Raw genomic sequence first — 72,089 nt, 5'->3', positions numbered from 1 at the left:
AATCTCAAAGATTAAGACAACAAAAGGAGAAGTGACACAATCTTCCTCTTAAAATGTTCCAGTAATCACTAATGAAACACTCTTACTCACTTCAATGAGCTCTAAAACCAAAGAGGGTTTGCCACCACAACCTGAACTCACCTGCTTTGACCAGGTGTTAAAGTTACTGAGTCAGTTTGCAGACTTTTGACAGTTCTCTACTGTTGAGTGTCACAGATAAATATCACATCATCACAAACAAGAAGTAAACACGTCTTACCTCAGCAGTGATGTTTGTTGGTTCTTGCATGTGCAGCCTTTAAACTCCTTCACAGTCAGGTCACTTAATGATGATGCGTGACTCTTCTTCTTCTTTGGCATGACTGTTGGCATCCAAAAAGTTTAATTACCGCCATCTACTGGATTTATCTTATGGTCTCCACTTACTATTCAAAATAAAGATAATATTGGGGATGCACCATATTGGATTTTTTGCTGATATCAAATATGCCGATATGCAGCAACTCATTTGATCGATAAATCCACTTTTCCCCTCTAATTTAAGTGATCATCAAGTCTCTTTTTAAGATTTTTTTTTCAGCTTTCACCTTTGTTTGACAGGACAGTATGTGAGAGATAGAGGGGATGACACGCAGCAAGGGGATGCAGGCTGGAATCAAACTTGCACCTGCTGCCCTAGTATGGTAAATGGTCTGCACTTGTATAGCACCTTTCTAGTCGAAGTCCGGCAGCCGCTGGCTGCGAGCAGAGCTAGCTGCTAACAGCCACCGCTGCAACTAACAAACTCCACAAATCCATTCAGCAGCTCCACCATCTACAGTCAGACACACACTGCTCACTAGTTGCTGCTGAATTACAGCTCACAACTCGCACCAACCCAAACATCCTGGTGCAGACTATTTACTGTAGTTTACCAGCCTGTTGCTCTTCAGGCATCTGAAAAATAATTACAAGCTTTCAGTGTCTGACAGCCCACCACGAACATTTTCGTCACGTCATGTCTCTTCAACGAAAATGAAACATAGATTTTGTCTTCGTTTTTTTTTATTAAGTTCTTTTCTTAGCTCGTCATCGTCTTGTTTTCGTCATGGAAATAAGGGTGTTGACAAAAAATTTCGTCATAATTTTTGTCAGTGAAATTAACACTGGTTCCACAACAGTCCTATTTTATAGATTTGCACATTCTCAGTTCTTCAAATAGACTGGTTCCTAAAAAAGACAAATACAAGGCTTTAATTTGAAGGAGTACATTAAACATTTACTGGGAACAAGCCTCTTCAAGTTCAGGGGAAACCTGTTGGTACCCATAGAACCCATTTTCATCCAGATACCTTGAGGTGAGAGTTCAGGGGCTGCCTTTGAAAAAGGCAACACCATTTCAAGGGGCAGTGATCCTCTGCCAAAATTCAGTCTAAATTTGGAGTTTTCCCATCAGACTATGTGGACACTCGTTGCACTGTTTCATTTTTTACTGCTTGTAAATACCTACAGCATGCATGTCTAATGTGATCAGGAAACATCGTGCTGTCTGGTTTATTTGTGGCAGCAGTGAGATTTAATCTGAGGAAACTAAATGTCAGTGAGAGCAGTCTAAAAGCTGGAAGCGAAATGTGAAGGAAGAATCAAAGTGAGTAAGTCAGACCACATCAATGGTAATTAACAGCCTCCATCAGCACAAAAAACGAACAGTTGTAGTGCACTCTCACACTCTCCCAACAACTTTCACTATGTTTTATTCCTACATGGTGATAACTACTGAGGACTGGACGATTCGCCAACTCTGGCACTTTATTGTCTCTGGCACTTTTATAGCTAACTCTTTTATATTATGTGCAATGGGTTTTTTACAGTGTGTTGAATGTTTCTGGATGCAATGTGTCTTTTGTCTTTTTTCTTTTGGCACTCCAGATTCCGTTGTGTCCTGCACAGAACAATGACAATAAAGGCTTTCTGACTCTAATGTTGTTAGATGTTGTAATTAATAGCCTGAACACAAGACATAAAACTAACTGCACTTTCCTCAGTCTGCAGCCTCTGTGTAGTCTGTTAGCTGAAAATAGTCTGTGGTGACCGGGTTACACAAGTGCTTTATTTACAGAATAAAACCTTAACCCCGCGTGGCCAGCAGACGGGCGTGCACGTAGCTCTTCTCTGTCTCTTCACTGTCTGTCCCTCTTACTATCCCCACACCCCCCCTTTCTCTCCCTTCATAAACCTCTATCTATCTCTACGTGTCTCCTTCTCCTCCTCCCCGGCTACAGCGCTTCTGAGGGGGCCTTCTCCATTTCCCTCCTGCCCAGAAAAATCAATATTGGGAGGCGGCCTGAAAGACCTTTCACAGGAGTATTACAGCACAGCCCTGCGCTCCGATAAGCCTCCTGTTACGTCCTCTCGGGACGGGGCTGGCCAGGTCCGCGCTCCCCACCTGGGGGGGAAGGCATTCTCCTCTGGCCGCAGGGAAGAACGCCATAAAGGGCAAGACGTGGATCACAAGTCTATTGGTGTGTGCTATTAGTAACCTTAGAGCCCCTGACCTGTGACTCGGGTCCTGTGCTGATTCCCACACACACACTCACAGACACAGTGGGAGGGGACACACACAAAAAAGACAGTTCATGACGACAGAGAGCTTTGTCGTGCACTCAGGAGAGGGCATAATACGTTGGTTTTTTTGGTGTGTGTGTGTGTGTTGTTGTTGATGTATGTGCCAACACAGTGGAGCAGGGAGCGCTCACAACTCCATGACGCCCTTTTACTGACTTGGCCTGCAATGACTGTTGTTGCCTGCCCTCCCACCCACACACACTGCGCACACACACTGGCTCGCAAACACCTGGACACACCCCAAAAACCTCACACCCATAACTTTTACGTACATGATTCACGAGTACACAAATGTGAGAAATTGTGCACAAACAGAGCGGCCCAATATTCAAATGATGACACATGCCGACACATGCTGTGGCTCAGATTTACAAAGTGTTAGACTGACATGCAGACAGCAGCTACGCGAGTCCAACCAATAGGTCACTCACATTCTCCTCTGGCATTAGACAAGCATGCACACTGAAGTGTTTGCTTTTTAAATTTAAAGTATCTTAAGTGCAATTTTTGCTGAATAACCCAGTTTTGACTGTAAGATCCTGTAAGATCCGGTCAGAGGAGCCGGAGACAGACTGTCAGCAGCAGGCGATCTACATGTCAGACACGGTGCCCAAAGTTTACCCACTTGAACGCTCGTCAATGCACCGACTCAGGAAGAGGATTAATATGTCTTTAGTGGATAACTTGATGCAGTTCCAATTCTTTTGTAATTACGGCTCACAATATCATTAAGGAACCAATCTGTTCCGGAGACTAAACGTAAAAGCTTCAGACCTGAACAGTAGGTTCATTTTGGTGGCGTGCCTGAGCCTGCCAGGCTTTGTGTAAGTGTTTGGTGAAACTGACGTTGGCACCGTTGGCACAAAGGAATGAACCTTAAGTGGCAGATGTCTCTTTAACCTGAGAGACTTGGAGCTCCTTGTTTAGTTTGAGTGGCTGAATGACTGTTGAGTGGATTTTGTGATTAGATCTCTAAAGAATTCATGACTAAATAAGCAACATTCAAAGTTATAAAAACATCTTTAGTAATTATTTATGTAACACTCAAATCCTGGGCTCATGTGCTTCACCAGGACAGTGTAGGTGTGGTTTGAACAGATCTGACTGACACTAACCAAACAACCCACCAACTGTCATCGCATGTTGATTCAGATGTTGCTAAATCCCGATTTCAGACCCTTTGAAAGCCGACATCATCAAAAATATGGGCGGGCATGTTGGTGACAGAAATGGTGTTTTGCCTGAGCCATTAAGACAACTTATCAAGCTTTAAACAATAAGACTGTTAACAGGTGTGAATGTGAGTGTGAATGGTTGTCTGTCTCTATGTGTCAGCCCTGTGATAGTCTGGTGACCTGTCCAAGGTGTACCCTGCCTCTCGCCCAGTGGATAGGCTCCACCCCCCCACGACCCCTAACAGGATAAGCGGTTACAGATAATGAATGAATGAATGAGCTGTTAACAGCATCAAAATGTCTGTTTGTTGCGTGTTCGGTTCACAGAATCGAATTTTCCATCAGCAGAGTTGCGTGGAGTTCCAACAGTATCATGACTGTTTCAGAGCAACAGGTGTTTCTTTTTAACGTGTGAGCATCTGAATAATCCTAAATTATCTCAGCGGAGTAGTTTATTATCTACGCCAGTGTATGAATGTGTGTGTGAATGGGTGAGTGTGACTCGTAGTGTAAAAAGTGCTTTAAGTGGTTGGGTGACTAGAAAGGCGTTATACAAATGCAGGTCCATTTACCATTTACACAGAACAGAAGCAGAATTTAGGGACTGCCCATTGTTCTGACGGCCCAAAGTTTTAAACCCTTGCTAAAATGTCCCATTGGACTAAAATCCCATTTCTCTGCCACCTGTAATCCCAAACACAAACACCAAAGTCCTGTTTGTCGGAGAGTACACACTAACTGCGGTTAAGACAACCCAATCATCATAAAAATTATTTGCATTAACTCTGTGTAAAGCCTGGATATGTTACATGTGTCAGCAGTGTTGTGGTGAATGTGCGGTTAGGTTTAAAAAAAACACTTTTTTTCCCCATTTTTTGGAAAGATCATGTTTTGAATCAAGAGCATAAAAGTTGGTGGAAAAGCACAGACAGGCCGGTGAAAATGTCCTGGGATCAATGGCTCAAACGCCTCTGGGAAACTGGAACTACAGGGACTGTGTATTTTTCAAAGAAATGGCACCTGACAGCAACGGCTGTTGTCTTTGGGATGATGGGCTGTTGGGGAAATGGGCTTTCGGTCCAATGGGACATTTTTCGGACTAATGACGCTTTGGAAATCAGAACAAAGGCACGGCAGAATTCATGTTTGCATGCACAGTATATCAGTGAGCACTAAAATATGATAGCTAGCAGGTTCACTTCCTAGTTAGATGTAATTTTCTGGTTTGTTAATTATAATCTATGTCTCATACATAATGGACCTGTTTCATTGTCTTTTGCTAAAGTGAATTTCTGATTTCAGGACACAAAACTCTGAGTCTGTATGTCATGGTATTTGACGTTTTGTACCGACATAGTTGCAAGCATCTGTATGTTCATAATTTCTCGCTGGTGTACATCCAGCGTATAATGCCCGACGAGGTGACGTGAATCGTCCGATGCGCAGATGAAGCCATTAAAAAGTGATAATGGACAGTTCGAGTCATTTACCAAAGAAATAAAAAGTTAGAATATTGATTCAGATTTTTTTGCTTTTGACATCAAAATCTGAAGTTTTCACAAGCCATAACTTGGTGTCCTTGGTAACAGCTGAGGGTTTACCTAAATTTGTCAGAGATGTGCATGGTCATGTAGGATCCCATTTGTCACAATAAGAGGCTGATACAGAAATATGTTTCTTTTTAAGTGTGTAGGATTGAGGCGCATCTATTAGCAGAAATGATATACAAAATGTATATGTTCTCATTGTGTATAATCACCTGTAAATCAGAATTTTTGAGTTTTCGTTAGCTTGAAATGATTCGTTCATGACTACGTACAAAGCAGGTCCTCTCCATAGATTTATAATAACACCTGCATACTTGATGCCAAGATGGCGCCTATTCATTCAAACTGAGTTGCTCACCTGGCACACATGGCGAAAAAAGTTTCTAGCTTCTGGTTTACTTCCACAATGTGCAGCCCACTGAATATGTGCAATAGTGTTTCTCCCGCTGGCCCCGCCCACAAGCTCCCACTCGGCTGATTTACGAGCACACACTTACTGATTATCATTTGAAAAGATCAACATCTCTCTAATTATGCTCTAATAAACTTTGACAGCACAAATAACTCCTCTGAGACAACTGCAAAGGCTGCGATCACATGATCAATGTGCTAAGGAATAAACAAGGAAGCCGTCCTGAGAGGTACCGTAAGGAGGCAGTTTGGGGTTGTGGATGGGTCACAAAACACAGGACTTGCCTTTGAGATTATCCCCAGGACACGTGTGTTTGGAGGCATGTGAACTTTGAGTCATTTTAAGGTACGTCTTCACCGTGTTTCTTTTCCAAATCCTAACAGTAACTTTACATGTTTAAATCTAACCTCCGTAACTTTACGTTAAGGATGTAACGTCGTTTGTGGGCTGCTAATTTGCAGAATATCATATTAACTGTTCTATGAGGATATGATGAGACTTTACATTGTGATGAAGCCATGGGTTTCTAAGCTGGCTTTTCTCGTCTTGAGGAAAGTTCTACAAATATAAAACCTCCATGAATCAAAAATTCATAACAGAAAGAGTTATAACTGACCTTGTTTGCAGTTGGAGGTGTCCTGTCAACAGTTCTACAGACGTCTCTTTTATAATTGTATGGGGAAATTATTTTAAGGCCACATGTGACTTTTTCACTGCAAAACGCGAGTGTACACTGGGAAAAATTGGCTGTAAGACAGAGCGGCATTCCTGGGGGGCCTGGTCCTCTCCCACAGAGTCTGCCATGTTGTCCTACAGTAGCCCAGAACAAACACTGGCTCGAGATCAGAACATTTGAGTTTTCGCATCAGCCACCGTTTTTCTCTGGAGATGTTTCAGTTCTGCAACCTCACCACTAGAGGCCACTACATCGTACACACTAGACCTTTAAATCTGTACTTCTTTAAGCTACCTTCACATCAGACCAAGATATTAGGCCATGTTGCTTCACATTGTGCAGTTCTTCAGTAAAAATACTAACCCTTTCCTTCATTAGACATTTCTGTGTTCTATATGAATATTCCAGGAGAACATAAATACTTGAGGTATTATCTGAGCAGTGTGATGTTGTTTCATTGTCTTTACTGTCCATTTGCCCGTATTGTTGGCAGTGAAGGCTTTAAGCTGTTGGCTATCACCCTGCAGTTGTACACATTGTTATTTCGGGATATGACCCACAGTCAATCCCTTTCCAAAGTGACTCCAGTCGAACTCTTTGTCAGATAAAGTCGTTTGCTCCTAATTATTTTTCAGCACTGTTATCTAAACCAGAACCAGTGGAGAAACACGAGGCACATTAGTCTTCGCCTGAGAGAAAGTACAAACAAATTTTTCAAAAATTAAAAAAACAACCCCCTTTTTGAACACATCCAAGTCGCATTCATGGGTACATAAGGGACCGATCCATCAAGTGGACTCATGCAGAGAGCCAGCACTCTGTGATCCAAGTTCAGCTGGCTAACAGTCACGTAAACAAAAAAAGGTCCCTCTGCTCGATGATTTTTCCTTCACCATCATTATCATTTGTGCAGCTGGGAGCCGTCTGAGGGGACAGATGGGAAAGCAGAAGCTCCTGCTGAGGTAGAAACAAAGTTCTCCGATCCCTGAGATCTTTATCTGCTGTGCTACAAACCCACACACTGTGTCTCTGCAGCCTCCGAGAGTTATTAAGTAAAGGTTCATTTATGTCGAGGGAACGATCTCCCTGAACATGCATATTTGTTTCTACATGAGTTAACGAACGGATATGTTAGGGCTCATTTATGCTCAGTGTTAGATATGGAGACCGACAGAGCCTCTGTGTTTATTTCGATTGTATACCTGCAAGTTGAAAGCTTGCAGATATGGATGAAATGGAGCAGCACCACCAGAGTTAATGGAGGCAGTGAGCGTAGTTCAAGCGAGATACGACTGTAGACGATGATGAAGAAATTTAAATAATGGCAGAACAGAACAAACCAGTGATAAAGTGAAAAGAATTCTCTGTTCACATGTTGGGATGAAATGTCATATAACTGCACTGACTCTGTTTCAAGATACAATATCACGACCTCCTTCATCGCCACCATTTTTTGTTGTGTGATACTTTTGACTCCACTTCTTTTTATTATAGTACATCTTCAATGGCAAACGTATTTACACACTTCTACTAATAAACTGCTTAAAAATGTTGTTTGTTTTTTAAAATGAGGAGATATTCTATTAAATATTGATGATTTCAGGTTCGTGTCTGAGTTAAATTGTTTACATTGTTTCTGATGGTTGCTTCATGTTTTGGTAACTTATGTAGTTAACCTGTTCACTTAGGTTCGGGAGCAGAACCACGCCTCAACCACACCTCTAATCACCTGCCAAGCCTACTTATGCTGGGTCAACCCATCCTACCCTGTTTGTCTCAAGATTTCTCAACCTACCCTCCCTTTCCCTTCCCTTCATCCTTCCATCCTCCTACCTCATCCCTACCCTCATCCCGTCTACCCCTCATCCCATCACCCTCCTACCTCATCCCTACCCTCATCCCGTCACCCCCTCATCCCATCATCCTCCTACCTCATCCCTACCCTCATCCCTTTATCCCCTCATCCTCCTACCTCATCCCTATCCTCATCCCTTCATCCCCTCATCCTCCTCATCCCTACCCTCATCCTTTCATCCCCTTATCCCATCATCCTCCTACCTCATCCCTACCCTCATCCCTTCATCCCCTTATCCCATCATCCTCCTACCTCATCCCTACCCTCATCCCTTTATCCCCTCATCCTCCTACCTCATCCCTATCCTCATCCCTTCATCTCCTCATCCTCCTCATCCCTACCCTCATCCTTTCATCCCCTTATCCCATCATCCTCCTACCTCATCCCTACCCTCATCCCTTCATCCCCTTATCCCATCATCCTCCTACCTCATCCCTACCCTCATCCCTTCATTCCCTCATCCCTTCATCCCATCATCCTCCTACCTCATCCCTACCCTCATCCCTTTATCCCCTCATCCTCCTACATCATCCCTACCCTCATCCCTTCACCCCCTCATCCCATCATCCTCCTACCTCATCCCTACCCTCATCCCTTCATCTCCTTATCCCATCATCCTCCTACCTCATCCCTACCCTCATCCCTTCATTCCCTCATCCCTTCATCCCATCACCCTTCTACCTCATCCCTACCCTCATCCCTTTATCCCCTCATCCTCCTACCTCATCCCTACCCTCATCCCGTCACCCCCTCATCCCATCATCCTCCTACCTCATCCCTACCCTCATCCCTTCACCCCCTCATCCCATCATACTCCTACCTCATCCCTACCCTCATTCCTTCATCCCCTCATCCCATCATCCTCCTACCTCATCCCTACCCTCATCCCTTCATCCCCTTATCCCATCATCCTCCTACCTCATTCCTACCCTCATCCCTTCACCCCCTCATCCTATCATCCTCCTACCTCATCCCTACCCTCATCCCTTCACCCCTTCCTTCCTATTCAGTCCGGTGCATACCTCTCCCATGTCTCATTCTAGGCACTGTCTGGTGGCCAGTGATCAGCTTGGGTGGATGTATATGCCTGAGACTGAACCCCCACACTGAGTCTCCCTCCGCCCAGTCTTCAATATATCCTCCCAGACCAGCCTAACAGATGACATCTTCCGTCTACCTCACCCACATCCATTCATCTATTCTCAACATTCAATAACTCCTGTATTCCATTAAACCTTTAAACGACATATTGCTGTGGCGTGGTTCTTGCTAGTGAACACTATTTTAACTCTATGCCACCAACTCCCTGATGGGGCTGGTTGGCACAAATGCACAACATGACTTACATCTCAAAAACATTTGTGCACATTAAAACATATCTTTACAGCTGGGACCTAAATTTGTGCCAGGGCTGAGAGTGTACCAACCAACCCCAGTCGTCCCTATTCTACTGATAGAATCTTCTGTTGTTTGAATATTATCACTCAAGGCTGAAGTTGTTTTCTATTTTTTTAGCCCTGCTTCCTCGTTCTGTTTCGTTGCAATCCTGACCCCCTGACCCTACAGACTGTAATCAGCTTCCTCTTACAGCACTGGGGGGAAAAACCAAAGTCAAGAGGCCGATGTCGCTGCCAGGACGCAATTATCAAAGTTCAATCGAATCAGTTATGGTCATGGGAGTGCCCTTTGAACCAATCATTTGTTCTGTGAGATTCATTAAAGTGGCACAGCATGATGGAGGAGACTTGTGTGACCCTGGGAAACAGCTGAGCCACATGACGTCCATACGCATGCCGCTGGCTGAGGTCAGGCAACTTGTTTATGTCACGTCGCACACAGTGCTTAAAGTCATGCTTCAGTGTGCCTATTCACAGTGACACAATTGCACATTCATCGTTACGCGTCGCGGAACAATGGACTTTTCATGGCCTTCCTGTTGTTTCCTGATAGCAGAGATGAAATCATAACATTGGTTGGTTTGATGTATGTCTTTGGCATCCATAGAACAGATAAACCAAATCTATGGAAATCCCAAACCACTGGCCAAGTGAAAAAAAAATGTATAGAGTGCTGAAGTCTGAATGTTGAAGGGGACTTCTGCATCTTCCAGTGTGGACCCTTTTGACCATATTTTGTGTTTAAGTGACAAATGGAAACAACAATTTTCAAAGTGGTCCAGTAATGATCGAGAACGCTGCAGCCAGCAGTGGCGAAACAGGCCGCATTGTAACCCCTGTGGGCAACTGTGCATCGTTAATTTATGTCCAATAAAAGTGCTTGTTTTGTCACTGACAGGCTCAGATTGTTATTTTAAGTGTCTCAAAACATTATGGAAAGGATCCTGACAGAGATAGACCTTTATATTAGAGTAAGACCCTTTTGAACGGCCCGAATTCACCATCGCCAAACCCACCAGATTCCATCTAAATTAACACTAACTGAAGCATGTAACACATGGATTTTGGACCTAAAAGCAACACCAGGGACAGGCAGAACAGTTTATGCTGAGCTTTAATGACCCGTCTCGGCTTGTCGTCCTCCACTTATCCAGGTCCGGGTCGCGGGGGCAGCAGCCTCAGCAAAGAAGCCCAGACAGTCCTCTCCCCAGCCACCTCCGTCAGCTCTTCCAAGGGAACCCCGAGGTGTTCCCATGCCAGCTGGGCGATGTAATCCCTCCAGCGTGTCCTGGGGTGGCCCCGAGGTCTCCTCCCGGTTGGACATGCCCGAAATACCTCCCAAGGGAGGCGTCCGGGAGGCATCCTTACCAGATGCCCGAACCACCTCAACTGGCTCCTCTTGATGTGGAGGAGCAGCGGCTCTACTCCGAGTCCCTCCTGGATGTCCGAGCTCCTCACCCTATCTCTAAGGCTGAGCCCAGCCACCCTGCGGAGGAAACTCATTTTGGCCGCTTGTACTCGCGATCTTGTTCTTTCGGTCACTACCCAAAGCTCGTGACCATAGGTGAGGGTTGGAACGTAGATCGACCGGTAAATCGAGAGCTTCACTTTCTGGCTAAGCTCCCTTTTCACCACAACGGACCGGTTAAGTGTTTAATGACCCATATTAACAAATACAGGGCGAGCAGACTGAGCAACAGACAGAGTCAATGTTCAGGTTCAGAAACCCCAGAGGAACAGAATCAGTCCACAGCTCTTCGTGTGGAACGCTGAGGCAGCACACAGGTGAGGAGTTGGCGTTCACCGGATGCACATACACAGCAGACAGTTCAATAGCGTGCAATGGTAACGAGAGGGGGCAGGCAAACAGCGATGTCAGAAGAGCTGGAATTCTAACCCCAAGAGTACTCACTAAGGAAACAGCCTCTCTGATGCGAAGCCGGCCATAGACAGGGAGGAGTTTGTCAGTAGCGATGAAGCCACACAGCGAAGCAATCCACAGCAACGGAAGATCACAGGTAACTGAACCGCTAAACTCACTTTGAAAGCTGGGCGACAGCCTCAGGAAACAAGGGAACAGAAACCAGGAAGGCAGAAGCAGAGCTGGTGGTCGAAAACAGAAGGCAGAGTGGTTTACTGGGGAGCAGATGAAGCAGGGGAGTCAGGGACAGGCAGGGTTGGTAATGAGGAAGCAGTCTGGAAACAAACGCTGGAAAGTCTCGCATGGAGGCGAAGAACAATCTGGCAACGCATGTCTGTGTAGCGGGCACCTTTATAGTGGCAGGAGATAATGATCCACAGGTGAGCTGCATTAGCCTGATGAGGTGGGCGTGGTGGATCGGCACAGGAGTGGGAAATGTGTTTGGCAGGTAGGTGGGGTGAGTGGAACATTACTGAATGGGCTGAGAAGATGGCATGTATGGCAGGTAAAAAGTGCCCACTGTGACAAAGCGCGTATGAAGCCAGCACAAAGGTGCATCTGAAAAATTGGAAAATCATGAAAAAGTTCAATGTTTCTTGTCAGTCATTTCAGAAAGTGAAAATTGTACATATTCTAGACTCTTGCAGTCCGTTAAAGCTTTAATCACCTAATTCATCCAAAACACCTGCAAAGGTTTCCTGAGCCTTTAATCTCTCAGTCTGGTTCAGTACAAACAACCACAGTCATGGGAGAACTGCGAACTCAACTGTTATCCAAAAGACACTCACTGACATCATCCACATGGAGAGTAAGCCACAGAAGGTCCTCGCTGAAAGGGCCAGCTGTTCGCAGGGCGCTGTATCAAAGGATATTCATGGGAAGTTGACTGGAAGGGAAACGTGGTCCACAAGCATCAGGGATGGCCGCAGCCTTGAGAGTAATGTCAAGCAAAGCCGATTCAAGAACTTGGAGGAGTTTTACAAGGATTGGGCTGAGGCTGGAGTCAGCGCATCAAGAGCCACCACACACAGACGTGTCCAGGAAACAGGCTACGAGTGTCACATTCCTGGCATCGAGCCACTCCTGAGCCAGAGGCAACGTCTGAGGCGTCCTAGCTGGGCTGAGATATTGGATAAAGCGAGATACCCCACTCAACTCACTTCCTGATTCAGTGACGTCAGCGCCACACCCCCACAGGAGACTTGCGGCAGGTCTGAATGTATTGTCGTCAATGAGGAAAATGAATGTGATCACAATTTATGGTCAATTCTTTCGCCCTATAGTCACTAAAGTAAATATTGGGTTCGTTTTCCACAAGCCACACATCTTACCAACATTCTGACACTAAAGCTGCATTTTTCATCCGCACAGATCAAGAGAAAGTTAACTTTGTTTGAGCCCTGTCCGTCTCAGAAAACAAGTTCTTGCGAGATCTTGTGATCTTGATAAACAGGCGGTAAAATCACAGTTAGCTTACAAACAGTTATTTACCACTAGTAATAAATAAAAAATGCCCAAGCTTTGTGCAGTAATAGGCTGCAATAATAGGAACAATGTATTTTCATTCCACCTGTTTCTCGATCCGCATACACAGACATCCACAGAGCCTCTGTTCAACATGGTGGTGGGGAGAGGGGGGGTTGAAGGAGAACAGGCTCTGATTGGAGGGAGAGCTAACCACGCCCACTTAGGAGACAGGAAGAGTAACCGTTTTCTTAACATTGGATAAACCTACGGTGGGGTATCTCCTTTATCCAATATCTCTGCTAAAACTACTGGTAACAGGTTTTCAGACCATGGTGTTACTGTGCTTGACTGGCCAGCCAACTCTCCTGACCTGAACCCCAGAGAGAATCTATGTGGTATTGTCATGAGGACTGGGGCGCTGAAAAGGGGGGAAAAAGGAGAAGGATTCTAGGGGCCCATGATTAAGAGGGGCCCAGAGAGGCCCTTAATAAAATTACTGACAAACTGACAAAAAATAATATGACACTAAGTTATTAACTATCTTATAATCACAAATATATTTTATTTACAATGTACTGTAACAATAACTTTATTTGTTTTGGAAACATTAACGCCCCCCCCCCACTCTATTTACATAAAATGGTTCAGTCCGACTGGATCAGCTGCAGTGCGCCATAATTTGTCACAGACAGCGGGTAAGGAGGCGGAGATGGCAATATGCCTCAAAAATCAGGTGGCCAAAAACGGAAAGAAAGGAAGCTAAGAGAGGAGAAAGAAGCAAAGGGTCGACAGTATGTCACCCAGTATTTCAAAAAGCAAGGTGGGTTTGTTAGTGGTTCATGTGGTGGAAAGTTATGGAATATTAACTTTGTCCCTGGTCCATAAGCAGCTTATAGACCAGGGACAAAGGTAATATTCAGAAGAAGGTGATCATTTTAGTTAGGGATGAGCAAGCAAACAACTTTTTTTTTTTTTTTTTGCTGAGCGAAAACTAACTAATAACTTTCAAATTATGGCGAAAAGGTAGTTTCTTGCAACCCTAGAATTAAGATAAAAATATACACAAACGAAAAAACACTTCTGGTTGCTGATAAGTAGTGTTTAACTTTTGATTTAACACTAAAAATTAAAACCCTCGGCGCGCACTGCAGCGCAAGCAGACAAATGCACGACTCAGAGCAGCATGTGTCACTGACACCAGACTCAGAGCGCAGCGGACTGGTGGAAAATGTCACCATCAGCATATTATTTTACATCAATAAAATCTATTTTATCATTATTTTGAGTCACATTGTTGAAAGAATTTAGTTGTCTGTGTTCAAGCAGGATAATAGGTCTCCATTCATCAGAGATGGGGACTTGAGTCATTGTGACTTGGACTCGAGTCGACTCAAGTCGCTGTTTTGATGACTTGTGACTTGACTTGACAAAAAATAAAAGACTTGAGACTTGACTCGGACTTAGAAGTTAAAGACTCGGGACTTGACTTGACTTGAGACAAGATGGCTTGAATGACTTCAGTGTTATTCACATCATGTTTTCGGTTAGAATATAAAATTAATAAATTAATTTAAAAAATAATGTTGATTACCCGGTAGGAGCGCAGGCTGAGAATGGCGTTGAGTCATGCCCTCTCTACGTACCTTACGTGTTTATTGGAGAAACAGGCCCTCTTATATCAGATAGGCATCAACATGTCAGCGGGAGGGGTACCCAGAGTCATCGTCTTCGGCTTTCGGAATTACCATTATTACGGCAAAAGACCAACAGCACAGTGCAAGACATGCGGCATAAACATCTCGGACAGCCAGGCGACAACTTCAAACTTTGTTCGTCATTTGAAGAGCCATTCTGCCCAGTAAGTGCTTGTCAATTAGCTAATATTATCTGGTTAGTCGGTAGTTAGCTAATGTTAGCTTGATATGATACGGGGTTGGGGTGGGGTGGGTCGGTTTGGTGGAACTTGTTTTTTAATTTACTTGCTAACATTAACCCCAGAAAACGTGAGCGAACATTCCGACCGGTTCATCACAAGACCGGCTGGACGTTTTATGAACGAGCAACACAGGGTTAAATGAGCTAAATGGGTGATTTTGGCCGCTGCCTTGGTTAGTGTGTGTGTGTGTGTGCACGCACATGGGGGTCGTCCCTGCAAAGTAAATATTGCAGCGATGAAGTCAATGTTTACTGACAGTTACTTATATCTTGTCTTTTCACTTTATTAAGATCAGATTCTGCAGGTAAAATTACAATAATAAGGTGACTTGAGTTAGACTTGACCTATTGCAGGACTTGACTTGACTTGACTTGACATAACCTGTGACTTGACTTGACTCGACTTGCCCAAGAAAAAATGACTTGGGAATTACTTGAGACTTGAAGGTTAAGACTTGAGACTTACTTGAGACTTGCACATGTGTGACTTGGTCCCATCTGCCATTCATTGCACGTCGGGCTTTCTATTTCCTTGTTGGAGATGGTGTTGCGTCCAAGGTCCCCCCCAAAAAACGGGAGAAAAAAAAAAAGGCCGAATATTCGAATTTTTTTTTTTTTCACAATCGAATCCCATGCCATTGAACGAAGCTTTGAAGCTTCGAATTTTTTGGGTGAGCCCTATAACGTACACTCTACGGAGCCAGGTCCAGGATCCTCTTCAAGTTTGTCAGGGAGGAATGTGGAAGTGGAGGAAGAGATTGTTCTTTTTTCACAAATGTGGGAATGATAGTCAAAAATACCATTAAAATGCATAGTTTTATGTAAAATAGCATCAAAAATTTTTGGCGGCCTCCCGGCCAGCTGTGCTTGTGGCCCAGTAAAAATTCTTCTCATGGGGCCCAAAATCCCTGGCAGTCCCCCTGCATGAGGAAGACGAGAAACACCAGACACAACAATACAGATGAGCTGAAGGCTGCTATTAAAGCAACCTGAGCCTCCGTAACACCTCAGCAGTGCTGCAGGCTGATTGCCTCCATGACACGCTGCATCGATGCAGTAAATCGTGCAAATGGAGAAGTATTGGGTGCATAGATGTATTATGTCTGTATTATAAATCCTTTTTTGATTGGTCCTATGTAAGACTCTAATATATCAGATAATAGATTTTTGATTTCTATGAGCTGTAAGCCGTAATCATTAAGATTAAAACAAAAAAAGCCCTGAAATATTTCACTAATGAATATAGAATATATAAAAGTTTCACTTTTTGAATTAAATTATGAAATAAAACCCATGATATTCTATTTCTTTGAGATGCATCTGTATTTTCACATCTTACTGGGTGATGAAATAAAGTTTGAATAAAGTGTGTTTTACACTGACAGAATTACTTTTTATTTAACTAGAGTCTGGTCTGTCAGCGGTGATTTTGGGCCCTGTTCTGTCTCTGATTAAACAAAAAGCATCTTACTCCTTAACATTAAAGTCTATCTCTGTCTGGATCCTTTTCATGATGTTGTCAGACAAATCCTAGAGACGTCCCTGCAGACCTGCAGAGCTGCTGAGACTGGATCTGCAGTTTGGCAAAGATGAGTGAGGACAGCAAACATGGAAAGGTTGAAAACAGGCAGTTCCTTTTTTATATATACTGATAAATATTATTAACATTTGTTTATTACCCCTGCTCTCCTGTTACTTTGCAGAAGTGGCCTCCAGACAGAGCAGGGTGAATATCTTTGTACTAGAGTGATAACATTCTTCAAGTTTCCAGCCTCCACATAGGTGGCGTTGGTGTTGCATTCCGAACACGCTATAAGTTCCCTCATTACGGCCTTAAACGAGTTAATAATTGAGGGTTCAGTTATCAGAGACAAACTGATACAGAGCTGTTGACGAACATGAGGAAGGTGAGACCTGTTAGTGAGGATCACTTCTCAGAGCAGTTTGGTGGGTATGCTGTCAAAGCATGACACGATGATAAACGACCTTTTATTACACACACACACACACACACACACACACACAAGCTCTTTATGGGAGTTCTGTGTAAACTGGCTTCTGAGTGAACAGAGCTGTTGATGTCTTTAAGCGTTTCTAAGAACAGGGTTTAAAAACATTTCACTTTCAGCAGAGCAGCCTTACAGAGCCAGACGACGATTAACAAGCTCGTAAAATACTCAGAGATGGATCTGATGGGTTCAGACAGATTTATAAAGTTTAATTAAGCAAAACACTGAGCCGCAAACAGAAGACAGCTGACAGCTGTTTGACGGCTGTCAGAAGACGCAATTTCGGCTGACAGCACATTCAAGTAACTGATGACCAGTCCAAGTGACCAGTTTAAGTGAACAAAATAATCATAAATATTACAAACATCAAAAGGACAGAACTATAAAAGTAACAATGACAGAACTGCAGATGTAATTTCACTGTCGCAGATATAATCTGTTAGAATCTACAATCTGTTCAACTACACACATCACAAAGTAATGTTGTTTATTAAATAGCGATGATGTGAAGGTGATGAAGGAGACTCCGCTGACACCGTCTTGCTTGCATAAAGAAAAGGTTTATTACAAGAAGTACAGCATCTATCAAGCATCTAGAATGCTTGGAGAGGTTCGAGGCCAATGTGAACTGCTCTGAAAAACAGCTCCAAAATACCCTCGTTTATAGACTCGGTTGTGTCTGTGAAATGTGAGACAAAGTCAAACAGACGACAGAGAGTCACCCTAGTTGGACTTCAACAATCCTTGACCCTGGGCCATAAATATCTTTTTGACCCTGACCATACATCCTTCTGACCCTGGGCCCCTTACTAGTCATCTGTTCAAAAACTTCAGAGTAAATGATAATACACTACAGTAACAACAGCAGAGCTCTGCGGGTTGACCTCCGTCTCTGGTGAACTCGGTAAGTGGCGTTTGTTTTATTTCCACAGTAACGGATATAAAAGCAAGAGGGTCAAAGTTTGGGTTTACTGCAATGTAACTGTACGTACTTTTTAAGGAGCGGCTGCAGGACATATTAAAAGTATGTGATTCAGAACGCTTCCTGAGAACTGGAGAGATGCCACCAAAAAAGGCTGCAAGAGGAAAAACTTGAGCAGCAGTAAAACTGACTTACTGTTAAAATATATGTGGTACAATCAGTAAAATGTATTTAAGTATTAAATGTACTCAATTTAATAAATCAAAATAATTAAACAAATTAAAAGGAAAAGCAACAAGTTGTCGTATTTGAGAACCATGAAATATTTCTGCATGAAAAATAATCTAATAATCAGTCATCAGAATGGTTACCAGTTAATTTTCTAATCAATCGACTAATTGTTTCAGCTGCACTGTCTTTGGCTTGTGTGCAAAAATCTTTTTCTTTTTTCTTTTTTAATGCAACCAAAGTTATCAAATAAATGCAGTACAAGGTACAAAAGTTCCCTCTGAAGTGTAGTGGAGTACAAGAATGAAGATACATGAGTTTAATATACTTCAGTGAAGTTAAAGTACCTCAGATTTGTACTGAAATACAGTCAGTAGTTGAGTACTTGTACTTAGTTACGTTCCAGCACTGGTCAGCAGAGAGACGCTTAAAATAAAATGGTAAATGACTCATATAGCACTTTTCTAGTCCAATCACTCAAAGAGCTTTTACACTACGTCACATTTACACACTGGTGGCAATTTTGGGTTCAGTATCTTGCCTGAGGATTCTTCAACATGCAGACTGGAGGAGCCGGGGATCGAACCGCTGATCTTCCAATTAGTGGACGACCCGCTCTGAGTCAGATGCTCCAGTACTTGGTATTAATGGACCAAGTATAGTTGTATTTCTTAATAATCTTGTCATTATAATTACTCTTAAATATAATAATCTGAATTAGATGCTACAAATTTGATGTCATTTTTTCATGTTTCTCAAATTTAAAACTTACTTTTTGGCAAAAGTGCATTCAACCGCTAATAAAATGTTCTTTTACCTCAGTGAAGAGCAGAAATAAGACAATGCTGGTGAATCCCAGATATCGATGGGCGCTAATAAAGTAAGACAAATTGTGTATACAAACAAAAAGAAGAGACAATTTGTTGGTGCACAAGGCCCACTGATCATCAGAGAGCAGAACTTCTCAGTGCTTCATGATTTGGTGACAGGAAATAAAAATGATTCATCAGCTGAATGTAATTGATGTTCCATAAAAGCAAAAACAGACTCAAGGCTGTACTATGCACCGAGATACTGGCCTTGTGAAGTCGCTGTGCACAAAACACTGAAGGCCAGACATTCATTTTATTAACACTTGCCCATGAAGGAACCAAAGCACTTTAGGTTTGAGGCAGCAGATGTGATTTACAGGTTTGTAGGAGAGGACATTTTTTCTTTATTGTCAGCCTGTCACACGGCGCAGCACTCACAGCAGATTCTCTTTACAGCGGTCAAGTTGACAAAAAACCTTTAAAAGCACATTTTTAAAGAGAACAAGCTTTTCTTTGACATGTTTTTCTGGAAGCTCTGACCTCTCATAACCTGATTTTAGACAAAGAAAATACCCCATCCCCCCGCCCAAAAAATCCCCACTTTGCATCTCTTTAAACATGTCATTTAAAAACCAACAGATGCGTTGGCTTTATCTCAAACACATGACAAAAATACTAAGCATGACTTTTCTTGTGAAATGGGGCCAGCACTGGTTAAACTGGTTTTGCCTTTAAATTGTTACAAACATGCAGTTTGAAACTTGTAGATTTCTTTGCCAGGGGCCTGTGGGTAATTACAGTAAACATGCAAATCTGCAGCGAAGCAGCTAAGTTATTTTGCCCAAAGCAAATATTTAAAAAGTGAGTGTTCCCCTGACGGTGAGTCTCCGCTGATCAGCCCACTCTGAGGAAAAGACGCATGCAAGCACAAACCAAACGAGTCAGTAACAGTTGGATACGTGTACTTTATTCATATCTCATATATGTTTCTTTACATTTATACAAAAATACAGAAAACAGTAGAGTTTTCACCCAGAATACCAACCGGGCAATAATTACATTTGCTTTTTGGCACCCAGACTTATTTCCTGCCTAGAGCCATTAGATTCGCCCACTGAGGTGGGATGGGTTGGATCACTCGAGCCTGAAAGCACTGTTCAGGATGCAGCTCTGCTCGCTGTCAGACCCACACAGGATCAGTATCTCAGGGCGGTCACTCTCTTGACTGATGCATGAAGTTGCCCTGGACGTACAGACCGACTGTGGGTCTCACATAGACAGGAAAATGGGAGACCATGTTTTTTTTTTGTTCACAGCTTAGACCTGTTGCAGCTCATGATACTCAGACTACGTATAAAAAGCAACTTTTGACAGAGTATACCTTGTTTGTTAGTTTGGATGTGGCTAAACTAGCCTGTGTGAGAATACTGGGGACTGTACGAGATAGTCTTGATGTAGAGAAACCTAAAGATGATTGATGTCAAAGTCTCAGGTCTAGACTGTCAGAGATGATAATTCACTGCAGTGTTGTTCAAAAATGCATTTTTGAATAAAAATATTCAGCTAAAAGCTTTTAAATAACTTTACCACACCAATAATTTCAGATACTCAGCCCGTTTTTATTTGAAAGTCGTCAAATACCACCACCTTGTCAGTGATTTCAGCGTCAGCCAAAGCTGCCTTTCGTGTAGGGCTGCCACGATTAGTCGACTAATCGATGACTAATCGACTATTAAAATAATCGGTGACTATTTTAGTAGTCGACTAATCGGTTTGAGTCATATTTCATAGAAAAGCACTATAAAAGTACCCCAAAATACTCTTACTGCAGCTTCTTACGTTCAGATATTGGCAGCTTTACACACTCTCCTGTGACAGTGAACTAAAACCCTTTGGCGTGAGTATGAAACAAGACATTAGATGATGTAATTTTGGGGTTTGGGCGAGACAGACCAACATTTTTCAACATTTTAACACACTTTTCGATGAAATGATTAGTCAATGAAAATAATCGTTAGCGGCAGCCCTACTTTCGTGGCTTTGTGATATGCCGTATGGCAGCGACGACTTGTAACGCAGCCAGACGTAACCGCTTGCGGTGTTATTATATTCCAGCTGTTGTCTGGATGGCACCTGTAGAGGCAGCATGATATGCGGACAGGTGGCATCAGCTCGTAACGCAGCCCTACGGCACTGGTCCCAGTAGTATGATATGCAGCTGGATGGCATCAGCTTTAAACACTGTAACAATGTTATATAATCAGGAGGAAAGTCCCCATGGGGCAGGTGGGAGAGGCAGTGGATGAGTTCAACAAACCTTGGACTTTCATCCAGGAGCCCGTTGTTTGCTTTACTTATGTATGTAAAGCCAAACCAAGCCTTAACCTAACCACGTGTTTTTGTTCCCTTAATGGAACCATGAGCATTTTACATTCCAGCGTTGGTTGACGCGTCCCTGAACGTCACCAGTAGACGCAGGATGATACCTAGCGTGTAATACGTACACGTGAAGGTCCACTGACAAAGCGGCGATATGCGACGACTTGCTTGAGACCAGTCAGATATTCCTGCTAACGGTGCTGCTGCGGCAGACGATATGGACACCAATGAGGTATATTGGTTCTAACACAGACTCTAAGGTGCCATAGACAAATGGCACAGATGACACGTTGCTAATTATGTTTGTCAAAAATGCATTTTTGAAAGACTAAAATGATCTGGCAGTTCAGCATAAACAATACCACACCAAAGAGTTCCAGCTAATGATGCTGAAAGGTACTGTTGCTCTGAACTATATGAACACCAATGTGGTATACGTTTTTTTTTTTTCAAACACAGATTCAATTTTGCACAATATACTCCTCCTCCTATAAGAAAAAATTCCCAACATATAAAATACACATGAAACAAGCAGAGTTCCCGGTCGAACTGTTTCCTAAAGGTTACAAAGGCTAACATGTAACGTGCGGACAGAAATGTCACAACCACTGCAGTTTATTTTCACATACTGAAGCACTGCTTTTCCAGAAAACTGTCCTCCAAATCATAACTAGGCACAGGTCAAGCCAACTAAACTGTCATGAGTTAATACAAAAACAAAAAACAGAGAGGGTCGGGGTCGTATCTGTTGGGTTATTATGGTGAGATTATTTTACTCTGCCCACTTTCTGCTACCACACAGAAACATAGACAGGCTGTTACACACACAGTCAATCACACTAATCAAACAAGGCACAGAACCAAGAATGGACATGGTACAATGTAAGACCACAGACATGATAGAAATACTCAGACTACATACAGAAACAGATGTTTGTGTCCTGCCACTTTGTCTCTGTCAGCTATCCGCAGCAGGGCGGCCTGATGGGAAAGGTCACAGCCAGCGTGCCCTGTTCACACTCCTACCTCTACACTGATTGTCTTTAATCATCGCCAACCTAACACCTAAATTAGGGCTGGGCAATATATCGTAGTGATGTCACATGAGACCAGATATTGTCGATTTTGGATATCTTTTCCTGGTTTGAAAGGCTGCATGACAGTAACATGATGTAAGTTTCTAAAGTTTACAGACCGTTCTGCGTAAGCATAACCCATGTATTTTGGAAGGCTGGGACCAATGAGCTGATGGGAGTAAAGGAGGAGGAAGTCCCGAGCAGTGCAGTTAGGAGACAGGTTAGGTTAGAAAATACAGGACTTTCTCTGAGGACACTGGTGTTCAGAACCGAGTGTGAGTTATTTTAAGAATGTCCTCACAATGTTTTTCCTTAAACTAACAACAGTGACTTTACTTACCTAAACCTAACATCTTTACATTAAGGACGTAATGTCATTTGTGGGGTGCTAGTTCATAGGATATCAAACAAACCACTGTATGAGGACATGTTGGCTGCGGACAGGTGAGTCGGTGGTTGTCGAGCAACAATAAAAGAAACACAACAAGCTGCAAAAGCGCTCTGTCTGATTGAGGCCTTGGTCATGATATCCTCATTACTGATCAAAAATCTCATTGTGGAAATATTTTGTGACAGCACCGACAGTCTACCCTACAAAATGGCTGCATTATTGACATCAAGGTTTCTGGTCACAAATATGGTAACACCTGATTTTCATGGTATTGCCCAGCCCTTTCTAGAATCCATCATTAACCTGCCGTACTTTGTGGGAGCCTCCCCTGTTTACATTTTTTAAATTCTTTGCCTCTCTTCACACCTCTGATAAGATCTGCTATCACTGAGAGAAGGAGCAACCCCAGCTCCGAAACTTATCTGATGTGAGAATGCATAACAAGAGGCAGGGAGGGGCCCGCGGATTTAATATGTGAATGAGCCTGAGGGCTTCTGCAATTGCTGTTGCCAGATACATGTCAGTTTAACAATGTCACGTCAACTGATTGGGTCTGACTACCAGTTCAATGATCTCCTGCCGTTCACATGGATCTATGTACACCCCAGAGAAACAACTCTAAACGTCAGCACGCTTCTTTGAAAAGAAGAAAAAAAAAAAACAACTTTTAGAAGTTACACCACTGTGAGACAGTTCAGTATGTGAAGGAGATGACGGTGCACTTCCTCTGACAGTGTAATACGGCGCAACTTTAAGGCAAAATTGATACTTAGGTCTGCACGGCATTCCCATGTGGCGAGCTTTGTGGACTGTGACAATAACTAAGGTGCATGTTTGCAAATTTCATCAACAGTGGAGTAATCCTTCAGCATTTCATCATCAAATTTATGTCAAATTTATGGGTTTTATTATGCAAACACAACACTGATACTGGACAAAGGCAGAGTCAGTAAGAACAGATTAAACCATAAGTGTGAACAGTCCAAGCTAATGGGCTCGATTCATATTTAGTTGTTAAGTAAACAGGCAGAAATTGATTGCTCAAATTAAAATGTTAGATTATACAGCATTTGTATATCAATTTTATTTTCGTACAAACTGTGTTACTTGCTTTTTAAAAAATTTAACGATATAGTTTCTCTTCCTTTTTTAGAGGAATGGCCGTCAAAAATCTCCCCTGTAACAGTTTTGCTTCACAAGCATAAAAGGTGAGATCAGTACAAAAAATAAAGGCATTGTTGAGCTAAAATTTACGATGGGAGGCCCATTTCACATGCATCTAACACCGAGGGTGCGTTCGTAAGTCCAGTACACTAAAATGAGAGTGCTGTTGTTCAGAGTAACAGAGCATTCGGTTTCTATGTGAATTAACTAACGGTTAAATTAATCACATGTTCACTCCGCTCAGCGCTCTGCTGCTCCGAGAGTGTAGTGTTCTGAATATGCGAACGGTACTCTCCAACAGCGCTCCAAATTTCTGTGTAGTCCAGTTTGTGCCAGTGCGCCCTGGTACTCAGAGTCTTTCCGAACGCACCCCTAATTTTCAAATTTCAAATAAAATCCTGGATCCACAGGAGTCATCCCTGAAGCACGTTAGCAGAATGTCAGATTTCAGTGGTCTAAATGAAAGTTAGTCAAAGCAGCATATTCTGTATATATCTATATCTATATATCTATATATCTATATATATATATATATATATATATATATATATATATATATGATCTGTTCTCCATGTAATCCATTCACACAACCTAAATCACCCGAGTCATAAACACCGACAACAACAACATCATACGAAGAATTGTAACTTGTTCAGGAGAGTGTGTTTTTGGGGTTTACGATGTGTTAGTATATACTGTAGACTGTTCTTTAAATGTGACCCATTAGTAGAGGTGCTCTTAAATGATTGCTTGAAACATTTCATCAACAGCAGCAGCTCAGTGCTGCTACCAATAAATAAATACATCACACACCCCCGCGGGTACACGCCTAAACCAGACACTGTGACTACACCTTGGCACTACAATGTTTAACATTATATTCTTTAGGAAAAACCCTGGACTAAGATCAAACTGCAGAGCTGTTGAAGATGTGGTTAACGAGGGTCACCGGAGGTAGTAATTCATGCCTCAGTTCATACAGGAGATACCAGTGTCAGTGTCACTCTCTGCTGTGCTGTCTGAAGATGAACTGGTGGGTCCAAAAAACGCAGGCAGACTGTAGCAACGTGCTGAGGGGGGTTGGGGGAGGGGAGGGGGGTCTCTCCCTGAAGAGTTCATGATGCAGCAGGTTCTGATGGAGCAAGAGAATCCAGTGGGGGTGTGGTACGGGGGGCTCTCTGCTAAAATGTCAGTCTTTTTCAAAAGCATGGGGTTAATGCAGTCTTACAAGAAAGGCAAGCTTATCCATACGGTAGCAGGCATGGTTTATCCAGAGGAATGTTGGTCATGGCGATCGTGAATCTGCCGTCGTTTACGAGCGCAGTCAAAAACAGGCCTTTTACCTTTGAGATGTCGCTATGGAGTACAGCTTTGTGTTTGTTTTTCATCACCTTTGGACACCAAGAGGAGAAAAGAGTAGAGCCCTGTGAGAGAGGGTTTAGAGCACAGTGTCAGGCAAGAGGTCAAACCAGACTTTGTTTTAGAGACTGTCATTTTGTTTTTGTTGCTCTAGTGACATAAAAAAAACTCACCAATCACGCTGAAGAACATCGAAGGGTAGAGGCGTTACACTATTTCAATGATTTGCAACTTGTTTCTGTAATTGGACAGAAGGAGAATATTAGAGTGTGACCTTCACCTCCTACACGGCTGATTAATCAGAGGAGACTGGCTGATGTGTCGATGGCTCAGAAGCTGTCAGGAGCCTTTCTATGCTTTGCTTTTGAATTCATGTAAAATAAAAGTTCTCCTGGCAAGGACAGAATGAATGAATGAAAATTCAGTTATCAAAGAAGTCTATAAAAACAGGCTAATTAATGTGAAATCTTAACAGTTATTTTTTCTGTTGCTTTGCTAGCCTCTGTTAAACCAAATGACAGGGAAGCTAAACAATGTGCTGCTGTGGACGGGACCACAGGAAAATGTCCTTTAGCACCCTGAAAAGACACACCAATAATAATAATAAAAAAAATCAATTTATTTGTTTGTTTTTTTTTAAAGATTATTTTTTGGGCTGTTTTGCCTTTAATGGACAGGACAGAGTGAAGATTGTGAAGTGGGGATAGAGAGAGAGAGAGAGAGAGAGAGAGTGGGGGGACGACATGCAGCAGAGGGTTGCAAGCCAGAGTCAAACTCGCGACCGCTGCAGTGAGGCATCACCTCCATACGTGGAGCGCCGGCACTATCCACTAAGCTACCGATGCCCCATAAATGGAATATTTTTAGCGCCTTACCTTACACACTAACCAATTGAGGCCACGGTAGACCGGCAACTCCCGTGTTCTGCTACATAAAATGTCAATGGACAGCCCCCCATCATTGAGGGCTGTCTGACAGCAAGGTAAAGCGGTAAAAATATTCTAAATATAACGGATATTTTTGCTCACACGTTTTCAACCCAGAAGTTGTTGTAAACAAACATTATGATTTGGTCTCTCTTCTTCTTAGAAAACAGATAGCTGCAGTGTTTGATTATCAGTGGTGGAGCCACGTTCAAAGCCACTGTAAAATATGACCACATTACAGTTTCATTACTATCACGTGGGCCACAGAGCTTAAGAGGGCACCCGCCAACTAAAGCCCTGATCATTTATCATCTGCCAGGAGGAGACTGGTGAGAAGAACGCAACTGTCATAAAACCACAAAGATGCCAGTAAAGAATAAGAGATAGCCTGCAGAGATAAAATGTTTGAGCAGCCACTGGTTTCTGTCGCTTTGTTAGAGAAATACCTGCTGTCACTGCTGCCAAGCAGCCTTTTATCTGCATTCAAGGGGACAAATTACAGCAATCTACGGTAAGTTACCAATTTAACTTCAGCTAGTTTGCATGTTTTTATTTGTAGCTTATCAGGCTCACTTTTCTCTCGCTATGTTGTCCGTTACTAATGATATAATTTTCATACAGTGTAGGTTAGCTTGTTTGGCTACTCAGCAACTAACCATGCCAATAAATACATGTGTGGTTTTATTGTAACTGCAACATGAAACTTTTTCTTTCTCTCTCCTGACATTAGCTACACTGGAGCCCACAGAGGGGATTTTCTCTGACTCCGTGTCGCCACATATTTGTAAAGCAACCAGCTCTTTCCACTGTAACTGTATTTAATTGGAAACCTTTCTGCCAAATGTTGCTGGGGAACTACGTTAATCGGAGGAAGAATGAATTATTGCATTGTTTTGTTGCTGTGTGTCTTTGGGTAAATGTATTCCTTCCTGCGTCATGACAGACGATGCCCCTTAGCTGTTCAAAAATCACTGGAAACCATGGCGCCTTATTGTCTGATTCTGAAGCATCTGTGTCACAAAACCACGAAGAGGAAATACTCAAATATGTACATCAATAAGATAAAATAATCTTTGTGGGACCAATGAACTAAAGTGTAGCCTTTCCCAGTATCTGCAGGCAGTGAGCTATATAAAGGGAAATTGTTCGCTGCTGAAATGTTGCACTGAGCAGTTTACATTTTGACAGCTATTTTAAATTTAGTCTTAGTCTTGAGACAAAAATTCTTATTATTTTTTAATCCTTATTTGTTCTTATTACTTAGTCCCATTTTAACATATTAGTCAATGAAACATCATGACGTCTTAGTCATTATTTTTAGTCAGTATGTTTTGTGTATGTTTTTTTTTTTAATCTTTAAACTAATCCAGTTAGGCTGATTTATGTAAGATGTTTTTTTCATGGAAAAAAGCTTGTTGAAATATTTTTGTCACAGTTTTTGTCAATGAAATGAACACTGGCACCGACTGTAGAGTCAACGAGAAAAAAAAACACCAGCTCACTTTTCTGATATTTCAGCATCTAGTGGAGGTGCAGTCGCTTCTGTTCCTGTGAAGAGTCCACCTTCTCCAGGATTCTGTTGAAGATCCTCCTCGTTCCTCCATGATCGGACCTGTTTCAGAGTGGGAAATAATTATTAATCCCACGGCTCTCAGTTCCAGCTGCACAGCATCTGAAGACAGTTGAAAGGCTTTTGCCGGCTGCCATAAATCCCACGGAACAAAGCGGCAATAAAATAGGCCAGCAACAAACAGTCCAATCTCCAGAGCGTCTCAGGACATGAATATGCTTATAGTGTTAGGGGTCAAAGGTCGGCTCACCTTCCACACAAGCAGGAATACGAGAGCTATGAGAGGGATGAACAGTAAGGAGAGAAGGCTTCGCTCCACCACCTCAGTCAGGGCGCTCTGTTCATATTCTGGGACAGAAACAGAGACACAAACTCTTTTAGTAACAAATCATAACATTTGCTCCATCTCTTACTCCTTGATGATAAAGGCTTTGACCCAGAAATGTTGGGTTGGTGATTTACAGATTGTTTTAACCTAATTCTAGACTTGCTTTCATTGTTCATCTAACTTTTAATTTCTATATCTCATTAATAAACTTACTGTTGGAGTTTCAAGTGTTTATCTGCGACAGTGGTGCAGGGCTGCTCCATTAAAGTCCAGTCATTCAAATTTATTTCACATCATCAGTCGGAGACCCTCAGTGACAGCGACTGCTTCAAGTCGAGCAGTCGCAGTCACTGAGCTGTGCAGTGTGCTTCTGGGGTCGCTTTGGTCCTTGGATTTATCTTTCACACTACTCTGTGGTACAGACAGCTGTGGATGCGACTTTGAAGTTTCCACTGTAAAGCTCCAAGATAACATTATCTTCTCTCTTCTGCTTAGAAGTGGTGAATCTACAGTTCACAGATACTTAATATGACACAGTCTCTGGTTTGTTTGTTATCTAGTGTTGGAAAAAAAAAAAGTTGCACATGTCAGATTCGATTATATTGCATGAATACAACCGTCACACTGAACGTCCCACTGAGCCTGATTAAACTTTAAATCTTTACACAAAAACAAAACAAAGCAATTATTTGTACTAAACAGCCAAATCTGAATCGACTGATTCTGAGTGGGGTACAGCCCTACACTGGACATTACAGACTATTATATAAATCCATATTGCACCATGATTGGCTTCCATAATAGTTGTGATGTCACAAAATCATGCCGCTACATACACATGTAAAACTCAGATTTAACTGAAACACAGAAAACCATCAGCTGCCTTCTAAGTGTCAAACTACATCATTAAACGATCTGACATGTCTGCATACCAGTGGCACACCTGGGCAAGGTGTCACACCATTGTTCCAAAAAATGTCCCTCAGACAGCCCGTCGTACCAAAAACAAACAGCGGTTCCTCCAAAAATAGAAACTTCCTGCAGTTCGTTTTAGTTTCCCAGAGGCATTTGAGCCACTGATCCTGGGCGTCTGTGCTTTTCTAGAGACCAGCATGGTGTTTTAACCCAAAGCATGTTTTTTGCCTGACCATAACCATGTGAGTAACCACACCGTCACCACAGCACTTTTTCAGAAACGTAAATTTTCAACGCATCTGCAAAATAGCATATAAATATAACTGATCCGTGTTTTTTTTTTTTTTTTTATTCCTGGGGCGTTGGTGCCTTAGTGGTTAGAGCAGGGCCCCATGTACAAAGGCTCAGTCCTTGCTGCAGCAGCCGCAGGTTCGATTCTTGCCTGCAGCCCTTTGCTGCGTGTCATTCTCTCCCCCCCCCCCCCCCCTTTCACACTATGCTGTCCTATCATCAAAAAACCCCCAACAACATCTTTTTCTTTTCTCTTCTGGGCGAAATCAAATCGCCAGAAATGTTGGCACAGTACATTTCTGTAAACCTCAGGTATGTTACAGCTGAACCCACATTCACCACAGTTGTTGACAAAAGCAATTTATCTGTGGAGGGAGGATTTCCAGACAAACTGGGCTGCAGAGCACTGGGTGTTTGTTTTTGGGATAATGGGCTGTTGAATAAATGGGCTTTTGTAGGGACAAGCGAGTACGCTATTATTTGTGTCTGCGTCTGTTCAACCCACAAAATTATGAATGTATCCCTATATGTGCTCTGAATAGGTGGAGTTAAAACCTAAAATTGGTGGGCTTTCAACCAAAATGGGTGGAGCCTAACCGGAAGTTGTTATTAAACCTGAAATTGATATGTCTTGATCAGAAGTTGCCATATTCATTTGATCACAAGAGTAACAGCTCTGCAGTTGAGGATTTTCCTTCATCACCACATATTGACACTTTTTACTCAGATGATACTCGTATTTGTAAAAAGCACATTATCCATACCGGATACTCATTTCATCCAAGTATTCAGATCAGCCCTAGGGTTTTGGTCCAATGGGACATTTTCCAGACTTCCCGGACTAACAGGGCTTCAGAATGTAGGACAGTCGCCCTGGCAAAGCACGTGTGTTCAAACTCTGCTGGTGGATTCCATTGTGCAGAGTTCCAACACACGCGCTTGTCACTCCTCCATGCATGAGACTGTTTATGCAAGTGTTTTAAACTGAAAGGTTTGAGCAAAAAAGCAGATGTTAAGGAAGAACTGAGCATACAGCAGGATAAATGACTTTGTAAAAGGATGTTTTGATAGAGTTTGTTTATTGCAGATCCCTGTTTGTTTTTGGTTTGACGGGCTGTTGGAGAAATTTTGTTTTGATGGGATATTTTTTGGACTTATGGGGCTTTAGAATTTTGGGCTGTTGGAACAACGGTATGACACCTTGCCCAGGTGCGCTACTCGTACGCTCAGTGTTATAAATAGTCAGGTTTTAGCATAAATGCATGCGCTGGGAAGTGCTGAGAGACTTGTCTAAATGAGACTTGGATTTTACTGCACGAGTTGTGGGAGAGTCAGTTTTTGGATTCTTCGTTCACCGTGGAGGCGTGCAAGAAAAACATTTTTCTTCACAAAGTCTTTGTAACATGAGTAACTGATATGCAAATAATCATTCTGTGGGTGAGGTATTCCTTTAAGCGCTTACACAATATTACTGTGTAAGTTTCTCTACAAATAATAATTAACTTTACATTCTTTTGAACATGTAGTTCACGGGAGGGTCTTCACAAGGTGGGTAGAGAAAAGCCAGACAAGATAAGACATGAGACAATAAACGTGATGTGGAATTTGCCCCGCAGTCCGTCATTAATCAAGTGACAGCAGCTCCAGGGAAATGGGCTGACTTGCTGTACAATGTGACAAAATACTATAGCCGGCAAAAGCTGCCGCTCTGACACACCAGCTGGGCTGGTTTTGCAACCCCATCATTAACCTGACACTTGTTTTCTCAGAAATACTGAGAATTGCAAACTTACTTGGACTGCAGCCTGTTGCACACTCCGAGCTGGATGGTTGCGATTCTGAGGAAAAAACAGAGAAGAAGATGAGTGGGTGAGCTCGGGGGTCACTGGAGGAGACGAGCACAAAATGAGGGGGAGTGAAAAAGGGGGAGAGGGTGGAGTGCTGGTGCCATATGATGAAAACATGTCATTGTCAGGTGCTAAAAAGTCAACTCAACGCTGTCTTTTTTTTTTTTTCACCCCCGCCCCACACATACACACACAAAGGACCTAATCCGACCACTCTGGCAGAGAAAAGCAAAGCGCTTGGGAAGATTGGAAGATTGCTCTGTAATCAACACGTACACAATCAGGTTTCGGCCCTTTTCTTCCTTTTCACATGCGCTACCTGGGGACACCTTCCCTCAGTCCTGTGACTCAGCCACGTCTCAATGGGCCGGCGAAGCACTGAGACCATTCTGAGTTTTTATCTTGCAAAGTTCTTGTGAAGAAATAATGGTTCCTGGATTAAAAGCTTCTCGACGCGGCCACCAGAGATCTGTCCTAAATAGAGCCCGTTCACAATAGTCCAAAGAGGACGGCGGGGCTTTTACAAGCAGAAGTGAACTTGTGGCTGGAATGTTGCTGGTTTGAATCTGTAGGCTCAGAAAATGTGTGGGAAGTGTGACCTACATTATCAACTGTCGCTGATGTTGGTTTTTACAATAAAAGACTAAAAGAGTTGGTTAACCCAAATCAAAAACACATTTTTTCACTTATCACTGTCACTTTGGATTTATTTGTTGAGGTTTGGGGATATCCACATCTGACATGTGTCTCACCAGAAACAATGCTCTGGTTACTCTCAGACTGATGTAAACAAAGTCGTTGGAACTACTTTTTTATGAAGAAAGAAAAACTAAAAACCAAGCAGGAACGTCCAGGGCTGGAAAATGAAGCCAAAAACTGCAGTGCCCACTTGGGGCTGGCTGCAAAACAGAGTATACGTAGTTGGTCACAACTAGTTTCATTTTTCAACGCTAAACATGAGTTTCCAGCTTCAAGAATCATTTTTACACTTTTTCACTGTTTCATTCTACAAAGATACGTTTTACTGTAAAGAATATATTCATATGAAACCCCTTTGTAAAAACCAAAATCTTGATTAGTAACTGTAATTTAATCATGTTACTCCGTTACTTGTGACTAGTTACTCCCCAACATTGACCATAGCTGTAGATGATCTTTAGATAGATCTTTTTTTTTTCTTGAGCATCACAACCCCTGCAAATGACTCATTTTACTCTCAGTGTGTTATCCATTAGGTCTGATAGCATTTGGAAAGTCTGAGAGAGAGGTGCACAATTGACTCTTTGATCCCCATTCAAATTAGCGGAATGCTAAACAGGAAGTAGCTACACTCAGCAGCTTTCATAGTGACAAATGGAGTCCATGGGCGAGACACAACTAGGAGTGACAAATATGTGATTCTGTGACCCTTTGAAAGTTTGACTCAAGGCTCTTGAAGCTCCAAATGGTGAACTTCTACTGAAATTATTGTGACAAAATGTTGAGCAAATGTTCTCAGGACTTAAAAACCCAATAATCACACGTAGAAAGACTTGCTGGCAGCCGTTCAGGTGATTTAATCTTTCTCCTGATAAGATCGTGGGCCAACTTCATTCCAAACGCATCTGAACTGTGAAACTGAAATTCTCTGACTCGCAGACTTTGTGGGCTGTTGCTGCTCTGAGCAGTGAGATCCTTATTTATGTGGGAAAAATGCAGCAGATCTACCACAAAACCGGACTTCATCCCATCCTACTGATCAGTAACATGTAAATGTACACTGCCGAACAAAATGTATTGAGTCTGTGCCCATCTTAAACCACATGAAGAGACAAAACCACACTCAGTGAAATCCAACAGTCTTTGTCCAAAGAAAGCTGGATTTTAAACCACGTGTGTTTTTTTGTTTCTCAGTCCATTTGTTCGTTTCAGCCGACGATGTCACCGCAGGAAAGTGTTACATCAAACGTGCCCCCTTCCTCAAAGAAAACAAAGTTCTCAGTTTACCTCTGATTTGATAGGAATTTGAACCGATGGTGATCGAATGTACAAGCGACCAAACATCTATAAATCACAACAGGTAGGCGTGATATTAAAGTTTAAAAAGCTGATAAAAGTTGTGCAGTATGCAGAGTAAAGCCTGCCAAACATCAGGGAAAATATTTAGGCAGTGAAAATAATCTGCAGGTGACTCTGAAGGAGGCCATGGACTCAATTCTCTTTCTTCTATCTGGAGTTAATGATGGTGCCGGTAACAGACGTGCTTTCCCAGGCTGCAGCAGAGATACTGGATGAAGCGAGATACCCAACTCAGCTCACTTCCTGATTCAGTGACGTCAGCGCCACGCAATATTGGGTTCATTTTCCACAAGCCACACATCTTACCAACATTCTGACACTAAAGCTGCATTTTTCATCTGCACAGATCAAGAGAAAGTTAACTTTGTTTGAGCCCTGTCCGTCTCAGAAAACAAGTTCTCGCGAGATCTCGTGATCTTGATAAACAGGCGGTAAAATCACAGTTAGTTTACAAACAGTTATTTACCGCTAGTAATAAATAAAAAATGCCCAAGCTTTGTGCAGTAATAGGCTGCAATAATAGGAAGAATGTATTTTCATTCCACCTGTTTCTCGATCCGCATACACAGACATCCACAGAGCCTCTGTTCAACATGGTGGTGGGGGGGGTTGAGGGAGAACAGGCTCTGATTGGAGGGAGAGCTAACCACGCCCACTTAGGAGACAGGAAGAGTAACTGTTTTCTTAACATTGGATAAGCCTACAGTTGGGTATCTCCCTTCATCCAATATCTCTGGCTGCAGTCTCTGCATCACAACACATCCATCCAGAAACCTTGTATCAAGACACAGCAGGGCTGAAACTAATGTCATGATCTGTCATTATCAAAGGCAGGAAGCTGCTGGCTCTGTCCAACCAGCAGTCCAGAGACTGTTCTGATATGGATTTAAAACACAAAGAAGATCGTCACAATTCAGAAGCTGGGATCTGCCATTCAGCTCTAATGTACCGATTTCTTTTAGGAGGTTCTTTGAGTTGACTGATTTGTAACTTTTAAAAATGAGGATTCTCAAAGAACTGTCTCATAGTCTTAAAAAATATAAAAATATGACATGTTGTTTGTCATGCATCCAGTGGCCATGTGGTAGAAAAAGACAATGACCATAATCATTAACAGTCACTGACACTGTAGTAAGGCTGGGTATCACTTAACAAATGACAATACTAGTACCCTGAAAGTGATGTAATTGGAGTGGTGTGTAGAACAACCATTCTCTCGAAGGTTTTGGTGGCATGTTAAACTGCCAACTCTGTCAACACACTGCACTTCGAGAGTCTGTCTGGCTGGACCAGGCATGCAGGAAGTGAGCCAGGCTTTGAAACCCATTTTTGTCGCGGCCAAACAAAGGTTACTGTTATTTCATCTCTACTTAAGTTAGTGGAGTTCTAAACCGGAAGTCAGCTGCTCGTGCCACTCGGCTCTATGGGCCCAATGACAGGGAAGCAGCGCCGATCAACTGGGTAATTTTGATACTGTGGACATAGAGCCTTTTGTCCATGGGCTGCACATGCACAGTGACGGGGCTAACTGTTAGCATCACAGAGCTAACGTTATGGAACGTCATTTCACCGTTGGTTTGAGTTTGTTGGGATTAGCTGCTCGGTGTCGGATGTTAACTACTACTGTGCTAGCTCATGCTAGCTGTGCAGACACTGAACAGACCTTTAGCAAGGAAGAGAGCAGCGCCAGAGACAGCAACAACAAAAGGTCTGCTGATCTGGTGGGGAGTTGAGACGGTCTGGGATCAGAACCTCGGCGCATTAAGGATCAAATGCAGGTATCGTTCCACTGGAGATGTTCCACTAGAGACGGTAGCTAAAAAGGTATCCAGTACCCATACCCAGATTTAATAAGCAGATACACACAAAGTGAAACACAAACTCACTGCAGTTCATCGATGTCACACTTCAAATTATGATTGTCTAAATTGCCAAAATAATTACTCAAGCACACCGAGCAGGCCACATATAATAAGTGATTACCTTCTAAATATTTTTCTGTTGTTACTGAGTATGGTGTGGTGGGACAGGGAGGAGGGTCACAGTCATCTGAATCTTCTTTATTCTGTGCAGCTATAAGGAAGTCTTTGACAAAGTCAAAGTATCGCGCTGTCTGCCACCTCTCTTCCCTGTAGTGGCACTCAAAGTCATACATGATGGGCTCCTGAGAAGAGACAAAAACACAGTTCAAAGAAATTCATGTTTGTCTGGTCACAGTTAATTTCAAAGGACATCGTTAAAGATTAACTTGGCTATAAAGATGAAATACATAAATAAATGTCATTGATTTTATTAAGTTAATAATAAAAGTTATGGGCAGTTGGTTGGATAAATGAACCTCATTTGTCTTGGCCAGGTCTCCCTTGAAAAAATAAATGTTTGATCTCAGTGGGATTTGCATGGTTAAATATGGCTTAAATAAAATAAAAGACACTGCAAATAATATTCTAGTCATGTGTGTACTGTAGTAAAGGTTTGTATAATGTTATTGTTTGGTGGTCCTGCTAGCTGTCTGGCCTCATAAAGCTACAGTCTGTATATTTGCCCTGTAGGGGATCTAGTCCACATGTGAAGACGTTATGAGTCCAACTCTAGATATTCTGTCAACTATTTTGTGGTTTGGACGTAATAAAGAACGATTTCCAGGATGTCAGCTTAAATATTTACATGAAGGCTGCAAAACTGTGACGTTCACAACTTTTAAACCTAAACAATGAACATGTTATCTCTGTTTTCCACACATTCAGTTAGCTAATGGTGAAACCACAGGAGGAACTTACCAGAGACCCCATGTTGAGCCGCAGTTCTTGGAGCATTTGGATGAATATGCTAATATCTTTTCTGTTGGATGAAATGTTTCCAAACTTATGTGCTAAATCTTGTAAACTCTCCTCCAAGTAGAAGATGTTTAATTTTACCCAACACATCCCTCCCTGGAAAGGAAAAAGAAGACATGTGGCATTAAATAAGCAACAGCATGCACTGTGAGATAATCAGATACATAATACTCCATTTATCAAAACGTCAATAAGAAGCTCTGAATAGACTGAACGTCCACCAAAGGCGAATAATCCACCCAGTCAGATGATACTTTCACAGTTAAAGGGAAACTCTACGACAGGCTAAAAATATTAGTAAAAATGAATGGCTCTACCAAATTCAAAAACTAGAGTGCTACAACTCAAATTTGTGATGTCATTAAGTATCTGAAGCTGCTCCATTGACAGTGAATGGGGGAACAACACTAAGAGCAGCCAGGTGAACGATCTGAATATATGGGAACATTTTCTGACTCACAAGTGAACTCTATACCACAGAAAAAAAATCTCATTTTGGCTTAAAAGAGAAAACAAACTCCAAACAAGCTCCAATTCATCAGCGATGGAGCAGCTCCAGACTTTATACCTTATGACATCACATGTTTGAGACTTCCTTCTCTGGTTTCTGGCTTTGAGAGTATAACTCATGTTAACTAATACTAATTGAACTTTCCTCGACTGTAAAGATAACATACTGGAACTCTTAATTTAGATGCCGTTCCGCTTTAACTCTGCACTTGGCACATGACACAATATTTGCACGGTACAGCAGTTCTAAGGTCAGCCAAAGTTTGGCATGAAGGTGTAGCTGAGGAAAACATAGCCAACGGTTTTCTTGCTCTTTGGAGCATGAATGTGATCATGTTTTAAAGTGTGTGTCAGTGTGAGTTATGGTGTGAGTAATGCTCAGTTTCTACTGAAAATTACAAGTCAAAATATGCAAATGTCACACAGATCTCTTCAGACTGACTGATATCTTACCTCTTCTTTAGGAACGTAGTGTACAGGAATTTTGTAATCTTTAGGAATATTTTGTCTCTGTTAAGAGAGAGAGAAAAAAACCCCACGTTAGATTGCAGACAAATTTCATTTGGATCCTAAAACGTAGCAACACAGCTCATAAACTTGTATTTAAAAAAGTGCAAACAGACAATAACCAAATGTTAATATATGCAGCATGTCCTCATACAATGACTGGTATATATTAGGAAGAGTTGTGCACGTGAGTCATTAGCGCCCCCATCGGTTCGGTTAGGTTTAGGAAAAGAATCGTGGTTGGGTGTGTTCACGTTACGTACTTAATGTCACGTCACAATGTCGTGTTACGAACAGATGTTTTACAACACAAACCCCCATGTCTTGGGTCAAAGTCCTGTGTCTGTTTGACCCGTCCATCCAACCCAACCGCCTCCCTTCACGGACTTTGTCTCTCTTTATACTAAGTCACCCGACTTTCTCTGGACCACCTGAAACTCAGAGGTCATGTGATCCCAGCTTCCTGTCTCATGATCACATGGGTTGTATACATATCATAGTGCATTACTTTTCATAGGTATAAGAAAGAACAGTGAGTGGGGACACTCTGATAAGCCTGCAGGAGGTTAGCTGTGTAGCACATGAACAAAAGTCAATACAGGACAAACACTTTCTTGTGGTGAGTCAGATGCTTCCCACTCACTTCTTCTATCAGTTTACATGTTTTTTTTTTAATGACCTCAGATTTTGACCTTTATACATCTTAACTTTGCTAATAAAGCAGGTGGCGCCAGGCTGCTGAAAAGAATATGAATTATAACATCACACATCCTTCCAGACACAGAACTGGTTTAGCAGTGGCAGCAAAGATTCTGACCTTATTGTTAAGGTATGAGAGTTACTCAATAGAAGCTTTAAACTGTCTGTTCAAGATGAGAAAGTCTCACGCCACTATTCTGCTTTGATGTTCTGTAGAAAGTGCAGTCACAGCTTGGGGGGACAGAGTTGTCTCGCCTTTAACCTGGCAACAGAGGTCGTAACAGGACCAAATTGACATCCGTGCAAAAGGGACAACCAGCCCGACGGGACGGGTGTAACGTTATGGCAACCTGTTACGCTTGTGACCCTGTCAGGGAATTTAAAAAGTAGCTGCTACCAGTTAGCAGCTAACTCAAAGAAGAACAACAGCGGCTGCAAATTAGGAGAAAATGAGGACCGGGAGCTCCTTACCCTCGGAACTGAAGACGGGTTCAGCCACCATATAAGAGATGGTGAATGATTGTGATTGACATGTTATGTAATTGTTATTGTTTAGAAAGTGCGACCCGACGCTCATATTATATGTCACACTAGAGGCCATTTAGGGGCCAGCTTTTCTCTACTGGGATGCCAGCATGCTGTCTAAAATCACACACTGGAGCAACATGATGCAGCCGTTGTTTGGTTCTGTGCAAAAATGCAGAGGCAGTGTAAGGAAGGGACTTTGTAGCGGCTCTATAGCACTACCTCTGTGTAAAAAGGGCCGTAGTACAGTAGTCTAGTGCAGTTTTTCCCAACTGGTGGGTCTTGGGTCCATTCTGAATCATAAGTGACTCATAAATGTGTCAAGTTTGTAAAAAACACACTATCTTTAAGTATAGTGAATTTCCAGCACAGAGCTTTTATTTTGAAGTGCTGTTTCCTGTTGTAGAGTGAGTGACTAGCCAACAGCTACTCAACAGAGACAACAAACTAGCTCGACCACACGGCCAAACGCAAGTATGATGCTGAATATATTAAACTGTGATTTAGCCTGAGGCTTTAGTTTAAAATGTTTGACAGTGTTGTTCTTACCAAAATAGAGAGACTAGCGATGTCATCTGTCACTGGGTTGACGTCAAATTTACTTGAATGTACCCCAAGCGTGATGAACAGCAGTAAATGGACACAGACGCGTATCCAAATCTGTAGGTCAAAAGAGACAGAGCGTTAGGACAGTCAGTCAGATTTTATACATATAATACATACCACCACAAACAACATATTATATAATTATTCAATTTATAGTAATTCTAAACTCAATGTGACCAGTATGTCACTGGTTTCTCTGCACATAGCAGTGACACAGTTTGTTGGTGACGCTGAAACTCCAGATTCATCAGTGTGACCACACATAACAGCGATTAGCCTCCACAAACCGCCGGCCACATTTACTGGCTGACATTATCTGGACAAAGCAGCTCTTTCTGTCACCCAGGTCAACAATAAACAATGAGACACAGTGATTTAACTGCAGCTTAGAGGTGCAGCCGGCTATAAAAGAAAAAGTGAGTAGACTCCTGTGTTCATTGGATCATTGTTTCCAGTGAAGACACACCACATTCACACACCCCTGCAGTACTGGAAAGAGTAGGCGAGTGAATCGTCAGTATTGTCCTGGTTTTGGAGCGACCCTCAGATCCAGGTCATGTCTGTCCTTCATTACTATATGGAGTCAGAAGTCTGTAAAAATCTTATTGGATCTGATGGGACCAATCAGAGATGATATAAACAGCACATGCACAGTGGTGCAGCAGATCTCAGACTGGTGGAGACGCAGGTCAATATGTGGGTTTCTGAATATTTAAGTACACTGATACCAAAGGACAAGAGATGCCACTTTTCCAAGACAGAAACTTCAAGATTTTATAATGCTGAAGTCGACCAGTGGAAGTTTTGAATGAACCAGCTGATATTCATAACAGCTGGTTTCCACTGGGCACAGCTGTGGCATGTTCCCGCTTTGACTTGGATTTGTTCCGTCTGCCACAAGGTGTTGTAGCACACCAGGAGCATTTTGCCTGCCTGATGTTGTTGACTTTGTTGATTTGGTCATTTTTCTTTTATTTGCGCATCTACCACTAATAAGTGAGGAGGCTATGTAGTTTTGATTTCTTTTTTTTGTCTGTTTAAAATGTATTTTTTGTTGTTATTTTTGACTTTATTTTTGACAAGGTTAGTACCGGTGAATATCCAGTTAGGAGCAACATGAATCAAAGAGTGCTAACTGATTTTCTAGACTCAGGTTTGTTCAGGCTCTAATTTTGTAAAGTTTGTTTTAATGATGGCAGAACAGAACAAATCGGTAATATGTAATAATATATAGAGAAAAGAATTCTACATCCATTTTGGGATAAATGTAATGACCTCACAGAGTACCACCGTCTACAACGCTGCCTCGGTTTAAAGGTTCAATATTATGACCTCCTCCACCATCGCCTTGTCTGTTATTGTGTTAAACTTTTGACTCCGCCCTCTGGTACCATCTATTGGCTGTTTCTATGCCAACATACAGGACCCATGGAAGTATGAGGGCAGGGACGTTTACAAAGTTTGCAACAGACTATTTCGGTATGTAAAGGATAAATGAGCCATTAGATGAAGACAAACTGAGTAAATAAGACAGTAAATGAATGAAAATGCAAATCAAATACTTCAGTTTAATGCGATTGTGATACTTGAGAACACAAATTAAAGAACAAAATAGTAGAAGAATAAATTAATTAATTCAACTAGTTTTCAAAACAAATGTGTAAAATGCACTTTCCACCAGGTAACATTTCTCTTGAAGTAAACACAGACACCTTTCATACATAAACTGATAAACTTGCAGCTTTCCTTCTGTTTTACTCGGCCAAACCACCATTTTTCAGACCACCAGTGATCCGTCTGCAGCTGCTGCCGTGCAGCTGACTCTCAGCCGACCTCTGAGCCGTGTAACAGGCAGAGTTATGAATAACTGTCATGTTGCAACACTCTGTATTGTTGTGACACGCAGGTAAGTGATCCCAAACTATCAAATCTGATCATACATGCTGACACTGAGTGAAGCTGGAGAGCAAATGTTTCTGACAGTCTGATTTCATTTCAAAATCTGCACGTGCACTGTTGAGTTACACATTCGGATATCGGATACATTGTGTTGCACCATCGCCCAGGGACAGAAGATGTAGTGATTTGTCTGCAACTCATCAGACTGACGGCTCAGTCATGTTGTGTTTTTTACAGCCTGTTGAGCTCTTATTAAGTTACGAGGTGTGATGGTTGGTAACATTTAATTTACAGCAGCATCACCAGAATGTTTCAGTCAGAGGAACGAGACAAAAACAGACTGGGAGGTGAGTCCTGCTCGTTCAGACAGCCTCACACTGCAGACTCTGACTATGTCAAAGTAATAACTGAAACCATGGAGTGTATATCACTGCATACATGTGACCGTACTCACACGTACAGATTGCTGAATTTAAGAATATGGTCACCCTGCAACGATCTGTGCCGTCACATGTACATTTCAGTCAGTCCGTTGTTCTGCTCTGTATAAAGAGCAGAGTGAACAGGTCAGAGAGTTACGATGGAGCCAACCTGGTCTCACATAAATATGTGAAGAGATCACAACCTCTTAACACTACATGACGAGGTGAGAGCATGTCATGTGTTGAGATTTCATGCCAGAACAGCAGAAACGAAAAGTCATTTAAGATCCTTTGTCATGGTGGACACACAAAGCCCCAGGTTCAATGACATCACGCAGTGGACGTGGTTAAAGTTACCACTCCAAAGGCCAAAGACTGTAAAGGGCGAGAAACTCCGTGTCGAGAGGAGGTCAGTAGATGGGCCCCCAAAGAAGACTTTCACCCAGCGGACCGATCACTGCTCGTGTCCCCCCTCTGGAACAAAGTCAGTGTTGACTTCTTTTAACTTTGGGTACTTACAGGATGTAATTATGTGACTAGGCTGCGTTACAGCGTTCAACAGGACGTAATTAACAAATACAGTTATTTCAACCAATAAACATACTTTTTCTGAACCTGTCCAGGAAGTTCTGGTGACTGACCAGACGTGTTTTTTAGGATTTAAGGATATCATTAATGTGATCCTCTGCACAGGGGTACGGGCAGAATCTCCACTGGGAATGTATTTTCGATGAACATGCTCTACATTTATGCTTTTTTTTTCCGATGCACTCAGGCATCTTATTAACCCTTAAAAAATGTTTTTTTCATTTTCATTTATTTTCTCGATTAATAAGAAGTTGTGATGAAATATTTGTAGTTATTAGGATTTAGTATGAAGTAGAAACAGACAGCTTTGCAAATCTACAGAATTCTGTGGGACCCAAAATATGATTTTTGATTTTATGTTATTTTGTTCTTATTAGATAACAGTTTTTTGGTATATATATATTTTTAAAATACATATACAGTCTATTTAGATTTGGGCTGTTCATAAAACATTTGGGGGCTGAAGCTTCGGACGCTCAGGTCTAATAACGCCACTGGCCTAAATTCAACCATGACGCCAACATGCGATTTAACACATTACATGTCACCACCACACAACACAGTGTTAGGAGCTTGGGTCACAAAGTGCTGTGAGAGCCTGTTGGATTGAGCATCACTAACATTTGTGTTATTTATTTCTGTTATTAAATTTTTTCTTATTGACATTATGAGTGTCTTAATTGTTAAAGTATGAATTATTGCAAATGAGACTGATGAATTTTTACATGTCTTGAAATTAATGAAAAAAAGTTTTATTTTCGTTTTTGTGCTTTTGTTTTGTTTTCCCTGCTGTACCAAACGTGTACTGAACTGTGACACCAACACTGAGCCACATTCTGAACAGGGAGTTTTCTCTGCTGTTACACCCCTCATACTTTTAAAAATCAGCTTTGCAAATGTTGTTTGAGGAACAAAAAGCACTTGACGGGTTTGTTCAACCTACAGGATGCGCACAATGTCTTTTTGTATGGAACACTGAAAGTAAACAAAGCTTTTGTTTGTTTACAGGGAAACTCAGACGTTGAGATCCGGTAGGAGCTGCGCAGGCTTACTGCACATTAACGGTTCATGTATCTGACCTCTTCCCTCTGCTCTGTGCCAATCTGCCCACATTACGCAATGAACCTGCCATTCTCCTCTTAACAGAGATTAGGGCCAGCCAGAGCCTAACCCAAAAACTATTCAGCAACCTTGAAAGCGAACCTCGTCTTTGGAGAATAAAGCTTTAGTGTTTTACAAATGGGACCCAGTGAGCAGGATAAAACGATCATGGTGAGCTGAGCCACATCTAATCTTCAGGCACTTCAACCAGTACGACAGGATTTCATTGTGTAGTTTATTTAAGCAGGAGTTTGATGAACATACTTGCTCTTTTGCAGCAGCTTGTTGCTTGTCATTCACTGTTACATTCATACTTTTGCTACACTCTCTCTGCCAGTTTGGCCAATTAGATCGGCCATTTTCAAAGCCTCAAGGCAGAGTCCGCCACCCACGTTCCTCCTGTTACTATATATTTGTCAAACGGAGCCACAACAGGAAGACAGTGGAACAATGATCCATCAGCAGCAGGAAAGGCGGCATGTTAAGCACAGATGGGATGTAATTCAATTCAGCCAAGCTCCTAACTGCTCACCGAAGCTAATCTTCTCTCAATGGCAGACAGGGCCGATAAGCGAGCAATGCTTCAGGAGAGATTAGCACAAGATAAATGTGTGGGACATCTTGTAATTCATCAGTTATGCCTCAGCCTTTGCATGTCATGAACCACATTTGTACAGGATACAGGGGATGAAATCAGAGACACCCCAGAAACAACCAGAGTACATAAGGTCAGGTATTTTGCAAGTACGGCAGTCATGTTACAAGTTGTTCAGCAAAGCAAAACCTAACCTCAGAAATCTTTAACAAATCATAGATTCCACTACTTTCTCTCTTTCTTAAGAAGGGAATGATGCACATAATGCAAATATCAGTTTCTTCCTCACAATATGTGACATACTTTGAACTTAAAGATGTTATTTAAGAAAGAAAATAGTTCCTACATGAAACTGCTCACAACAAGGTCTGTGGATTATCTTGAGTGACTGGGTCATGATTTCTGGAAAGAGACATTGATGTTGAGTATTTAAAATGTATTTTGTGGCACTTTAAGCACCACAAGCTGAGTGACATCTAGTTCCATTATAGTGGAGTGAAGGCAGACATCTCTATGGCCCAAATCTCAAACACTCGACAACTCACACCAAAACTATCTAGACTGATAAAAAGCTCTACAGGTAAGAGGGAAATTATGTATTTTTTGGGGGGTGAAGTGTCCCCTTAAACGCCAACCGTAACACCATGCAGAGGGAAGCTTGCATCTACTCATGGATGAGAGGCTCGTGCTCGTGACAGTGTGAGAGGTAAATGTAGCTGTTAACGTTAGCAAGCAGCAGATGCACACTTTCTCCTGCACGATGATGCGGTTAGCGGATTAAGAAAGAAAATAGTTCTTATGAAACTGCTCACAACCATAGACTGGATCAAATAATGGGCGTAGGTACCATCACCAATTGCTTTGTGGACTCCCATTTTTAAGTCTCAAGTTTGGCATTTCAGCCATCGCCATCTTGGTTTTGTGGACCATATCTGGATGGAAGTTGGAGCTGTAGAGAAGCGAGGGATATCTGATTCATAAGCCACTTTCACACTGCCTCTTCAAGGTGGGAATTCCATGCCGTTATGCTGCCTTGCCATTCTGTATAAACGGTACAATCGTGGAATGGGAGGGCAGAGTTGTCTCACCTCTGCGCCGGGATCAGAGGTAGTAACAGCGCCAATGTGATGTCTGTATAAACAGAACAGCTGGCTGTTATGTGTCTGACCCACTGTGGGAGATTTCAAAAGTAGCAGTGAGTGGCTAACTCAGAGAAGAAGAACAGTGATGGAAGATGTTCGCAAATTGGGAAGCAATGAGGTCCAGGAGCTCCTCACCCTCCGAGCAGAGGACAAGACCAGCCGCCATGTCATGTCATTGTTTTTGTTCATAAAGCGCTGCAGACACATATGTTTTATGTCACACTAGAAAATTGTGGTAAATGTCACGACCGCCGGCATGCGCTGCCGGTGTTCGGTTCTGTGTAAAAATGCAAAGGAGTCATGAAGAAGGGACTTTGTAGTGACTCTATAGCGCTGTCTCTGTGTAACAAGGTTGATCACCTTTTACTCAAAGTGAGCCCCCCTTAAATGTGCATAACTTAAAACCTATAAGAAACTGAAATGGGTGAGTTGCATAAAATTTCACTCCCTGTGCAGTTGTCGTGAATGTTGAAATTAGCTACAGAGACCAAACCAAGCTGTAAACATGTTTATTTCTGCTGTTAAGTTTTAACATGGGGGTCTATGGGGACTGACTGACTCTTGGAGCCAGCCTCAAGTGGACAAAACTGCAGTTTTTGGCACTTCCATGTTGCCACTTGCTCACAACAAGGTCTTTGGATTATGTTGGGTATCATGATTTCTCAAAAGAGACATTGCTGTTGAGTTTTTAAAAGTTATTTTTTGGCGCTCTGAGCACCACAAGCTGAGTTCCATCTAGTTCCATAATCTTGGAGAGAAGGCAGACATCTCTATGGCTGATGTTTCTAACACTCTGCAACTCACGCTAAAACTATCTAGACTGCTAGATAGAAGTACAAGTAAGAGGAGTAATATGTATTTTTGATTTGGGGGTAAACTGTTCTTTTAAGACCAGTAAAAACAAAAACAAAAAACCTCCAAAACTCTGACAGTTTCGGGGTTGTACCAAACTCCTGTACGTACCTTTGATATGACATTAGTGTTACACCTTTGCACTGACTGAGTGAGACACAACTGGCTGACTTGTTTTTGTGTAGTCGGAGCTGACGTGGAAGCCTGGCAGCCTCTTTACTGTGTCAGTGGGAGCTGTGCTACATGAAAATAAATCCTATAGGGAACCTTGTTACAGACGTATAGAAGTCTTACGAACAGAATTAATCCATGTGACCTGACACTCTTAACACATACCCTGGCTCTGAGTTTAGTATCTCAGTTCGACATGTTCTTCTTTTATTCTTCAGGTGAAGGTTTACATAAACGCCTTCTCTTTAAAGCTCACGTCAAGTTGCAACAAAGCACCAGAGCTGACTGCTTAGATGAACTTCATAACTTGATGACACTTTCACTGTATCTGGTTTCAATGAATGGGTATTTCACTCAACACTTTCTCTGGCACTACCCTGTTTCACCCCCGCAAAGTTTGTTTAAAGGATGATACAGAAGGTGGTGGCTTCTGATGCCTTCGTGTCAAACAAACATAAGACGGCAAATGATATGGTATCTTTTCAAGATGGGCCGGAAAAATCATGTCAAAATCAAATCAGTGAAACAGTAAATAATAAACGACCCTGCCAATTGAGTTTGGACAGAATCCAGTGCAGAGAGGCTCCCGTCATCTTGAAACACGGCTGAAAACCACCAAGGAAGAGCTGTCACTCAGAGAGCCTGGTGTATGTTGTGATCGCTACCACTCCCAAACTAGATTCACATAGCACGTGTGCTGCTGTGACTCTAAACATGGTGCTCCTACACGATCACACATTTGTCTTCTTTCACTTTAAAGAAAAATGTTTAACAAAACCACATGCAAACATTTACAGAAAACCAACCATGTTTCTCTCAACATGTGTCGAGCACATGCAGAGCGGAGCCAGTCAGGGGGAAATGTTCTGCGCACATGTGCGCTCATCATGCTGAGAGCGGAGCAGCTCAGGTGGCGAGCAGGGCTCATAGTGGCCACTCGCTGTTTTGTGTCTTTTAAAGCTTCTCCTCATTCCTGTGGGTTTTTTGTGAGAGCGAGCAGAGCCCAGTAAACACAATGGTTTCCACAGCAGGATGTGATGCATGAGTGATGACACCGATATCAGCCGGCATTCCCCGGGTCTTTACGAGACACATTCACAACCCATGAAACACGCCTGCTGAAAGCTAGTAATTTTAAATGAACTGCAAGTTCTGACGGCGAGTTGGAGGGTCAAATTTCACTGGAGCTTTTGGTGCTGAGAAGTTGGGAAGTGGCTGTTGTGAAACACTTGAGCCTTGGGGAACAGAACAACTGGTTAGTTTTTACGGTCATTCAGATCTGACATGTCCGCCTTTAGACCAGGGATACTCTATTGGCTTTGCCCGGGGGCCACTTTTCCAAAATGACAGGAGGCCAGACGCCAGTGGCCTTGCACAGGTCAAGTTGGAACAAGGATGTTTCTACTATTTTAAGGGGACTTAGTCCAGAAATCTGTTGGGGGGCTTCAGACGATCCTACCCAGTTTATTTTGATGCTTTTATACATTTTGGCACCTCATTTTAGGGCCACTCACTGAAAGCTGAGGATATGAATTATCAGTTGGAGACCCCTCTGTCGAGTGAGATTTCCTCAAGTTGAGCTTCAATGTATTCAGTGTATTTCCGGCAATGTTTTGGTCCGCAGAGTGAGCACTTCTGACTTTGTCGCTACTCTCTGGTACAGTCACTGTGCACGTGATGCAGCGGCACAGAGGAGGAGAAACTTTACACCGTAAGGCTCCGAGATAACATTATCCTCTCTCTAATGTGTCCAAGTGGTCAGTTTACAGATCACAGATACTCAATATGATACAGTCTCTGGCTTTTGTTTGATTGCGAGTATCAGCAAAAATGTTGCTGCACATTTCAGATCCATCGTTAGCGCCGTTAGCTTGTTTACTATATTAAGTGAATCCTGCTGTCAGACTGAACATCTCACTGAGCCCCGTTCAAACTTTAAACAGAAAAAAAAAAAAAAAAGCAGCACCCACCAGCAGAGGTGGGATCAAGTCCTAAACAAGTCATAAAATGATGCCATTTTAACAGCAGAGTAATAAAATACTACATTTACAAAAATCACAAGCGATTTCTAAAATTTGTAATTATTTGCTAAAATAAGTTTTTGCATCTTCGACTCCCAAGTTCCGACCCCCATATTTTGCATACTGCAATTACTCATTTTTTGGACCACTGTGCAGTTTTGTGTGCAAACAAAATTATCTTTGGTATCATTTCTTCCGGCTGGTGCTTGTAACGAAACATTAGTTCTTAATGACTCTCTCCTGCAACTTGACTGGATGCTGTCAGATTGGTTCAAATAAAGTGGATCTCTGGAATTAAGTGTCAACTTTCTGGGAATGAAAAAGTTTAATGAGTGTTGATTCAGAGAATGAATTGACTTGTGGTGCACTTTTTTTTTATTTTATAGAATATAGGTGTTAATCTTTGGGCTCGGGTGAAGGTATTAAATATTTTCAAGTCAAAAGGCTCAAGTCCAAGTGAAGTCATGAGTCATTTGTGTAAAAGTCAAGTTGCGAGTCCTTTCTGATTTTGTCAAGTCAACAGGGATCCAACAAACTTTCATGGACATCATTTCCAAACTTTTCCAGGACTTTCCAAGGACCTAAAATAAACATTTCAGATTCAAACTCTCTTCAAACACAATTTCAGCTAACAGGCATGTGTGGATGGAGAGGCGGAACACAAGGAGAAACGTATGCCATCATAAACAAATATTAGACCTTCATTACGTCGACAGCTACAGAAAATTAATTTGCTGTTATCCGGAGGTTATCCACGGAAGATAATTCATCATATACAACAAAATTCCATGACTTTTCATGGCCTGGGAAATGTGACTGTGACTCTTCCGGGTTTTCCATGACTGTGGGAACCCTGTTTAATGTCAACAAATTTGTATTCAAGTCTGACTTGAATCCAAGACATGTGACTCGAGATCTTAACTCTGCCTTCTGGTTTTTAATCATGTGATGTTATTAAAGGCCCGACCTAAAGTGGATGAAAGCAAATGTTGTTAACAGTCATTCTGTTGTTGCATAATTAAATGGTTCTCTCCATTGTTCAACGATAAAAGCATCACAGGATCAATCATCCTGTTTTACTGACTGCGTCAATCAAGATTCATTATATAACTGATGCTGGCTGAAGGTAGCAAAGAAACGTCTAATGGCAGAATTCCCAGATCTGGATTGCCAACAGATGATTAATTGTTTCTTGCTTCTGAGGCCGATCTGTTCTCCGGATTTTATGCAAATTCATTCACTTGTTTCTTCAGTTCAAAACACCACTGCCAGACTCTTCACTACTTCTAACAAAAGAAAACATCTAACACCATATTTAGCTTCATTACACTTTACACACACACTACCTGTTTTAAGATCGACTGATTTTAATTAGCACTTTTAAGGCCTGGGTTGCACTGGAGTATTTCAATTAATGTTTCATCCCATATGTGCCTCAGCGGAGCTTGAGAACCCTTTAAGAGATTCCAAGATCTTGATTGAAAACCAGGGGCAACTGGGTCTTTGCTATCAGGCCCTGTTGCTCTGGAATGATCTGCCCGAGGGGATGAGACAAGCCACAACTTTGTCCTCTTTGAAAAAAAAGGTACACATTTAAATGCACTTTTACTGAACTCCATGCTGTCTAATCATCAAACCATCAATTCTAATGTTTTATTATTTGATTGTATCCTTTATTTTTAGTTTCCTCTTACTTTAATGTTCTTTGTATTATCCTCTTATTTCGTCATTTTTTAGATTCTGTTTTTATCCTGCTGTTGTGACACACTTTGTGTTTTGAAAGGCGCTGCAGTAATAAACATGTTTATGAGATGCCGACAGATGAACTGAAAGACTTTTGTTGTCAGTCTTCTTTGATGTTATTCCCGAGAGATAGACAGGAGACAGGAGGCTCAGGAGAAGACCTACCAGCAAGGATTTCTGCCGACTCTGCACTTCTTCACAAAGCTTTGGTTATCACAGTATTGATCTGTCTAGACGGCTCCTGCTGGACTTTGTAAAACTTTCTCTTGTCATGCTCTCTGCTCCCTCATCATCGTGCAGTCATCTGAAGCACTACTGATGTGTTCTTGAGTTTGCTACTGTTATATCACTTGATGCTATTGCTGATTCTCATTCAATGTTAAAGATGGTATCAGACTGAGAGTGAAGCAAACTTTACTGTCAGTGTGACAAAGTCAATGGAAAGACGAGTGAATGTGAAGTATGCTCTGGGCAGTGAGACCTACGGCAGATGGGTAACCTCCAAAGAAACTCCCAATGAACTTCCACAGAGGAAAATAGAAGACTGAAGGTGATCCATGCAAGTCAGAGCTGTCACACCTTGAGCAGTTGGGGGTTCTCCAGCTGCCAGTCCACACTTCATACTTGGTATGTACGGGGAGTTGATCCGGTGACCCTCCGGTTCCCAATCCAAGTCCCTATGAACTGTCGCCCTGGGCTCCAAAGCCTGTGGCCTTTATCAAGGTAAGTAGCACCTGTTATCATGCTTTTCCTGAAGTGTTGAAAACCCTTTAAATCAAACCAACAGTGTGGGCTCTAACACATTTGTCTTTTGTTCTTCTAGTTTAGCACGTGCTGCATGATGGTTGTAAATGAATTCAGGAACATTCTGCATCACTTTATAGTGTCTCTCCGTATAGATGGCACCACTATGACAAGCCAAAAGCAAAGTCTCCTGATACAATTATTAACAGGACTTAATGGGCTGAACGTCCACATGATCACCTGACATAACTTTTCTGTGTCGTGTACGAAATTCCAATTTCCTAGCCATAGGAATCCGGGGTTATGCTCCTGATGTGGCCCCGTATTAGCCTGTTTCCAAACAGTAACACCAAGCACCTCACTAGCATTAGCTAGTCTCTGCAACGCTATCATCATCATCATCATCATCATCATCACCATCATCTTCATTCACTTTCAACGCTAACATTTCTTGCTGACAGTAAAAACCCTTCGACATGCTTTTGTGATGATTCGCCAACCTGCTGGTGTCACACAGCCAGCAGCCCCAAAAACGTCAGTGCTAATTTCCAAATACACATTATTTGGATAAACTGTTCACATCTGGGAATCTAAATGGTTAGTTTGTCGCCTTAATATCAGCTTTTTTGGGCAAGTACTTGATGATAAAGCTAAAGAAGCAGAGTGATCGCACTTCAGCTTTAAAACTGAACTAAGAGCACAAAATCACATGACATGGAAGCACCCTAATTCAGGTTAATACAAACCAGATGGAAGCTCAACATATAAAGAGCACAGTAATATGCATACAATTGCTAATACGGCAGTTCCTCTAATGTCCACTAGAGGCTGGCTCCAAGATCAAGTCAATCTCCACAGACCCCCATGTTAAAATGTCCAACTTTACAGCAGCAATACACATGTTCACTGGCACAAAATACAGTTTCGGTCTCTGTAGCTAATGTCTGTACCGGCGCTGAATTTTATTTTTTGTAACCCACCTGTTTGAATTTTATTAAGGCTTAAGGTTTAGGCATATTTAAGGGCGGGGCTGCTTGAGAGACAGACTGCGAGGCGTCACTACATTTGAGGCCTCCACATCGATACCCTCTCGACCAGATATGGTAACCTCTGGGACCAAAAAACTGAGATGGCAACAGCTTAAATGCCAAACACAAGGCTTCAAAACTGCAGTCCACGAACGAATTGCTAGCTATGTCCATTATTTTTACAGTCTATGAATAAGACGAGACTGAGATAATTAATTAGAGGTGCAGCTACAGTTTGCTTTTACTAAGTTACAGTTACGGTGTGTAGAGAAATCATTTCACCTGAAATGTTGTCTCCTATTCTAAATCTTTAAAAAGCAGAGTACACAAGTAAGTAACACTGTTATCACCGTGAGAAATGCACTCCTCAGGGATTAAACCACATTCACAGCATTTTTCACACCATCATTATGTTTTGAAATTCAGTACATAAAACCGAGATGCAAAACACAACAACAGATCCCATCTTATCGTGAGACGTCTTATTTCAACAAGGAAACAAAAGAAAAAACATCTCAGTTAAATGATCCCATGTTAAAACAAACACTTCTTGTTTCTACAAGTTCCAAAAATTGCAAATGGACTCCAAACACACAGCTCGGGCCAAACACATCAATAAACAGCAAGGCTTCAGTGAGATGACTTCAGCTCACTCATCTGAATGTTTCCCTGACACTCTCTGAGTGACCTCATGAGACTCACTCACAGGGAATACAAATATTTCCCAAGCTGGAACTGGAACACTGAAAGTGATGCTTTCAGGCAAATCAACCTTATTTTATTCTCCCAGCAGCAGAACCAGCTGATATCAAACCAACAGAGTTAAACAGGCAGGTGCAGCCCTCCAAAATAAAACCCTCTTGTCTGTCATTGTCGGTACATTACGGCTCTCGAGGCCTGCTCGCCCTCATCGTATCAGAGCTGAGGTTGATTACCCCGCTCTCATTTTCCACCACCACTTTGAACCTCTCCAGACCGCCAGCCTCATGGCCCTCTTAGCCACATAATCTCATAAGAGCAGAACACAGGGCCTTACATGGTATTAGTCCACCATAGCAACATGCAGCCTGTTTTGTCAGAGAGATGGACATTTTATCCTTATCTTTTGCCTAGATCATGGTTTCGAATTTTGCAATGCCATATTCTCATGTTTCATAATGTGGATTAAAGCGCAGCAGATGATAAAGGCTGCACAAAGAAAATACCAGACTGCTGTTGTTGTCCAGATGTTCCAGAGTTGATCCGTGCTAAGGTTAAACAGGGTCTCAAACTAATGCGTCATCCCGAGGTTTGTTTTTGCCCCTGTGATGAGGTTTTGTTGTTTTTGTGGAGATTTTTCTGAAATCAAATAATATCAAACTTTACATTGTGTATATAAGATAAACCTTCAGTGTTTCCACCCACGCTGTTTATATCCTTCGGTACTTTGTACATGGTGCCAACATTTACTCCTGCTTCATGCTGTTTACTGGGCTGTCTGAAATCCTGTTTTTCTCCCACGCCGCACTGTAAAGGATCGTCAGATCACAGGCTGCCAGGTATTGACCTCAGTCACATTCACATGTCAATATTTAACATCTTTAAGTGTAAAGCTATGCAGAAAAGAGGTCGCCATATTCCGGAATCTGTTTTGCCTCATAAATTCTGTAAAGATAAGAAAATACAGACAGATGCATGAGTGTATCTTATCAAAACGTCTTTTATGACTTTTGTGTAGAGCCTGCAATAAGTCAAATATTACCAGGAGGAAGATTTCAGTTATCCTCAAAACCATTACCTTGATTGCGTATGAAAGTATGTCTTGTTAAATGTATTTTTTAAGGCTGTACCTGACTCAGAAATATGCAAGTCGAATCAGATTAGGCTGTTCCAAACTATTTGATACTTTTTTCCCATAAACAGGTGGAGAGTTTGAACGGGGCTCAGTGTGACAGTGACATTCACGTAATGTAGTAAACAAGTGCTAACTGTGCCAACGACTGGTCAAAAATTTGCAACATTTGATAACACTCAGTATCAAACCAATAACCAGAGACTGTGTCATATTAAGGTGCCTCGAGCTGTAAATTCACTGCTTCTGGGAAGAAAGCAGAAAATAATGAGATTTCAGAGCCTGACAAGACAAAGTCTCTCATCCTCTGAGCAGCTGCCTCTGTGTCTGCAGCTGTCTGTGCCAAAGAGCAGCGTGAAAGTGAAGAGCGCTCACTCTGCAGCAAAATCAGGGGACTGAAACATCCCCTGACGTGCAATGCCCACTGACTCACAAAAAAGACTTCCTGACTTGAAGCTATCTCAGTCGACTGATGAGTCAAATCTCTGACTGACAGGAGGCAGCCCTCGTATCTTCGGACCATCAAACGGTACAAAAAAAAAAAAAAAAAGGCTAGAATGTCAAAGCCTATCTTGCTCCTGCTAAATTTGATTCATTGCAAGCTCCACATAAAAGTCTAAAACAACATTACTGGGAGTAAAGGTTCAGTTATCACCAAATCCATTACCTTTAGGACATATTAAAATGAGTTGTTGAATGTATTTTCAGATGAAGGAGGAGAACAACAAAGCCTTGACACAGAGAACTGTAATCTTTTCCCCTGAAGTGTCTGACTCATTGCAGCTCTACATAAAAGTCTAAAACATTGCCAGGACCAAGATTGCAGTTATCATCAAATCCATTACTGTGTTTAAAATGTGACTTGTTGAATGATATGCAGTCAGAGGAGGCTAAAATAACAAGGCCTTGATACAAAAACTCAACGTACACTAGATTTTCAAGCGACTAGAGCTCACTTACTTTCCTTGTAAATCAAATTAGCATCTGAGAATGAGCAGTCTGCTGCCGCTCCGTCTGCTGGCACTAACAAAATGCACTTCAAGGTAACAGAGCGGAGCCAGACATGTTGTGTAGAATCAAAGTGGTTGTGCAGAAGCTTAAGAGGCACTTGTCTGACCGATGCAGGGTGGTTAGTAAAGACTGTTGCATACGGTAGTGATAACTCTGAAAGCACAGTGATGCACAGCGGTTATTGTGTTACTGTCTAAGATTTCAAATTGATCAGTGAAAGCTTCCCACGCAGACGGAAGGAAGTGTCTGTTATCATTAGCAGCAACCTGAAGCAACAACCACTATTTCGCTGGTGCTAAGGGTTTGGGGGAATATTTCATCTTGGCAGCCACGAGCAAACAGGGATATAATAAACAGTTTCTTGATACCTGAACTCTGGGTACTGGGAACTCTTTAATACTTTTGCTTACTTGTTTAGCGAGCTACCTCACTGCATGGAACTCACTGGGATAAATTAGACTATACGATTGAGACAACAGTGAGCATGGATCAGTGTGTCTTGTAGCAGAAATAGTGAACTTTTGATGACATTGATGAAGAAACTGTTGTTCTTTTGGATCTAGGAGATACCTCACGTACTTAATGAGAGGCTACCGAACTCATTGGGATATCAATAAGATAATATTTTGCAACAGGGTTTTCTGTGGTGCTAAAAACTGAGTTGATGACCTCTCATGACAGACTGAATGAAATTTAGAGTGAATTTTATAATGATTTTAATCAATAAACTGTATATGATCTGGCCAATACCCAGTCCACTAAGTAAGGTAAGTATGTGGCTGAATCTGATCCAGTAGATTGGATCGGTGCACCACGACTTGCAAAGGACTAAATGTTTGAAGGGCTGATGAGCAAAAAGTGAGCAAATATAATGTGATATTAATGAATGCCTCACAACATTATAAATTTGTCATGGCTGTACCCCACCAGATTTTGCTGTTCAGTACGAATATTCGACAATTTATTTATTTTTTCCCATATAAAGTTTAAACGTTCAGTGCGACAGCAGCATTTACACAGTATAGTCACTATAACGCCACATATAACGGCTCTAAGGACGGATGAGAAATGTGCGGTGGCATTTTTTTGCTGACACTAGGTATAAAACAAAATGTGTTGTATTAATATGTGAGCTGTAAATTCACCACTTCTAAGCAGAAGAGAGATATTAATGTTATCTCAGAGCCTTACGGTGGAAAGTTTCTCCTCCTCTGTGTCTGCAGCTGCTTTTACTACCTCTCGCTTAAATTTTTTTGCAACTCCCTGTACGTCAGCATTGAGCAGTCAGAGCCTAACCATCTGCAGCTTGTTCAAAATGCAGCTGCTCGTCCCCTAACTGGGACAAAGAAACGCGACCATTTAACGCCAATGCTTTCTTCACTTCACTGGCTTCCGGTTAGGTACATTTTAAGATTTTAAGATTCTTTTATTTGTTTTTAAGTAATACCTATCTGACCTTATTAAGTTGCATCAGCCCTCCAGAGCCCTCAGATCAGCGAATCAGATGGTCTTGGATGTTCCTCGATTGCTCTAAAAAACTAGAGGAGATCGAGCCTTTGCAGTCGCGGCTCCCACTCTGTGGAACGCATTACCATTAACTGTGCGGACTGCGAATAGCCTCTCCACTTTTAAATCACTGCTTAAGACTCACTTGTTCACCTTGGCCTTTGGTTGAGTACAGTCACCTCTATTGGGTCTTTTACCTTTGTTATACGGTATTTCACTGTATAAATGTTTTTTGTGTGTCGTTGTTTTTGCTTATTTTAACTGTAAAGCACTTCGGTTGGCCGTTGGCTGTTTTAAAGGTGCTATATAAATAAAGCTGACATTGACATTGTACCAAAGATTAGTGTGAAATTCAAGAGCGCTCACTCTGCAGCAAGATCTGGGGACCAAAACATCCCCAGAAGTTCACAGCACACTGACAAGCAAAAAACAAAAAGATGATTTGAATCTCCGACCCTCGGGGGGCAGCCGTAGCAATTATAATAAAGACATTACTGAGCGTCCATATGGGTTTTTTTCTGAGCACCAGCATCTTTTTTTCAGTTGTGCTCAATGAGGAGAGAGCGTATGCTGCTCGTTAAAAGTCTTGGAGCTTTTCAAAAGGCCCTGTTTACTCTGAGCTGTATATGTCAGTCAGAAATGATCACAACTAAGACAGAAAGTCCATTTTGTGGGAGCAGATCATCGGACATTGCCTGTGAGTGTTGTGCTTGTTGTTATCTGGGTAGTCGACCCTTTGTTGACGTAGCATTACATTAGGTTCCAAGCTAACATTACTGTCAAGATACTGTTGTCATAGAAACAAAACCCAATGCAAAGCCAGGATGAAGCACTCGCCAGCGCCCTGCCAGCACTTCTAGAAAAGAAGTGTGGACAAGTCAATGCTTCACATGGAAAGATGGCCACCACTGGTGTCTTTAACCTACAGCTGCTGGATTATGGCAAAAATCATTAGCACAAATACTTTGGTCAATATTGAGATCGTGATTGTTCAGTCAGAGGATCATGGATGAATCACCCCACCTTACTCTGATCTCTGAGTAAAGCTACGCAGGTCTGGAGAAAATCTGTTACCAACAGCTGGACAGACAGAGGGACAGAGAAAAAGACCCTGTGGGCTGAGACAGATTAAACGGCTCTAATGCTCACGATAATGAGCGAGACACACGTAGCTATGGCGAGTTGTGAGCGAAGCCTGTGAAATGGACGGTTTGATACAACATGAAAACAATTTGTTTTGTGGTTTGTTGTGGCGCAGCATATGTTGTAGAGGAAAACAGGAAACAGACAAACCTTCTCCAGTGTGTAATGAGACCAAACGTCATTGTGGCTTTCATGCAATTAGAGGACACCCGTTGTGTTAAACAATGGGTTTTAGAGATCTGTGTGTGGACCAAATGTTGCTGCCTTTCAACCAAAAAACATCAAAGTTTCAGTGAGCTTGAGCTGATTACAAGTTTTAATGGCAAAAACACAAATAAAAAGTAGCTAAGGGAACCGAAAGGAAAACATTTGTGAGGAGATATTTTCTCATGATTCCCATCTCCAACTTGGAAGCACTAACAGTCCTTTGGCTCTGTGAGATCTTGTTATTCCACATTTCCCCAGGAAGAAGTCCTCCTGGTATTTCTAGTTGGAGATGGTGCCACGGCTTCATTAGAGGCTGTCTCCGAGACTCGTCCTGAGATTAAAGTTTTAAAACCATCATTATGTCAATTTAATCAACAGACGATCTCTTTTTTAATGTGAAAATTGACATCTTTCATTGGTATGAACTTCGTGAGCCACAGTTTACCCAAATAAATTGCCACCTCTTGACAGGACATGTTGACTTAAACTACTGATGCTGACTGCAATCTAGTCTTCCCGCTGGTGTCAAGCAGGAAATCAGATCTCGCTACTGAGAGCAGATTTGAAAGGTGGGAGGATGAAGATTAAGTGAATTTAATGACTGTATGCCCTCTGTTGTTTTCCTTGGAAAGGAGAAGCGATATTTTACAATCCCTTTAAACTCCCTTTATTTAGCCACATCACTTATTATGTCAACCAATGACTGGGAGGACGGATCTGGCTAATATGCACTAACTGCAGGAGGGGAATTTGGCTCGGGCAACAAGGAAGAAAGTCGAGTTGTGTAACTGCTTTTTTATCAGATTCCTTCACAGATTTCCTGCTAACCCTTTACCTTCATTACCCACAGCTCAGATAGAGTTTCACTGTAACGCCTTTTACTCCTGAATCATTTATCTGCAGAGAAACTACTGAACTGTAAAAAAGAATGATAATAACCATTTAAGTTTTGATCTTATGATTCACCCCGGATAATTGTGACTGTGGTAGGTAATGGCGGCTGATGTTAACCAACTCACTGTGGACCAATTACTGCAAAATAATGGTCTACGGTTTAATACTTTGATCACACAAGGAGCAACAAGAGGGCTGCTGATCAGCAACATGTGCCCGATGCTGTTAAACAACAGGATGTATAGCTTTTAGGGTTTCCTGGTAATGAATGCAACCATGACTGAGATGGGGGTAAAGAAAGGAGGAAAATAATGTGCCACCCCCTTAAAAAAAAAAAATAAACTCATCCTTCCTGCTGTGAGATGCAGTTAGAAGATACCATCTGGTACAAACAAAAAGTGTTTGCAGCAAAGTGAAGGGTTGAAAACTGTCAAAATAACGAACGTAGCTATAGTGAGGTCAACCGAGTTTGGCTGTCGCAATATCTTTTTTCATGGAGCCAGATGTGTCTTTGGGTGAAAGGCTGGTGACAGGTGGAGCGAGGAGTGGATCCATAGATGTACTGAGAGACCTGGATACGGGCTCCGTTCATTCCTTTGAAAGTTGCTCAGTGGCGCATGAAGCCAAAATTGCTCCATTTCAGCTACATGAAATTACCCAAATGATCAGCGCTGATTTCACATCACTGGGCCCATAAGCAAGCACATTAGAGACTTATGGCTGCCGCGCTTTGCCTTGCGTGGCTGAGCGGGACCGAGTGACCAACCTCTGCTGGCCAAGCGGCTGACTTCCAGTAAAATCATTTAATCTTGCAGCTCTTTTAGACTTTCCAAATGTTGCTGGGCTGAATGACTCAGATCCTGATAGTGGAACAAGTCATTTCCTGAGGGGGTTGTGACACTCAAAATAATGTATCCGCTCATTTACAGATGTCTATTTCCCAATGTAAGACTACGGGAAAATGTCTCTTGGGCCCGATGACATCTCGAGACAGACCCCAGAAACTGCAGCACCACTGGTTGGTCACTACAAGCATTGGCTTCAAAGACCGACTCATTTCCTGAGGGTATGGGTGGATCTGACTGAGCAGCGAAACATTGGAGAACACATAACATGAAGCCTTGAAAGTCCATCACGTGACGCCTTTGAGCACAAAAAGACATTTTCCGTAGACTTCCATTGTAAAAAAGACGCCTGTAAATCAGTGGACACATTTTTTTGAGCATCACAAGCCAAATGGCAAAATGACTCGTTTTACTATCAGGATTTGATCCCTTTGGTCTGATAACATCGGGAAAGTCTGGAAGATAAAAAAAAAATAAGATGAAATCATTTTATTACCAGTGAAGTTAGCAGAGAGCTGGACTGGAAGTCATCTGCCCTGTGGTCCCAGTGATGCAGAAGCAGAGGTACTTTTATACGAAATGAAATGTTTTGGCTTCCACCTTTGACGCTGTATCCAGATCTACTTATACATTCATGGGACCGACTCATTTTTGGAGCCGGTCTCAAGTACCATTCAAAGAACTGCAGTTTTTGGCACTGGCCTGTTGGCCTTATTTTTCAGTCCCAGAGGCTGCAGCTTGAATCAAATTTGTTTTGTTTTGAGAAATAAAATAGGATCCATAATGTGCTGAAAAACAGAGTATTTTTATGATTAGCATCAAGGGTAAAATCCAGTTTATTAAAACAACAAAGGGATGAGCAGAAGCACAAGTCACACTAGTAGTGTCAAATCAGCATTTGATAGTGAACATTTTTAGTTGACTGCACATCAATGTCAAGCTCAAAGCAATGTGGTTATGACAAAAGCCACGTGCACCCATGTGAACAACAGCCGAGATGACTAATGGAAGTGTCTAATTCCTGTATCACTTGCCCTCCATGGCCTCTCACCCTGGCTCGAGGAAAATCTAATCATGTGGAAACTGCAGTATCTGAGCGAACAGATGAAGGTTTATAAGAACATGAGACAAATCAAACCCATTTAAACGCCCTGCGGCGGCGACTGCTCTGAGTCAGATGCACACTGGGATAGCTCATCACTTAGAATGACTTTACGCTTGTAAAAATATCCGGGGGTCCCGCGAGCACGAGGGACTTCGAGCTTCTGTTAATTATATGAGTTTAGGGCAACATGCCAATCACACAGACCTGAGGCATTTCAAAGACATAGCCACAACATATGCTAATGAAATTTGATGCTTTTTAGCAGACAGGACGGCGCAATCAGCCAAACATGTCAGAATTTCCTTCAGATGTGATCATCTTCACCAAGAGATGCGTCTTCACATATTCTGTGACAGCAGGCTGAACTGAAAAGCCCCAAAGCATCATATAAATACAGTAAATCCACTTTAAAGTAAATGCAACCAGCCTCTGGGGAGACATTACATTCAGATGTGTCAGGTCTTAGCTTGTAGTGCAACATTACATCCAGATGTTTCGATCCACTGTGGCCTTGCACGGCCAAAATGACTTGCAGTAGGAGAGTTTCGATTCCCACTCCATCAACATTTCTAGTAATTTTTTTTTTTTGAGAAAGAGTGTGAAAGTTAAACCCACAGCTCTCTTTCAATACTCAAAAAGATGTGGTTACTCTGCGAAATCCCTAAAACCCTGAATGTCATTTTTTCCAGGCATCAACAAAAACAGACTTGTCTGACTTTGCTCAGCTGCTACGAAGAGTTTATCGAGTGGATTTCTAGAAATTTTCCCAACCCACAGCAGAACAATGAAACCTCTTACTAGATTTAAAATCACTCACAATGTGACTCGATGCTTTGGAAATATTCTGAGAAGTTTATTTTAAAGACGCTCAGTGGGTGCAAAGCTGGTTCACACTATGCCCTAATGTCTCTTGGCAAAACCACAAAATGCAACACTTTCATATTCTGTTTGGTGCCACCTGAGAATACTGCAGAGGAGAATATTTAAATGAACCCTCGATGCACCCGCTGGAGTGGTTGCCAGGTTTCTGCACTCTGAGTGAGTCAATCATATAACCTTTTAGAGAAGCACTTACTTTTTGTTGAAAGAAACTCAAAAAAAGAGAAATTAAAAATATAGAGATCATGCAAGTGCAACAACTTGGATGTGGTTTCTTAGAAAAGCTGCAGAAAAGTGTCATTTTGGACGCAGCTCCTTCGTTGATGTTACTTGTCCTGCAGAGCAGCTGCAGCCAACGGGGAAAGAATCAACATTTCAGCTCAGCATTACAGAGAGACGGTGGTGACTGCAGGGGAAGCAACAAACAATAATTCTTTATTACTCTTACTACAAATTCATTACAGGTTCAGTCATGTCAGAAAAATACTGGGAAAAGCGCATCAGACCAACGTGATAAAACCCGAGGCTGTTTAACTAACAAAGACACAAAACAGAGAAAACCAGAGAATCTCATCTGAGAAGCTGCAACCAACAAATATCCAATGTTGGTCATTTAAATTAGGTATGTTTACATGCACACTAATAATCCACTATTATTCTGAATATGACAATAATCCAAATTTGGTAGGGGTATACGTAAACAGTATATTCTGGTTGGATCTTCCGAATTAGGCCTTTGTCCCTAATCTTCCGATTTAGACATGTGGGATATGCCGGTACTATTTGGGTTTTATTTGCATTCTTTGGACATGTATGTAGCACATTCATAAGTGTGTCACCATGGGGGTTTTACCGCAGTTTGTAACACGTCTTTCCTGTTCACGGTCAGCTCTGAATGCTGAATACAAACAGTTTTAAGGCTGGAGTAGAGCTGGATGCCCAAAAGAAAAACCCATGGTTGTAATTAAAAGAGGAAACACATCCACTTTTTAACATCATGAAAGACTTGGATATCAGCAGGGTTTTAGATTGCACCGATATCTCAATGACGACCTCTTAAAGAAGGTGGTTGAAGTAATGAACGATACTGTGTTCGCACGGTCCAACAAGTCCACCACCAGAGAAAACTATGAAAAGTCCTGGCACATAAGACACATATTCTTCCATATTTTGACAACAACGGGAATATTAGTGGGATGTTCATTTTCATTTGCCACGTAAACAGCTTAGTAGAAATATTGTATTTTTTCGGAATAGGCCCAAAATGGGAAATATTTTGTGCATGTAAACATTAGGGGTGGGAATCACCCGAGGCCCCATGATTTTAAATTTATCAGGAAACTTAAGTCACAATATGATATCAAGATTTTAATGTTTTATGTTGCGATACATTGGGATTTATAAGCTTTTTTTAAACCGCAAATTATTTCAAACTTTGTCAACACTGTTTTTTTTTATAGTGTAAAGTTTTCAGTCTGTTCATCTCACTACAAATCATCTCTATTGCAGCAAAATATATTGAATGGAAGGATTAACAATTGATTTCATTATTCTAGTGGGCTGCATTATTATGCTATATAGTAACTGAATTAGTAAAAATCATTTTAAGTTTTGGAAAACTTATGGAATTTTGTTGTTTGTAATGAAATGAATTGTGACGGTAATCTTCCGGGGATAACTTTCCACCTAATGTCACATAACAGCAAATTCTTTTTCTGTATGTTTGCCTTTGACATAACGTTGCTCTAATATACTTTAACTTAGGGCTGCACGATATATCGTTTCAGCATCAACACTGCAATGTGCAACAGTCACAATGAAGGATGTGTATGTCTTGTAAGGCAAATCAACTCAACTTATTTGATGCTTGATACAAATGGAAAACTTGCACGGCTTATATCGGCCAAGCCTTCTGATTTAAGACGCTGCGTGTAGATGTGACGTTGTGTGGCAGTGTTTGCTCTGAGAAGTGAGACTCTCCTGCATGTGTGTGTGTGTGGAGAAGTGCTGTAATCAGGCTGGTGAGAGCAGCAGACACAGAGAAGTGCATGCTTTTTCCAGAATGAACATTTTATTAGGGGTCCTTGAAAAGTCATGGAGAAGTTTTGAAATTTTGTCCATGAAAACATGTGAGAACTCTGATCCTTGCTTGTGAACAACTGAGCCTTTTGAGGACGTCCCTTTCATACCCATTCATGATAAGATCATCTTAGTTAACCTGTTTACCTGTGGAAGGTTCCAAACAGGTGTTTTTTGAGCAATCCTCAACTTTCCAGGTCTTTTGTTGCCCCTGTCCGAACTTTATTATTAACTTTTATTAGTTTGATCATTAAATATCTCGTCTCTGGACTGGATTCAACTGAATAAAGGTCAAAGAAAAGGATTTACAAATCACTGCGTTCTGTTTTCACTGACGTTTTACAAGGCGTACCACCTTTTTATGAATCAGCTCTAAAACAGCAATTAAAACTATAAAGGGAACTCCATGGTTACAAATTAATTAGTTAAGAAATTTAAGACACTTATGAATCAGTCAGTCAGAGCTTGAAGTTCAGCGGAGAGAAAATGAAAGGTTGCCGAGTAAAGTGCTGGTAATTGCCCCTGATAAATGTATCACTGTGGCTTCTGCTTCACACTTCCTGCCAACCCACAGACCAGACCCATCGGCCTGGCTCCGATCGTGTACTGCAACCATGTGACTGTGATCTCCCCACTAATGTCTGCATTCACATGACAGCCGTTCACTGCACCGTTTGTGCACAGACAAGCCCGTACCAAAGTCTAATAAATCTCTGAACCGATCAAACCGGTCATTTAAAGCTTGCATGTCAGGTTGAAAAGGCCTCCAGGAATTCCTAACTGACACAGCTCGCCATGTAGTGGTTAATAATTCAGAGAACTATAAACATTGTTTTTAAATGTTCACAGAGTGTTTTTTGCCTCCTGACTGTTTTTTTTAAGTATATTTTGAAACCTCTGCCACTCACTCTGATAGATAAATATGAACTTCGCCTCACCTGACACATTTCAGAGACTGAGTTCTTAGTGGTCTTATCTTTCAAACATCACAGACGTCTACCACAGCCAGGAGTCTGCAGCAGGCTTGTCTGCAGATTTCCTGCTAAATACACTGACCCAAAGAGACGCCTCCTTTAAGGTTGGTTAAGGTCAAACTGGGAATGTAGTGCAGTGACTGCAGACATGTCTCTCTCTGGATCTGAGACATCACAGTGAACATCTTGCTGCTGCAGAAATAAGAAATAAATTGCTCAGGCACGAGGCCTGGGCTCCGTGACAGAAGAAATTCCTGTAACTCAAACCATGCTTGCTTTGTTGCTTTTATGGATTCTGCATGGTTTTAGGTTTGGTTTAGCACAGCGGCTGGTGAGACTGCACGAAGTTTGAGAACAAATTTGGCAATTTTCCACAAAACTTCCTGGGAAAACACGAGAGACTGTATTTTTTCCATCAGAGACCACCTAGCAAAGTGGTTTCTGCATCTGCTTAACCACATGGCAACGGCACACGGTACCCAACTGAGGTGGGAAAATTCATTTTAAAGAGTGAATATCATTAAGAGTTGCATAATCAGTTCCTTTTCACTCTAATAAAACACACTGCTGCACTGTTGCGGCTCTGGCAGTTTACAGTATGGAAAAAAACGCCTCATGTTCTTCCACAAGTATTGAATTTCTCCTGTTTGGACCTTGACGGTGCAGATGAGGCCCGAGCCCTGCATCTGACATCAAACATGAGCTGTGTGTGCAAAGAACACGCAGGTTCTGTATTTGCTTTTTCCCTAAGAGGGCTGACTGATGCAGGCGAAATCTCGGATGTCAGATTTTAGTATTTGGTCAAGATCAGAAACTTACTCTGCAATCACAAGAAAAAATGTTGCCATTGAACATGTCTGAAAACCACCGATAACATCAGTGTTTGGTTCAGTTCAGGCACAAAAACCACTTGGTTATGGTGAGGAGAAGGTGAAAGGTCATGTTTTGGCTTAAAATACCCAGTTTTGAGGACACAATTCTTGCTGGAAACACACTCACTAAAAGACAACCAGTTTTGTTGTTTGCTGGTCTTGAACAGATGTCCGCACCTTGGCATCCACCCTCCCCTCCACCTCCTGATGACAGGCTCATAAACTCCATCACTTTAGAAAGACTGAAATGAAACGTGCAAACGTAACATATTCATGGTTTGCAGAGATGTACAATGCCAACATTTTCTTCTGGCGACTGGGCTAGATTCCAAACTTAAATCTTAATATTCCAGTGCACTACGAATTATTATGAAACTGTTGTATGAATACTTAAAGTAATAAAACTTCACAAAATGCATGAAAACAGATCACATAACCAAACCAGATGAATGTAGTTGTTACAAAAGCATGTGACCCTGCAGATTAATGTGCATGAACCCTCTTCAACCCCACACAACCTCCAGCAGACAACACGCACTGTTCAAACCCACACAATTTTACAGGAAGTCTAAAAAAGTCTATCAAGAAATTTGCCCAAAAAAAAAAAAAAAAAAAAAAAAAAAAAAAATGTACATATCCCCCCTATTTTGAAAAGCTGCGATCACGTGACCAATGCACTGACAGAAGTAAATGAATAACAGTCTCGAGGGGTCTTGTAAGGAGGCAGGTTTGGGTGGTGGACAGGTCACGAAACACACAGGACTTTACTCTGTTGTCACATGTTCAGAACTGTGAGAACTCTGAGTCATTTTAAGGTACGTCCTTACCACGTTTCTCTTCCTTAACCTGACCTCCATAACTTTACGCTACAGGTCAACGAATGGAGGGATGAGGGTTGAGGCAAGCAGGGAAGAGGATCGAAGGATGAAGCAGTGAGGGTCATGGGATGGATGGATGAGGGGATGGAGGGATGAGGAAGGAAGGAAGGCCAGGTGGGTTGCAGACAGGTGGAGAGTGGAGTGCAAAGGCGGTCCGTTGTTGGCTAAAGGGGGGAAGGGGGGATGGAGTCAAAGTGGAAGGAAACGGATCAAGTGTACTTAAATACTTTTGGTGCAGAAATGGTTGAGATGGAGGCGTGGACTTTGTTCCCGAACTTAGTAGAAAACTTTATTTATTTATGTAACTGTACGTTAAAGACGTAAGGTCAAACGTGGGCTGCTAATTCTTAGGGTATCATACGAACCGTTCTCTGAGAATGTGTTGCATTTTAAGTCCTAAATCATGTGTTGCCGTGCCAACATACTTGTTTTGCCAAGGTTTTAAGAATGAAGCAGAGAGAAGAAAAATAAAAACCTACAGAGTTGGGCAGTATTGAGAACGCAGGTCAATTTAACTTCGATAGCAGTATACATCTTGTCTATACCGCTGATGTGATTACTCCTCATTTGTGTTGGTGCACTGCTTGACAACAGTTTAAGAAAGGCATTAGTCCACCTGCAACGCTTACTAGAGCATTTTTTAATGAAATCGAGAAACCGCTGTCTGATTTTAAAATGCCAAACGTATTAGTCAGCTCTGTGGAGAGGACGGATCAAAGGTCAGGATCCAGGCAGCAGCAAAACAATATCCAACATTTGTTGTTTGATTTAATACTGCAGCCATGAAAAAAACAAAACAAAAAAAAAAAACCACACTGACAAAATGACAACACCTTGGATATGAAAACAAATTTAAGTGGAATATTTGGAACATGAAGGGATCATTAAGTACTTTAGATGACACACAATAATGTGGCAGTGATGGCTCTCATTCAACAAAGCAGGTAACGATAAAAATGTGCAGCCCGGCCCGAGCTGTCATTAAAACATGAGTCATAGGGTCAGTTTCATATTCAGTATTGACAAATGAGCATTAATCATAACCACTGATACACGCTGCTGATTCATCTGATGACTGTGTGAGAGAATAAGGGATGGAAGACTCATTAAAGGGATAGTTCGGATTTTTGGAAGTAGCGTTGTATGAGGTACTTATCCACAGTAAATTATATACAGTAGATGTCAGGCTACTGACATCCAGTTTGGAGAATTTTGGAGTGATGTACTGCTGTGGACGACTGCAGCAACAAAACATATTTTTAGACACCTAAAAAAAGTCCCATCTAAAAACATTAATATCTATTTAGTGTACATTATATTTACAGTATTGTTGCTTGCTGATCACAGGAGCTGCTGGTCTACCGCGCCTTGATGATCATGGAGATAGTTTGTGTTACTGTGTGAGTTTGGAGAATGTGAACTATTCTTTTTAAATGCCGAAGTCACACAATAACACAAACTAAGTTAATGATCAAAGCAGCAGTGGAACAGCAGCTTCTGTGCCCAGTGATATTAAATCTTTTTCTCAATGGAGTTTGGCTTTGCAGGGAGCGATATAACGGCTTCATTTTACTGTTGGAAACACTGAGACATTATGATAGAGCTGTGAAAGTACTCTTAAATAACATGCACTTAAACTGACATAGATATTCTTAGATGGGACTTCTTTTTTAGGTGGCTAAAATACGTTTTGTTGCTGACCCCTCCACAGCAGCAGACTTCCTAGTTTCCATGTCAGACTCCAGCCTGTTTCTCGTAACTGGGGGCATGCCAGCTGACATCTACTGTACATAACATATTGTCTATGGATAAGTACCCATACAATCCCAATTAAAAAATTCTGATCTTTCTTTAAGGATCACAAGCTCCCAGAAAACATTCCTGTCTCCCTGTTGAGGTCATGAATAAAGTGCAGGATACATGAGGCCAGTCCGGAGAGGCTCAGGAGGAGCTTCTACCCACAGGCTGTGCGGATCCTAAATGAGGTCACTGCCTGAGACTGCCCGCTCAGATCACACACATATTTATTACTACTCTTATTCTATTTAAACGCTCTTAAATGCACAAATTGGAGGAACTGCCTGGATTACATTTCAGTGAAAATGTACCTTATGTGATTACATGTGACAAATAAAATTGATTGATTGGAGCTTTAGTAACTGCCGACATTCAGGCGGAATTTACTGGCGGTGCATTTGGCTCCATCAGGTATCATAAATAACCTCTGGGCGCTGCCGTTGACAGAGATCGTTCATGGCAGAACAGAGCGTGCAGCAAACAGTGTTTTAATGTGGCCTTTAAAACTACAAAATCCACTGAAGAGGAAGTCATTATTTGATTCTGCATCGTCCTCACTGTTTGTTGTCTTTACTGCTACTGATGCCTTCATTAAACTATTAAAACCGATCATTAACCTGACTCGATCTGCAGATTTATGTTTGTTTTAAATGTGCTTTTTAGAATCGAATTTGCCCTGTCTGATCCACTCAGCTGTGATTACTGAGGAGTGTAATTCTGAGGCATCAACACCCTCCTCGCCACGACGCCCACCTCCTGTATGAGACATAATCAATCTAAGGAGGCAGAGCGGTCTGTCATTTCTTTCCGTGCTCTGCCTTCTGCTCTGCACCTTCCTGCATCTTTCAAAACCTGAAACAATGAAGCTTTCCTGCATTTAAAAAATTAAATAAAAGATGGACTGTCCTCAGGGGATTCTCATGTTGCATGCTGCTCCTAAGCAGGCCACAATAAAGCAAATCATGTGAGCAGTTGGCCTGTGAATTTACAGCCTGCGTTGGAGGATGGCTCCTCTGGCTGGACCCTGTGTGAATAAATCATCCTGCTGCTTAAACGCTCCAGCTGCTCTTCACCTGCCTTTTGTCACCTCTCACGGATGGAAAAGTGTGACTTAGAGAAAACAGCTCTGCAAATCAACACACAGCGAGCTGTATATCATGATGTCCATATATCTGTTAGAGGAGAGCTGAGGGAGGCTGCCTGAGTGACTGGTCTCTGTAACACTGTGCAGGCGTCAGGAAACTAGCGCTCCCTACTGGTGTCAAATGTTCTGTGAAGGTGTGAAGGTCTAGACGTGCTCTCCCACTTTCTCTCACACACACAAACCACGCTTTCATCTCATGTGCTTATCCAAGAGACTGTTGAGGAATCATTACAGCAAATCTAAACCATTTGATTCCTGGTTATAACTTACTACAAACACCAAACACAGCACCCTCGTCGGGTCAATGTGAATGCAGGATTCCACACTCAAAGCCTGTGTGGCTTTACGAGAGGACAAAATAGATCATCCTTGAGACATACTCCCTACATGTGAATACGTGACAGTGAAGAGCACCAGGAGCCGTGGCAAGGGCGGTAAATAAAAGATGAAAGGTGTCGGTCGATGCAGCCAGGCACAACTTACTGTATAACGTCATTAAAAAAGCATAAAGGAAACTCTGCTCAGAGTCATTAACGGAGCAGGGATGCAGAAATGCCCACCCTTCCTCCAGGAAACTTCAAAGACTCCTACTCCCTGACGCACACACACATATCAGTATTAATATGATTCACGTCTTTCATTTTTTAAAATCTGATTTAGTCATCAAAAGGAGCTTAAGTTTCCGTCCAGAGTGAGACAGAGATTAGTCAAAAACCTGATGTTTGCAGGGTTCAAACAGCCTGGGGATGCAATGCAAATTAAACCTGCCTAAATTTAGTTTATGCACCTTTCAAAGAGCACAACTGACACATAATAAACATATGCAAGCCAGTTTTTACATTTCAAACACGTGCACCAACATGTTCTTACTGTAAAGACATTAGAAGCTGTTTAATAACTGTTTGGAGGATCAAACCTCAGTGACAGAAATGACAGCTGCTGTCAGAGAGCAGAAATATTCCTTTCTTTGACTCTGCTAGCAAAATGTAAAAGCGGCCTTAAAGAAGCCTTTGGTTTTCACTTTGTACATTTTTGGGTCAGCCATGTCACAGGCCACAGATTATGGTGTCAGGACTTGGAGTCACAGAGCCTAAGCTGGCACTGCAGCGCTCTTAAAACTGACAGACAGCGGCTGCAAAGTAGGCTGCCTGCGCTGGCGGACAGGCGGGGGATGGAAACGTACTTCAGTTCTCCTAATGCGTAACGATCAGCTCCAACAATGCAAACAGAAATACAGTCAGAGCCTGACACCCTGACCTCACCTCAGGCTCAGACACTCAATTTACGCGTCAGCCTGGAAAGGTGGATAAATGTGGATAAACCATGTCTGTGCTCCGCAGGTAAAACAAAAGGTTTACAGTGAGTTGATCTTCCTGCGCCGCCTCCCCGATTACACGTGCAATCATGTTAAGAATAAATACTTAAGAGTGTCCACTTCTAAGAACAGTTTGCACCTTGCGTAACAGCCACTACTTAAGTGCCAGACCGGCGCCGCTGATACAAACTTATCGATCGGGCAGCGCTGCTCTTCCACAGAAACAAGGAAGACGCAGACATGCTGCAGAAACTCTGGACAGGTGGAGCATTTTGAAAAAGCAGGTTAAACACCTTGCCACCACAAACACAGTTAAGCCACATCACAGGAAGGGAAGCGCTGCCGACCAGCTTTCATCCAGCTGGCGCTTCTATCCAGTTAATCAGCCTCTTTCCAGCCACTTTGTATCTCTGCATTAATTCACAGAGAACAAAAACAAATGTAAAAAGCTTAAGTTTGACTGGTTTACTTTGGCTGCTGGGAAACAGCACGGTTTGCCCTGCGTCACGCCGCCGCCGCAACAGCAGCAGCAGCAGCAGGAGCGCAAACCGTGCATTTCCTCAAGTGAGAAAAGAAACAGAAAACAATCACTTACTTTTGGCTTCTTCATATGGAACGACAGGAGTAAATCCAGTGTGTGCGAAAGCCTATTTTATTTTACTTCTACGGGGAGGAAAGGGGTTGTCATCATCCTGTGTGCACATGTCCAATGCCTAAGTCAGCGGTATCCAAGCAGAGGACAAAAAAAGAAGCCCCGAGAAGAAGAAGAAGAACAGGAAGGAGAACAACGGCAAAAAACGTGAAATCAAACGTTGAACCTTTGCAGCCTGTAGGCTAATGGCGTGTGGCATGTAGCCCATCTATCTACAACGTAGATCCAGACACTGAGGGCTCGCAGCGGCGGAGCGGGACAGCGCGCAGAGGGAGGGCGCTAAGCCTTTATAATGATGCGTAAAGAGCAGTCAAAGAGCCGCCCTCTGACGAGCCGCGGTGTCAAGAGGATCACTCCAAAACCACTACTGCCAGTATCAACACATCCCCATCACACATGAAACGGATTCCACGCTGCTTCCTGATAGTGACTTTACTATTTGCCTGTTTGTGGTGGTTTAACCAGACGTTTAACCCGTACATATCCATAAAGTTTGACATTTATTTCTGCTGTGTGCTTTTTCCTCGGCTTAAAAGAATCTCTTGTTCTCTCTCACACAGGAGACATAACTCCATCCAGATGCATCACTGCTAGCTGCAGAGTCCTCATCTTTGCTTCAAGAATATATTTCAAACCATCTATGCCAAATAAAATATGAAACATGAGTGTTTTTACGAGGAAGTTACATTTCAAAGTGCATTTCCAAGTAAAAAGGAAACTATTTTACGAGGTTGCACTAACACAGATAAAATACGTCAATTCACAATTCCACACGAAAAACCTTTGAACTGTGATAGTGCGCCCCCCCCCCCTCCTCCTCCTCCTCCTCTCCTCCTGCGTGTGCAGCTTGGTGAATGAGTGACTCAGTGAGTGAATGAGTCAAAGTGTGAGTCACTGTATCGAGGAGGCCAATAAATATCAAGATTCTGCACAACACTTAACAGTGAGAAATCAAAACATCAAAACCTTCAGTGAGTTTTGTGACATGACTGCTGTCACTCAGTTTATATTTAACCTTAATAAACATAAATGTCTTAATAATGAAGTGTGTTTGATGTGGTTTGTCTTTTAGATTTTTAAATTAAATCTGGCATAGAAATGGAGACTCTGAGTGTTGAAAGTTTTGGGAGCTGGTAAGTTGACCAGGGGCAGAAATAAAGACGGTGCAGGCAGGGTGGATGGCCCCGGGGCACGAGGGGTGGGGTGGCCCTCCAACAATGTGTTGGGTGGAGAACAGCCACTTGCAAGTGAGTGGGAGGTGGGTTTGTCTTAAAAATGTAAATCCATGTCATGCCCCCCCCCCCTTTTTTTTTTTGTAAATTGTCAGCAGCATTCTAAAGCAAAATAATTATTGTTCTTAATCTACATATATTTGATATCTGATATTTAACATGTAAAAAAAGACAAACATACAAATAAGCAAACACACAGAAAGTAATATTCACAAATAATGAAAAGCATCATGTAAAAGCAAATTGTCAGAGTTACTGTGATTTACACATCTGAAACAGATGGAGGAAGTATTAACTTATTAAACCCAACCCCTTCTCCAGAAGCCATGGATTGAAAATAAACTTCTTTATAAAGATAAGCCTCTGACTTTTCTAAATATACAGTTTTTATAACCATTTCACTTTGCCACAAAAAATACCTCATGTAAATATTTAATATTAATTACCAAATATCCATCTTACAAACTATAA

The 72,089-nt window shown here is 42.0% G+C and overlaps 1 protein-coding gene across 1 annotated transcript; it reads right to left on the bottom strand.

The window, feature by feature from the left end:
- Positions 1–19,905: 19,905 nt before the first annotated feature.
- kitlga (kit ligand a) lies at positions 19,906–70,659 on the bottom strand. The gene is made up of 10 exons (XM_033634119.2): positions 70,330–70,659; positions 38,892–39,002; positions 37,065–37,121; positions 36,045–36,197; positions 35,248–35,428; positions 31,153–31,197; positions 28,076–28,173; positions 27,758–27,867; positions 25,503–25,567; positions 19,906–25,394 (listed from the first exon to the last, which is right to left on the bottom strand). The coding sequence occupies exons 1-9, from the start codon at positions 70,342–70,344 to the stop codon at positions 25,537–25,539; spliced, it is 801 nt and encodes a 266-aa protein (XP_033490010.1). The 5' UTR covers positions 70,345–70,659; the 3' UTR covers positions 19,906–25,394; positions 25,503–25,536.
- Between the last annotated feature and the right edge of the window lie 1,430 nt (positions 70,660–72,089).

This window comes from Epinephelus lanceolatus, chromosome 5 (assembly GCF_041903045.1).
Source record: "Epinephelus lanceolatus isolate andai-2023 chromosome 5, ASM4190304v1, whole genome shotgun sequence".
In the NCBI taxonomy this organism is placed as follows: Eukaryota; Metazoa; Chordata; class Actinopteri; order Perciformes; family Serranidae; genus Epinephelus; species Epinephelus lanceolatus.
Note: the sequence above shows the minus strand (reverse complement) of the source record. Positions and strands in the feature narration are given on the sequence as shown.

Coding starts and splice junctions, on each gene's coding strand:
- kitlga (XM_033634119.2), bottom strand. Junction 31,198..35,247: donor AACAGAAAAATATTTAGAAG/GTAATCACTTAT, acceptor TTTTTTCCTCAG/AATCGCAACCATCCAGCTCG. Junction 27,868..28,075: donor TATTCCTGCTTGTGTGGAAG/GTGAGCCGACCT, acceptor ACTCTGAAACAG/GTCCGATCATGGAGGAACGA.